Below are 72,089 nucleotides of genomic sequence, written 5' to 3'. Positions count from 1 at the left end.
TTTCAGTTATCTGCTTTGACTGTAGGAGTATCAGCAGAGTCAGTTAGACTATAAACAGAAAGAGGCACAGAGATAAAGGATATGTCTTATAGACAAGCCAGGATTAGACCATATTCCATTTAATATCTCCTGACCTCACACAGTCTTTTTGCACACTAATCCATAGGTATGTATGGAGATGGATTCAACTCCAGAGGTCTCTGGAACGTGAGAAGCTGAGAACATTTTGGCAGCTCATCACACATCTAATATTTCTCTTTGTAAAAAAAAGGATCAAGCACAGGCAAAGTCAGCAGCTTTTCTGCCAGCATCTACCCAAAATCACCCCTTCAAAGGCATAATGATGGTTGTCTAGCACGAGAGCAGACTCGCTGTTTGCATTCAAAGGCTTTAGGGTGGATAAAGAGGAAGATATATGAAGCTGAAAAGACATCTCTTCCCACTCCTCCCTTGTTAACCCCCACAACTTCTGTATCTGGACAAGGTGAAATTTTTAAAAGAAAAAAATTATATATTAAGATTTTTTTATTCATGTTAGCTTGCTCATTTTTTAAATTATCTGAAAAATGGCTTAACGAATAAGTTGTATGTCATTTCAGTGGCATGAACACCCATGGGAAAGGCATGAAGCTGCATCAGGAGAGGTTTAGGTTAGATATTAGAAAAAGGTTCTTCACCCAGAGGGTGACTGGGCACTGGAACAGGCTCCCCAGGGAAGTGGTCACAGCACCAAGCCTGGCAGAGTTCAAGGGGCATTTGGACAATGCTCTCAGGCACATGGTGTGACTGTTGGGGACGGTCCTGTGCAGTTCCAGGAGTTGGACTTGATGATCCTTGTAGGGTCCCTTCCAACTCAGCATATTCTGTGATTCTGTGATTCTGTATAATGGTATGCAGTCTTCAGCATCCGATAGGATCCATCCTTTCAGAGATTTCACTTTAAAAGTCACCATGATTCTATTATCAATAACACAGGCAATGTTATGGCTGATCTCTTTGGGTTATTCTCATGAGTCACCTTGGCTTGAGTTTCATAGGCTGATGGGTTAATAAACAAAATGAAGAACTGTTCAGTCTCTATCTGCATTGTTTCAGAAGTCTTGCTGCTGTATGCACTCTGTCTTGTCTTTCTATTGGCAGAGCTGGAGTGAGCTACATACCAGAGAGAGCAAACCTGTCTCCAATTGGTTACTACTTAGAGTGCAGCTTTCTCTAAGTTGGGAATAATGCAGTTTGGAACAATTTAATTATGATTAAGGATGATGTTTACACATTCCTTTCTGAGGTAGAACTGAGGATGAACACAGTCAAGAAAATAGCAACTGCTAAATTCAAGACCTGTAGTAGGGACTAAAACTTTTAATATTCATGAAGGAATTTGTGTTTTCCTGTGATGTCAGAAAATAAACTCCCTTCTTCAGCAGAGCAGGCTCACAGGTAGGGAGAGATACATGTATGCCAAAGAATTACACTTCTTTCATCTACAGTACTAAACATGCCTGAGAAGTATCTCTGCAAAGAGATAACTTAGGTCAGCTTTCATACCTCATGGCTTAATTGAAGGCCTGCTCTTCATTCTGCCCTAATCTTACGTCTATTTCTATGGAGATGCAGCTTTAGAATACATTCATCCCTGAATGACTTCCACTCCTTTGTTATTAGGTAGGTGTGCAGCGTGCAAGACAATCACCCCAGAGAAATTCTGCATGTTCGCTTTGCTCCAATGAATACGAGCCTTTCCGGCCGTTCTGTAAGCTGCACTTTCAGGTGAGTCAACAGGGAGTATGCTTAAATGGATAGCCATGCCCATAATCAAGAGGCTTGACTTAGAGACTTCACAGTCCATATTGGGTGTACCATCTCTGAGGATAGTCTAAGAAAGTTCAGAGTAGATGAATAAAACTGTCATTCTAGTGAAATCAATTTTATTTTTTTCTCTGCAGTCAACCCTTTTCTGCAACTGTGTCAGCATCATTACTGTGGGCATAGATTTTTCCTCTCCTTAAAGCTATACATTTTGTGCTAAGGACAGTTCCCGGTACCAGTTTCAGTTGTGAATATAGAAATCTATTAGGTCGTTTCAGGGTAGATTCGGAGAAGAAATTTTAGAAAACAATTGATCAATTTCACTTTGATATAGTTCATATTTTCTTGAGAGTTTATCTTGCAGAGTAGTTTTTTATTAGACTTTAGTGATATTTGTAGTTGAGATCTGAACCAGGTGTTTTTAAGAGAAATACTGTGATTCAATATAAATCAGTGCAGCACTTTATAAAAAAGATCAAAGCATGTACTGAGTCCATGTTCAGAAACATGGAGCTGCTATTACAGAGCACACAAAATTTCCCAAACAGATGTGATAAAATGAATACTCCCAGCACACAAGGAGTCATATTTTCCCTAGGGTTGAGATATCCGTAACTGAGAAGAAAGCAAGAGGGTATCTAGGTTAGCTGTAATGCAGGGAGGAACATATAAACTAAAAAGCTAGATCACTGGAGCTCTGGTCTCTGCACCTCCCACAAACACCCAATATGGAAAGTGACCAAATTGAAACAGAAGCAAGTACTCTCTCTGTGAGAGAAAGGAACACAGAGGAAATCCTCAGTTCACAATTTGTAGACAAAACAGATGTCTAAGGCCTAAAATTTGTCTGTTGACCCTATTGAGTCCTTCGAGATATTGGTAAGATTCACATGTTGGTAGCTCTAAGGCATCTCAGCTTTACTCCTGTAAAACCATCTGAGAATATTAAGTTAGGATTTTAATAGTGGATATTAAATAATTACAACTTCATGCAAAATAATAACATTAACAGCAGTAAAAGAATATTTATGGATTATGGCTGTGAGTAATGACTTCAGTGCAGGTGATCCTGACTTACACAATGGTACAGTAAATCTTCTGTAAGGGACAAAGACACAAGAGACTTCTGTCCGATCTCACAGCACTGGAATGCAGGAAAATCATTGTGAAGGCCAGTGGATTTATTCAGATGCGAAACTAGTGAGAGAAGAAGCAGCTTTCTCCAGATCCTGTGATAATCATTAACATGCAATATTCACAAACAATGCCTGGCAAACTTTGCACAGTAGCTGCACATTTAAGTATAATAAAACACTTTGTCTTCACTATTTGTCTTCTTTCCTGCATGCTGTTTGTAGGAGGTTCTGAAGGGTTAATCACACAGTTAGGAGGCAAGGAGACGCAGGGACATGTAGCCAGCTGTTGAATGAAGCATCAAGACATGAGCAGGACCATTACTTGAGGCAGTTTTCCTGCCTAAAACAACAGGAAGTCTCATCTACTGGATATGAATTTTTAACAGGAGACCTTTGAAGTGAATTCAAAGACATCAGGTGACTAAAACAGATTGAGGGAGCAAAGGGACAGGCCGATCCTGTGCCACGGGAGAGGCTGGGATGCAGGAAGGAATGGGCTGGGGTTTGCAGACGGGAGCCTGGCAAGCCAACCTGCTCTCCAACTAACACCATGGACTAACACAGCAGCCCCCCCCAAGGACTGTACTATCAACTGCTTTCAAGGAACAAGTACATGCTGCTTTGTTTCATAGAGAAAAATGTTCTCAACTGCTGATGGTCTCCACTTCATGAGAGCGGGCACCTTGACTTGCCCTGCTTTGAGGTTACAGGGTGAAGGAAAGATTCCAAGGCTCTACTACCAGGTTTAGGAGAAGTTGCTGCATCTGGGCTAACTGGGAGTTTTCTGTGAGGGCATTTTGATAAAACACTAGCTTAAAGCAAAAGTATTCTTTGGGATAAGTGTACAACATACATCCTTCACATCCCCTAAAACTTATTCTAAGACATCTTTCCACAGGATGTTTCTAACATGAAGTGGAAACAGAGCAATCATTTCCCTCCATTTCAGAAAACAAACTTTAATGCAGCTGCAGTATCACAGTTGGCAATTACAGAAACATTAGAGATATAATTAAAGGAATTTTCTGAATGTTTTATCCATTATCTCACAAACTCATGACAAATCTTATTATTAGCATATTTGGCATTAGCAAGCTACACTGTTGAAAATAGCACTACTTAGCTGTCCAAATTGGTACTTTATTGTGGCAGGAATATCAATAAGGTGGAAAAAGCCTTTCAAACCATCTAAAACTAAATGTGAATTAATTTCATTTAACTGACATGTCAACTAAGTTATTTAACTAAAGGGCCACCTACTATTTGGACAGAAAAAGAAAGGACTAATTCATACAGTTCTGGCACAAAGCTATTATTTCCAACACAGAACAACAGTGTAAACTTTGAGTACTCATTTATTATTTGATTTCACTCATTTTGCTTCATTTTGTACCTGACTGCATAGGAGGGTTTTCTCTGGGATTTTCTGAGAGGCAGGGGGAGACAGAGAGTCTGTAATCACTTTGTGGAACATCTGTGATGTTCTGTGGAGCAACAACAATTCCCAGGTCACAAGCTGAATAATGCTAAACTAAATCAGGAAACATTGAATCTGCTAAAATAAGACCCCAGGGCAGACTTGTACCCGCAGAGATGACTTACATAGACATAGTTTGCAGAAGATCAAACAAAGTTATAAAATGTACAGTGCAGCTTGCAAACCTAAAGGTTACAATAAATAAATAAATACTGTTAAATAAATACTGTGCATCCCTTGACAATACTCTCCTCAAGGAGACAGGCTGCCACATAAGAAGAATAGCAACAGCTCCATATGCAGCAGTATGTACAGCTTCAGGCTTCAGGTAGGAAGGGGGAAACTGAGGTTTCCTTCTACTCACCCTGCATAAAGCCTTTGTGACTCCTCTATCACATGCCAGGGATATACCCAAAGTTGGGAGTTTCAGGAGTGAGAATGGGACACACCACACTGTACTGAAGTGCAGCTTCCAAAGCTTCAGCAGAGCCACGATGATGCTGGAGGACCATGCAGCAGTCAACTGTTGGAAAGTACCCAAAATCACAGGACAACAGAAAAGAGATGGGATCATTTCAACATGATACTTACAAAGGCATTCCAGTCAATCATGTTTGGTGGTTGTTTATGTTTACCCTTTTGTATGTGCAGCCTTATTTGAAAGGCAGTGTTCACTTTTTGAACTGGTTGGGCTGGAATATCCACTTCCAGAATGACTGAATGCAGTGGTCAAGCTGCTTTGGAATTTTTTTCTAAATATTTTCAAGTCTAAAATTTCATAGGAATAGCTCACTCTGGAGGGGCAAACTGAAAACAAAGAAGAACCATGAGAAACAAAATCGTCCTTAAAACATAGGGAGCTACTGGCAGAGATGTGGGGATTAATTTTACATCTTTCATGCAGATGTTAATGAGGAGACAAGCTGTGGTTTCCAGGGGCCAGAGGTGTTGGTGTCCCCGGGCAGGGGTACCAGCCCTAGTCCCCATGCCATGTCTCCCAGCCAGATGTCTGTACTCAGGCATAGCTCAGCCCTCCTCACTATTTAGCCTCTTCACCGGTTGTTAACAAATGTACCTTGAATTTGGCTCACTGGGGAGCAGTTCCACAGAGAAATCTGCCTTTATCTGTGGCAAGTGAGAGAACATGTGGCTGATAAAGGAGTATGGTGAAACTCTTCCTGACTGCAGAAAGTGTGTATATCTTCTACCCTCTTTTCTGGGTGATTTATTCATTAGCTGCTATCATACTGCTCAGTTCCATGGCAATCACCAAAAGCCTGCCTCCTCCCTACAGCATGACATTGACTTTGCTCTCAGTGCCCTGAGGAGAAGCAGACACATGGATCCCTAGCATTTGTCAGGTCATTTTCTTATCTTGGCAGAAAATTCTGAGGGAAAAAAAGAAAAACAGTGGAATTAATCCTACAAATTAAAAGTAATATTACTTTAAAAAGAAACAAACTAAGAATTAATCTTTTATTGCCATGGTAGATTTCTTAAAGTAAAATCAAACATGCTAATTAAGCACCACCATCGAAACAAATAAAATGATTGCAGAACAAGTCATGTACGAGTATTCTTAGGTAAAATTTCAAAAAGCGATAAATATTTATTCAGAACTATACTGCTGCAAGTGCTGTAAATTACAATGACCAATTTACACGGCAGTTGTTCCCGTCTTTTGCACAAACCTGTAAAGTTAGACCCAACCTATTCAAATAAACCTAGTTGTAAAATATAGAAGTAGTTCCACCAAATGATGAAGCAGTAGAAACTTAGTCATCACTCTGTACTGAAGGTTATAATGTGTATAACCCGGAAAATTAAAATAATGGATACATTAAAGAGCAGTTTAGGATCTCGTACTGGGTAGACAAAAAGGAAATGAGACTGCAGCAGCCAGCTGTACCATGGGCACAGGGGAAGTACTGCAACTTGTCCCGAGCACACATCTTGTTCCTGGTATGATACAGACAGGTAAATGGAAGAGAGTTTGGTTGTTTTTTTTTCTTTTCTTTTTTCAGTGTAGTTACTGTGTACTGGAAAGAGCAAAAATAGACCAGAAACCAGATCAGCTAAAGTACCTCCGGCATAACACCCCTTTTATTCTTTGATCTAAATTTTTAAGTCTCAAAAGTCAGCCTGATTTCTGTCTGACTGCAAAGTCACTGCAGCCATGTCAGTATTATATTACAGTTTTCTGACCACCTAAGATCTGCTTTAGTCACCCCTAAGGGGCCTAGATCTTGCTGGCAGAGACAATCATGACCTTTCTCATATCTCTGCCTTTAAAGATTCTGTTAAACTTTCCTCCATTTATTACATTCAGGGTACCTGGTTGGTCCATCTGTGTTGGTCTGTGTCCCTGGCTGATACAGAAAGTTTGCATGAAGCTGAGGAAGACCTCTGGATTATCCCCAAAGGAGCATCACCATTGAGGACAAGCAAACAGGTAGTGAAACAGGTAAGGACAAAAAAGAGGCATCTGTTGATTGAGAAATTAAGTCAGTGGAAGGAGGAATCCTGCCTTTTGGTCTTTGCATCCAGCTCTGTTTCTTTATTTTAGCTTAGAGCACAAACTAAAGGTAGAAAAATGGGTTTGCATGGCATGTTTAGAAATCAAGTTTTAGCTGGCTATGTAAGAAACCTGTGGAAGAGCTGTTGAATCTTAATCTCCCAAGTGCTAGTCCAGTACTTAATTTAAAAACATTGCTAATCCTGAAAATCAGGTTTTGGGACTGCCCTCTCTTAGGTGTAAATCAGTATGGAAATTGCCTCAGTGTTATTTAGATGTAGCAGCCCTGGGCTCTAGTATTAGCTAGAAGTAATGAATACATTACCGACTGTGTTTTACAGCAAGGAGAATCCATTCATTTACACTACTTTTACTTTATGATTGGTTTGTAGTTTTTCATCTATACAGGGAATATGCATCATGTGCATAAAAAAACCCCAACAAACCAAACTAAAACCAAAACCAAAATATGTTTGAAAAACTCTGTCATCAGGTTGCTGTCTTCTGAATTCTTTTTTCTGGTGATTATCCTTTTAGGCCTGCAGCATCACCATAATGAAAGCAAATTAATTACATGTTTACTAAGTATCATTTTCTATAATTGATTACTTGTAAAAGGAAACCTCAAAGAACACTCTGTTCTAACTTGGAGGTCAGTAAGAAACCATCTGCAAAACCAGAGCTGTTTATTAATATGCCCTTTATTCTGAGGCATTTTACTACCTTGTCAGATCAAACAAATAGTATTAAGTATTGATTATTTGTTTAATACTATACTATATGTATAAAAATGTCAAGAGATATAGCCAGTTATCATACAAAGACTGATATCACATTGATACATTGATACTGAACCTCAGAAACTGGGCATGGTTTAAATGCTAGTTTTGTCATCTCTTCAATGATTGTGTCTATACTTTTGCCAATACTAAAGAACAGAGATATCTGAGTAGGCTGAGAACTGTGGCACTTCAGATACTTTAGTTACCTCATTATACCTGCAAAACTGGCTTGCATATTTCTCTGGAAATTATGCGTTTATGCTGCTGCTATGCTGTACCCATAAATGGCTGGAAGAGTGGAGAGAGAAGATATTTCTTTTGGAAAATGAGGGAAAACTGAAGACAAGGTCTTTTATCAGGATCGTGTGTGTGAAATTTTCATCAGACAAAGAACACCACAGACCAGACCTGCTTGAGACTTCTCAGAAATGCTTGCAGGAATAGAGCTATTAACTCATTGTACTGACAAGGTCAGATTCCTGCTTCTTATGGTTTTGTGTCACTTTGTGTGCTTTTCAATGGAGAAGTGACAAATCACACCACTGGTTCCTGCTCTGGCCTCCTCAGTGCTTCTCCCTGACACAACAGTCTTCTCCCACATGAAAAGGGACATAAAAAATATTGATGGGCAAGACTGTTTTGCTTTTTCCCTTTTTGTGATATTCAGGAAGATGTTTCAGTTTCTCAAACAGCCTCCCTGACAGTAACAGCAATCTCTCCGAAGCCTGGCATGATCACTCGTCAGGATCAAGAGAAAAGGTTTTGGTACTGGATTTTCTTACTATTTAACCTGACGGTTTGTGAGCCAGACCAGGATACAAGTCTTCTACCTCTAGATTTTAGCTCCACACTCAAAATATAAAAACAAAACCAATCATGGGTAGGATAGGGGATACCCACAAAGCATTTGGACAGGAGACCACACAGTTGATGGAAAATACTAAAAATGCCAGGTGAGATTCCCCTTGCAGTGTGCGCTGAGCCAGGACAGCCTCTACCTCACCTCAGCGCTGCTCAGCATGGGCAACTTGTGTCTCTGCCCACGTAGCTTTTGTAATTTTCTGAGATTCATGTTTAAAGACTAAAGGCACAGGTAAGCGTGTCGCTCTGTGTGAAATGCTAGCCTGGGCTTTACAGGATTTTTAGTTGTCACTTTGTTTTGTTTGCCACTTATAAAGCACTGCCCCTTTGGCTTGCTGCTGGCAGGGAATTAAAGTCTACCAATGTACATTTTGGCTGCCTTAAGCAAATGGAGTGACTAATATTTCCTTCTTGTCTATGATTCTTTTTTCCATTTAGAGATCTATAGATGTGCACACAAGTATTATGATGTGAATGCTTTGACCCACAATTCCTCTCACATTCAAAATTTTTCCAAAGAGCTCAAGGGCACAGTGGTTCTTGTTTTTCAGCATAAGGAAAAAGGTATTCCATTACTTATGAAGGAATATGCTAAAATATGCTTCATGGTATACTTCTTGAAGCCTGAGGTAGATAAAATTTGGAAAGTCATGTCTCTTGTGTTTCTATAATTTTGGAATCCTAGGCAGTCATGGTTTGAGTTTAAATAACTCCCATGGAGGGAGTTATTTAAAATTCAAAGGAAGAGGATATATTAATTAATAAAACATTTTTGATCTTGGGAAATGAAGAACTAAAAGTAAAAAAATTATTATTTTTTTTTTACAAAAGAAAGGAAACGTACAGTAGTGCTTGCTTAAGGAAATGCAGGTGAACTAATTGTTTGAATTCAAACTGTCAGCTCTCAACTTCATTTATTATTAATCTCTCAATGTCATGAGATTAACATTGTTATAAATAATTGATCTGAAAAATAATCCAAACAAATTACTGGCTTGTTGACTGAATAAAATATTGCCTGTTAACCTAAAGATTATAGACTGTAAATTTTTACATACTGAGAAAGTAATCTCTTCTGAATTATAGATAATTGTTGAATAAACTTGTTCTCCTTAGAGCTGATTATGCTGGAAAATAAGTGTGTGTGTGTGTGTGTGTATGTATATATATATACATTATATATATATAACCCTCAAAATATTAGTTCTGTAACAAATAATACTTCTCAGGAAAAATATATAGATTATGCTTTTCACAGAGGGGTAAGAGGTGCAACCTGAGCCCACAGGATTTCAGTGGAGATAAAACCCATAGGTAGTGCAGAAGTCCTGTTAAAAAAAAAGTTTGAGCAAGGATGAGACACAAAGGTGCCTTCTGGTTTACTCTCACTTTCATTGCTTTTTTTCTCTATGGCCACATCTGTGTTGTGGGTGGGGATAAAAAAGGACAAAAATGCTTCAGGCAAAATTGTGTATGAAGAAAACATAAGGGAATTTAGTTCAAAAACAGTTGATTAGCAGAACATCCATCCTTGAAATCTGCAAAGCGAGACACATTTCCTTTCGCAGCTGATGTCTCCCTGGCAAGTGAGGACACTATTCTAGAACCATGATTTGTGGTCCTGTCTCTGCCCAATCATTTGAAGCATCAAAGGACAACAGCATGATCCCTTGGACAACAGCAGAGAGACTCCACTGTGAGTTACTTGGCTGAAAAGAGGTTGTGTACAGTGACATTTTTCCAGAATACTCCTCTACCACTAAGAATTTGTAGTGCAGGGACTATCTGAGATGGGTGTCAACGAAGTAACTATAACCCAGCAGGTTATTTATTTAAGTGTCAAGTAACCAGGGACAGATGTCCTCCTAAAGGCTTTTTATGTGGAGCATGAGAACAAAATCTGCTGTCAAACAGGCTTCTGATCTTCTCAGATCTCTTCTCCTCCAGTTCTTGTGCATTTTTCCCCCAAACCCTTGCCCTGATCAGAGAATAGAGGATATGAATCTCTGTTCACAGAGATTGTGTGCACAACACCTTTACAGCACTTCTGTGGCTAACAGGCTTAGTGTGAGAGTAAGTATATGGCAACCACCCGCTTCCCTATGGCCTGTACTGATTGCTGTAATGCTTTTAATTAGGGAAACAATCATGAGGAGTTTCTGAGAGCATCCTGACTCCAAGGCCTGGCTGCCTCATAGACTTATCCACTTACAGGCTGAGTCCTCTGCATCACTTTGATGTAGGCATACCTGCACTTAGACTTAAGAGCCAACTGCCTGTATCACTCAGAAAGCATGGAGATATTTTTATTTTGATGAACAAGTTGAACAGAACAACTGTGAAGACTGTGGTTAAGAGGTTTGAAACTGGCCATTGCACACACACAGAGTAATGGTTAATCATTTCTTTTTTTAGGTGTTGACTACTTACTGATATTTAGCAGAACATAGTGCTCCAAATACCACTAGCCATAATTTCAAGATAAAAAATAGTTGGGTGTCATAAATACAGTGTGGAAGTTTGTAATTTTTGAGATACATAGGGAAAAGCCATTTAATATATACAAAGACCTGCAATTTTACAGTCACTGAATAGAATCACAGAATAAGTTAGGTTGGAAAAGACCTCTGAGATCATTGAACCCAACCTATGGATGCAGATTTCAGCAAGATTTTAGTTTGGAATGTGCTTGTACTGAACAAGACAGACTTGGAAATGGACTCTCCAAGTCACCATATTATTGGTAAACTCAAGGCAGTGGAACTGAACAGAGGTAAAATGAGGAGACACCCATACCTGTACCCACAGCTACTACCCATGTGCAAGAGCAGCAAAGCCTTCAGCTTCCTGTCTGCCAAAAGGGGATGACAGCTCTAACTCAGCTATGAGGAATTCTTGGGGAATCAAGTAATTCTGCCATAACTCTAACTATTAGAGTTTTCAACAAAGTTTTGTCAAAAGTGGTACATTCTAACTTTCACTAATGAATGGCATGCAAATATTTTCTTGCCAGAAATCCCCTACTCATATATTCATTAGTCTTGTCTTCTTTAAGTCACAGGCATAGCTTCCTTCTCAATCCAATTGATATGTCCCAAAAATTAAAAGTTTGGTGGGTTTTTTTGGTTTTAATTTTTTTGTTGTTGTTTTTTTGTTGTTGTTGTTGTTTGGTTTTTTTTAATATTTATCTAGCAATGATGAAATGTTGCACACAGAGTTGCTGGCAGGGCAAATTTAGGTTTGTCCTAGTGAGGAAAATATGAAGGAAAGGAGATGAAGTAGTAATTTTATAATGACTTCTGTGTGTGGGAACTGAGAAAAGACTTGAGCTCAATTAACCGAGATGAATTTTACTTAAATTACCATGTAAGTAGAAGTTCCTGAACAAGTAGGAGCCTCAGTATTATGTGTACAGGTATGTGCATAGGTGCCTGCAGACACGACACCATAACATCAGCCACGGAAGTTCTCATATGTGGTAAATGAGTAACCACCTCAATGTTTTATAACCTTTACCTTTTGCACTTAAAAGTACAAACTTCCTCTCTTCCTCTTCATTTTCTTCCTCCATTATGACTAAATATAGACCATGTTCAGAAAGGCTACTACATTTTATACGGGTTTTCAAAGGCACGGAGCAAATATTCAGGACTCAAAATCTAATTCTCATGAACTATTCTGTAGTAGCATGTACTCATATATGGAGTTATCTGAAGATAATTCTTGCAATCCATGTGATGGAAATTATTTTTTCAGTAGCAATTACAATGCAAGAGGTAGGTAAACTGCTTTCTGAAGGAAGTTCCATGTAAATAGGGAAGATGAGGAAAAAGAAAAGACTATTAAACCTGATACCACTAGCAAGGCAGAATTAATCAGAAGGCAAACAAACACAAAATATCTGAGCAAGGAAGTGATACTAGGCTCTGAAAGAAAACATAGTACACTAACACTGTGTACCCTACCCTGCTTCATTTGTGACTCCAACTTACCTTCACTATATTATACCAATATTTTATTCCATAAATTTTAAATTAGTGATGTTGGCTTTGGTCCTTTCACTGTGGTTTATGTGGACTATTGATCCCACAGAAGGTGCAGCAGTTCTGCAAACAGTGGTGCTGCCACAAAGCAGCTTTGAGACCACAGTTTACAAGATTTAACTCAACATTTCTGATGTCAGCATTTTTTAAAAGATATTCTAAATTTTGAAATGAGAAATGTAATAACAGTATGAGCCAGTGAAAAAACAAACACAGAAGTAAGCTGAGCTTTAAAAGAAACACTTTATTTGGTAAAAAATAAATGTAATAAATTATTTTAAGACAATTTTTGGGTTGTATCTATACATACACAGTATATCCGTAACACAGCTGCTATGTAATCCAGGAATTCCATTTTAGGAAAAAAAGGATTTACATATAAAGTAGTTTTAAATGAAACCAGCACAGTCTTTTACGTTTGTCAGTATTGAAAACAACTTGATGGAATTCCTTTCCCATGCTCCCTATCCCCCAAAGTTACCCAGGAATATCCATTCTGGGTCTTGTGCGTTTGTAGTATCTCTCATGCTTCTTTTGCATCATCTTGATCAGTGCCTCTCAGATTCTTTTATTCAAAGAGCACCTGATTATTGTTTTTCCTGCAGTGTTGGTACACCAGCTTTCACTTTCAACTGGTAAAATGTACATTATGAATATTCACTTCTGACTTCGTCCTCCGATTTTACTTGTTTCCTTTGCTGTATGTGGAAATATTTTCAAATGTTTTTTAGTTTTGTCTGGTTGTTTTATTAGTAATTTGAACCACATTCATTTCCCTTTTGAAATCTTACAGATCATCAGGGATCCACAAACCCTGCTCTAAAGAAGATTGATCTAAACTCCGAAATCAGAATAATGATATTTTAACACCAGCATATGTGACATTTGAAAGAAACGTTATCAGATATGATGTCCAAATGGGTCAAAATCAACATGACTCAAAACTATATAAGTCACTAGTTACCTAAAATACACCAGCTAGGACTACACTGTCATTATTTTATACCAAAACCTAACAAAACACATATGCCTGGTATGCTTTATCCTGGGACTGCCTAGTTTATAAAGCTAAGCATATTTTTAATGCCTCGTTGGAACAGTTTTTTAGAGCAATATTCAAGAGCTTAGGAAGCTGTAGACAATCAGTCTGAATTTTGACAATGTTGATTGCTAAATGAGGCAAGGAAGACAATGTACAACAGACATGTAAGAGTCCTGTGTTTGAATACTAATTAATGAGCTGCAGTCATTTCTCAAACACAATAAAATATTGCCACTGGTGCTTAGTCTTACAAATATTTCTACTTTAATTGTCATAAATGTTATGTATTCTGGAAAGAAGCAATTTTTTCCCAGCTGCATTTATATATGGAAGCAACACTATCAAAATAAGCATGTATTGTGGCCCTTTCATCAGAAATTATTATTTTTTTCCTTCAACTATCTTTTGGACTTACCCATCTAATTTTTAGATAATGTTAATATATACGGTGCTAGAAAGATGCATAGCCTTCACAGAAGCTTCTTCTGAAGGGATGTCAAGTCATTTTTAGTAAACCAGATCCTCATCCAGAAATACACAAAGATATTTTATAAAAGTCTGCAAAAATATATATGCAAAAAAAAAGATTTTATGTCTTTTTAAAGAAGGTGCAGGCTACTCAGGAGGAGTACAAGGATGTGAGGCTATGCAGAGAGAAAATTAGAAAGGCCAAAGCCCATCTGAAAATTGATCTTGCCCCTGCTATAAAAGACAATAAAAAAGCTTTCTATAATACACCAGCATTCTGAGGAGAATCTCTATCCTTTCTTTGATGTGGGTGGAAACAGTTACAGAGGATGAGGAAAAGGATGAGGTACTTAATGCCTTCTTTGCCTCAGTCTTTACTAGTAAGACCAACTGCTCTCCAGGTACCCAGCCCCCTGATCTGAAAGACAGGAAGCAGAATGAAGCCTTCATAATCCAAGGGGAAATGGTGAACTACCTGCTCCACCCCTTGGAAACACACAAGTCCATGGGGCTGGATGTGATCTACTCAAGTGTACTGAGGGAGCAGGTAGGAGTGCTCACCAAGTCCCTTTCAATCATTTACCAGCTAACTGGGGAGGTTGCAGGTGACTGGAAGTTGGTAAATATGATTTCCATCTACAAGAAAGAGCAGGAGGAGGATCCATGAAACTACAGACCTTTCAATCTGACCTTGGTGGTGGGGAAGGTTATAAAACAGATCGTCTTGAGTGCTATCACACAGCATGCACAGGACAGATGGGATGAGGTCCAGTCAGCATGGCTTTAGGAAAGGCAGGTCCTGCTTGAACCTGGTTTCCTTTTGACAAGGTGGTGTGCTTAGTGGATGAGAGACGGGCTATGCATGTTGTCTGCCTGGACTTTAGAAAGCCTTTGACACCATTTCCCATAGCGTTCTCCTGAAGAAACTGGCTGCTCATGGCTTGGATGGGTGCACTGTTTGCTGGGTAAAAAAATGTCTGGATGGTGAATGGAATTCCCACTGGTTGTCAGTCACAATTGTGTTCCCCAAGGTTCAGTGCTGGGGCCAGTCCTGTTTAATATCTTTACTGATGATGTGGATGAGGGGATCAAGTGCACCCTCAGTCAGTTTGCAGATGACACCAAGTTGGCTGAGAGTGCTAATCTGCTGGAGGGTAGGAAGGCTCTGCAGAAGGATCTGGACAGGCTGGATCAGCAATATTGTGGCCTGCAGAACCAGGGCAATGATCATCCTCCTGAACTTGGTACTGGTGAGGTCACACTTCAAACACTGTGTTCAGTTTTGGGCTTCTGACTACAAGAAAGACATTGAGGTGCTGGAGTGTGTCCAGAGAAGGGCAACAGAACTGGTGAAAGGTCTGGAGCACACGTTTAATCACTTAACTTGTCAGCATCACTAAAACAAAACTCAGAACTACTAGCTTTGCTTAACAGCAAAGTAGCTCTATTCTGAGCTCTCCAAGAGCAAATGTTTTCTTCCATCCTGTTTCTCAATACAGAAAAGCATTCTCAGAACATGCAACATCTTTGGCATCATGTCAGAATGTGAAAAATGTAGACCTAACTGTAACTCTTAGAGTTGAAAATTATGAAAAATTTCAGACCCTAAAGAAAAGTACCCAGACATCTATCTGTAAGCACCTCTCTGAGATAAGGAGAGAAATGGCAAGACGGTCTTTTGAACATTCCAATCTCCTCTCTTGTCACTGGGGTGCTAATGGAATATGTACTTATGCAAGTGAAGACAAAATTGGAGGAACATGCTTCAATTACCCGTGAACTACTGCACCTTTATGTTGCTCTAACTCTTCTGACTTAAATGAAAACAAACTAAAAAAACCCCAAATACCGCACTGTGCTGTACAAGATTGATATGAAGAATGAATTACAGTAAGTACCACAGTAACCTTACTGATCTCTCACACAGTTGCAAAGCTACTTGTTGGTTTTACAGCTTACCCACAAATGAAAAAAAAATGTATTTATCATACAGTTTAGTAGAGCCAATTTAAATTTTATTTTTACATTGTCTTGCAACAGATTTTAGTATTATTTTTCTTATGTCTTATAAATCACATTTTCAAATACTCTTCAGAAAGCTGAAAAATGATCAAACTGTTGTTTTCTCTGAATAATAATTTTTCAGCTATGCATGAACACCTATTGCCTGACAAGCTTTTTGTTTCTCTCAAGGTTTGTAACAAATACTACTACCCTCATTTATTAGACAGCTGGAAACTTGCTTTTTCTTAATTTATAATCTTTCTTCACATCTAATTCATGTTTGTTAGCATGAATAAAGAGTGCAATGCAAGGTAATTAATAAGAGAACGATCAACGATTTTGCAATCTGAGAGGCAGGAAAAGCTGTTTATTATGAGGCTGAAGAAACAAAGCAATTTATCCACTGGGTATTATGACTGCATGTAGGGGTGGTTTATTTATGATGCAAATTGAAGGGGCACTGTATGAAGAGCCCAGATTTCCTAACTGCACTGCCCTCTACTACGGATGGTGCTCCCGAGGGCCACTCTCAGCACTGTATAATTCTGATCAGCTTTTGCACAGCCACCCTCAGAGATCTATTACGGTGCTAATGGAGTTTTATTTAATGTGGAAATGATGCAACATTTTTTATGGGTTTCACAACTCCCAAGCCATATGGCCAAATGACCATCACGCACCGCAACAGCCATTACTTCACAGCCTTACAAAACTGGGAGTGCATTGGCTGCGTGCAGGGTGTGAAACTTGCAATGTGCAAAGCACATTTAGGGCACACTGAATAAAATGCATCTCCTTGGAAAAGCAGAAACATCAAGACAAGCTTTGGGAAAAAGACATTCAAAAATATAAACCCTACTTTTCCCTCTAGAAATCTGCATATCCTTCTTCTTTGCTGATGCAAGTATCCTTTTTTTCCCTTATTTTTGCTTTTATTTTGTCGACAACTGGGTTTCCACAGAGACAGGAGGCAAAGCAGACAGTACTGGGTGAGCACTTTCCCACCTTTAACACACATTCTGGAAGGAACAAATGAACACTTGGTCCTTGCAGCACCTGTGGACCTCCCCAGAGTCCTTCCCAGTCTTCAAAGCTGTAATGGCTGGCAGGGCATTAGACCTCTCCTCCCATTGTGTCAGACAAAGCCTTGTGCTCCCTAAGCACCACTGGGTCTTGTAACATTTCTAAAAATAGTGATGTCAGCAATTAAGTGTCTGATCCTACTTCCTCTGAGGTCTGTGGAATTAATTTCAATTAACCTTGGATCAAGCCTTAATGTAGCAACATTCCTATGTGGGATCTTTGAAAAGAGATCTGAAAATGAAAAAAAAAAGCTAGTTCCACTGAGATTTTTTTTTTACATTATCAAGTCTATGAGCAGGCTCTTCACTAAAGGCCCTTAAATCTTCTGTGCAGGTACAAAATAGCAATATAAATAAACATAGAAGACTTGGTAAATTAAAATATCTGCCATTTCAGCATTCTCTAATTAGCAATCTGTTTTGAAAAATACAGTAAAATATTTCCAAATTGCATCAGTATAGATATCCCAAAGTTTATTACAAAATGGAAAGCAATGTCACTTCAAAACTTGCCCCAAGACCCTTGTTCTCCCTCCCTCATTTCCTCCTCAAATATAGTTCTGCCTACAGGCGCATGTCAGAGATTGTAAGAGTATGAGGGAAAACTAAAGATCCTCCTAAAACCTACCCCCACCATTTTTAGCACCACCTGCATTGTCACTTCAGGTACTATCCTGGGTAATTGTCTGCCCAGTTAGAAAATATTAAGAGTTTTAAAAAGTACAGTAGGGCATTGCTGTTGGCTGCATAGGTGTGGAAGTATGTTGTGCCTATGTTGGAAACATGCCTGGAGTACTAAGACACTCCTTGTCTAGGGACTGAAAATGTTACCTTGCTTGGGATAGCATATATAAGTACAAATGTTCATTTGGGAAAAATATTAACTACAGCGTTTCATTAAGGAGTGAACAAAGTCGCCAGTGTTCATCAAGAAATTCATAAAATCTTCTGTGATCACAGGTAAAGGGGAGACCTAAACTTCCAGCAGAAGATCGAGACACAGGACTGTCAGCCTCAAAAATAAATACTATCCCCACAGTGAAAGTTACTGCTATGATGTATCAGCCTAATAAAGTTGTCCGAGAAACAGTTTGAATAAAAAGCTGACACTGCTTTACTGAAATCAATAACTACAGTGACTTCATAAGAACTAGAGCAGTTTCTCAGTGAGAAGTAGATTTACGTACAGAATCTTTTCCTAGGGTCACAGGCAAATAAGACAAATGAACTTCACCCAGCTGATGCATGAAATGCCCTTTTGGTATTTCTTTCTAAAGAACGAAGCTAAGACCTCTTCCATAGAACACTGTGGGACCTTTCAGATCTAATTGTCTCCTAAAACATGCTCCTGGAACACAAAGACCCTGTATAAGAATTCTGAGCCTTCAGCAGTGAAATTTCCCAAAAATCTGAATTTGGAACAAAACTGTCACAGAATATTTGTCAGGTAAATGGTTATGGAGTCCTTCTAAGACACAAACTCCACATCCACGAGGGCGTAAGCCCTGGATGCACACTGCAGACAAGAAGTGGATTCCATGCTGCTGCCCAAACATAACCCCATGCCTGTGTTTTTTGTAAGCACTACCCTGTAGTCACCTATTATTGGGAAATTTGTTATGATACAGAGGCTCGGATAAACAAAATGTGTCCCTCAGACTGCAGTTAGGAGTCTAAATACCTTCACTGAAGTTAAACATTTGCCACTATCCCCTTCACTGATACTTTCTTTGGCTTAGCAAAGGTGCCTTATTGTTTGCTGTGGTTACATTTATGAATCTCAGTTTAAGCTGCCTGATTGCTCATGGCCCGTAATACTCATCCTGACATAAGGTTGCATTGCAGGATTGAGCTTGTAATCTCCCTTGTACACCTAATCTAAGAATTCTCATTTTATTTAAAAAATAAGGTATTAAAGCCATAGTTGCAAATATATCTGGCAACATTTAAAACAGATGGTTGCATGTGAAACTCAAAAACTCACCTGAGAAATGGAAGTCCATAGACAATTTTTTTAAACATCAAATAGAAAAACATAACAAAAAAGCTTTTTTTTAGAATACTCTACAGAATACTGGCATGTTATACAAATGCAATTAATCCATTGAAATTTAAACTAGTTGCAAGTTATGTTCAAGGCACCTTTTTTATAAATAGGGTTTTTTAACGTTCATTCAACATTCACACTAGTTTAACCACGTAAACAAGTCTGTGAAAGCTCAGATTAAGGTCACTTTCAGATCTGTATGCCAAGTATTTCAGAAAAATATCATACTACAAGGAAAATTCAATAAAGTAAGATAGATCCATCTGCTGCTCAAACAGTTCAGTAGATGCTATGGGGTAAATTATTAACAAGATGAAAACTAAAAGAGGTTTTCAAAAATTAGTTTAAAGTAACATACAATGCATTAACATTGTGTTTATCATTTGAAAGTGTACATAAATGCTGAAAAAATACAATTCGCTATTCATAGTGCTATCCTATTTTATAGAGCAAATCTTTGGAAACAGTATTATCTGAAGTTTAAAAACATACTGAATCTTTTTTGCCCCATGCTTAATCTTACAATATGCTGGAATGTATTTTCTTCATATGAAAACATATAAAATTAATCTTACATTAAAAACAGTATAAACAACTTCCTTGAGGCAACTTCTGGACACAGAATTTCTGTAAAGATTAAAGTATAACAATTCTAGGATAATTATTTTTAAAAATATGTACATTCATTCCAATGTCCTAAACCCAAGAAGAAACCCAAGCAAGCTGTATAAAAGTTGGCCACTAGTCTTTGTCCAGTTAAGATTACGTTCAGCTTTGCTAGTCTTGCCGTATTTCAACATAATCAACAAAAGTTTTACTTGCTTTTGTGTAGGAAATTCCCAAACTTTTGCATAAATCCTCTCAGCTTATTTTCATTAGGCTGCAATGGATGGTAAGCAGTTGAGTTGTAGCTGGCCATGTGATTACTCCTGCCATAATTATTCCCTAAGGTCTTGCTTTTGATATCTGATAGATGTGAACTGCTGTTGGCTGCATTTCCTGCAGGTTGGCTAGCATTTTCCATCTTACAAAATGGCTCAAAGCGACTATAAACACGCCTTTCACTCAAACGAGATCTCAGCTCCTGTTGGGGTTTTGAATTTGCCAGCTGTGGTGTCACCGAACTTGCTCTTTGAAGTGCAGAAACAGGAGCACTTTCAGAAGCGGTATTTGTGGAGATTTCCTTCATATCTTGATACTGAATCTGTTCTGTGTTAAATCTTGGGGTAGATGCATCTCCTGCAGTTTCGATGAACTTACTTTCCAGGGGGCACAAGAGAGGACACATTTTATTGCTTTCATCAGATGGAGGTTTTTGAGATTTTGGTGACTTTGGAGACTTTGGAGACTTTGTTGGGCTACCAGTGACATCTTCTTTACTTCTGTTCAAGCTCCCTTGAGAATTTGCTGATGTGTTTCTTTTTCTCCTTGGGGAAGAATCTGTCTTATTTTCAGAAATCTTTGGTTTTTGATTCTCATCTTCAGAAACCAGTGTGTCAGAACTACTACACATCCTGTAAAAGGCAGGACCTTTGTTTTTTGACAAGTTTTCCTTCTTGTCTGGTGTGAGATTAAGAAATGACCGCAATTTCTGGGATCCTTTCTTTAGAAAACTTGGGGAACTTTTACTTTCTTTCTTTGATGTGCAATCCTTACTAGACTCCTCCTTGCTCACTTCAGTGAGAACCGCCATAGAGACTGCCTTGCTAGCAGTTGGGCTTTTTAGCTCTCCTTTCAGGTTCTTTTCCTCCTGTGGCAAGTGATTGGCCACACTGTGCAAACTTTTAGCACTCTTCAGCATGTCTTCTGGAAGTTTTGGACCAACTGGCTGCTTAAGTCTATGCCTAGTCAATGTGCTGTAAACATAATTGGATGCATGCTTGTTGGCACCAGGGTCCAATATGGACTTTGAATTAAACATGGGAAAACTTCTCCTTTTGAGCACATTTTCATTCTGAAGGTTCTTCAGATGTTCTGAATGTTTGTCTGTACACAGTGTTGTGTACAAATAAAGTGATGTGTCACCAGTTGCATTTGAATTTATGGGAGGTTTTGTGCTGTCTGCAATATGAATTCTGTGGTTTTTTGGTGCATCTGATTTAAGAGGGAAGTTTGTGCTAAGGTCTTCTGAAATATTGTCTGTTCCATTTTCCACACTTGGAGCATGATTAGATGTCCCTTTAGGTGTTGCACTTCCCTCTGACCCAATTATAGTTGAATTTGAAGAACTTGCACAGCTGCTTACTTCCTGCTGTTCAGGTAAAGTTGGCTGAAACACCAACGACGATCGCAAGCGAGAATGAGAATACAGTGCATGAGCTTTCATATTTTCAGCTGTGTCATAGCTATCATATCTGTCACCCACAGCTGACCCATTAGACTCTACCGGATAATCTGTTTGATCATTCAAATATGACTTTATTCTCCAGTTACGTAGGAATGACTTTGTTGTGTGTTCGAGAGTTGGCATCCTTTGCTGCAGATGGCGGATGTGATTATCTGTCCCGTTAAAAGACCTCCGCACAATTGAATTTCTTTCTGCAAGATTTACTTTCGGTCGTGAAAACTGATCAGCAAAACTTTGCTGGGGAATATTGTAGTTATTTGCATATCCTCCTCGTAATGAGGAAACAATACTAAGGCTATCAGATGGCATTTTCCAAGTATTGGATGGATTGTTGGCTCTGTTAATAGCTCTGTTGAGCAACAGGTAAGGTGTCCTTTCTGGCTTCTCCCCAGCATAACTATGTCTCTTCCAGTGCTCATTTTTTTCACTAGGTTGATACTGCTGGATTGGATTTTGCACATTAAAACCTGGATGAAATGGTTGCTTATTATAGGCTTGATTTCTCAAGCCATATTTATCTATTTCATTTACTGCATATCTTCCACGAGTTTTCCAACAAACAGGATCTATCTTGTGAACCTTGTCTTGCCTACCAAAAAGGTTTCTTTGGCTAGAAACTGAAGCCAAAGAAGACACTGAGTGTTGGTATGTATCATTATCCCAGAGTGTCCTGCGACTGTTTACCCGCACTAGTTCTGGAGCAAATGAGCTAGGAACAGAAGAACGGGCATACAGTGTCCTGAACTCTTCATCAAAAGATTCCACAAGCTGTCCTGTGATAACTTGAACCATACTGAGGTTGGTTTTTTCAAATGACCACATAAAGCTGAAAGAAGAACAAACGACCATTAGATGCAGTTCTTTTGAGTTTAAGTATTACACTAGTGCTTCTTGCTATGGAAGCTTTTGCACAAACCTGGGGTTTGTAAAAATACTTTCTAAATACATAAACAAATAAATGTTGGTAATGATTAATGTAATTTAGACTCAGAAGGTCTAATCTAATACCAATAAAACTCAGCTGGAAACTTTCCACTGCTTTCAGTGGGAGCAGGAATGAGTCTATAACTACCCTTATAACTGCCCTTATAAAAAGTATTCTAAGAAAGTATTCACAAATGTAGAACAGGGAAGTACAAATAGCTAATGGAAAAAATCACCTCTACAAAGACTAAGGCAGGATTAACTATACCCACTATATTTAGTCTTCAGTCAGAGAATGTTACTGTGTGGTTATGTTGTGAAAAAAAAATACATCTGAAAAAATATACAGGACTGCTTCAGCAGTTTTTAATGTACTTAATTCTAAACGTATTTTCAAAAAGATGGAGCTCAGAATCATTAAAAAGTTTACATTTTCTACTATGCACATTGAATTGGATATGAACATTTCTTTTATTGCAATAATAATGCTTTGATGAAGTAAATTTTCCTCTGTTGTAAAAGATGGAACACATGCTCAAAGCTAAGTATCTGTAAGTATTTTACAGCTACAAAATGAAATAAAATAAATTAATATGTACATTAAGGATGTAGCAACAAAACTAATATCATGGTGTGTAAAGCATGCAATTTGTAAATTACAACAACGAAAAAACCTGTTTTGAAATCCTAATTTCATGAAAAAAGCTAGAAAAAAAATTAAATCAATGGACTTATTTTATTCGCACTTTTTATCTGGATATTAGAAAATAGGTTTGTTGTATTGACAAAAATAGCTTGCTGCTGTAATTTTTTCTTGCTATTTTTGTATTTTTCAGGAAGTAATAGTGTGTTGAGATTAAATGAAATCATGTTGCATAAATTTTTTTCTATTGATTTTCACAATTAAGAATAATACAAAATCTTTGAGACAAACCCCCAAACTTTAAATTGACTTCAAAGTGACAGTTCAGAAAGACTCATATTTCCTGTTATAAATAACTATATTATTTTACTAAACAAGCTTAATTTCTACAGAAATTGATGATTCCACTGCCTGTGGTACAAGGCCTTAAAGCAGCGTTGTTTTTGAAAATGAAATGAGAAAAACTATTGCATTCTCACAAACCTTAACACTGTGTGTAGATGTCAAGACTCTCCCTGCACTGTCTTACACTGATTAATTTATGAACTTGTCATCTACCCCACTATCATTTATACATGTCAGTCTGAATTTGGGGCTGAATCTCGAAGGAAATAAAAAGTCATATTTTCAAAAGCTTACAGTGGTGGAAATCTATGAAAGGCAGTGGCTGTAGATCTGGTACCCAGACACTATGCTGGCAGAAACTAATTCAGTGGGCCAAAGGAGAAAAGTGTAGCATGAAAAGAAGGAAAATATTTAATATTGTGTGAGTTAAAACATAGTTTTTTTCCAGCTCTGCAAAGTTGTAAATTCTTCTAGCCTACGCTTTGCACACATACACTGGAAATAAAATGGAACGCAGAATAAAGAAAGTCAAACATAAAGAGAGACTTGGGCAATTCTGAATTTGACCACCATTAAGTGCCACACAGTCAGTCAGTAATGTTATCTTTAGAAGATTATTATGTGGAGGAACTATCCAAGCTAGCTTAAAAAATAATTCTGGTGGCCTTTTCTGAAGCAAATGTTAAACAAGAACAATTCAGGCAATATAAGACAAATCAGGATTTTCCTCCCTTTTTAGCAAGTCTTCAGGTTTGGCAAAACCTACGTGCCTTATTTGTTATTTGTGAAAAACGAAGAGAGGACCTGTTAGGCTAGTTAGCAAGAAGTATCTTTGGTAACCTGTTAAATTACAGAAAAGATAATCAAATGAACGCATGTGCTTCCCTGCAAGAATTTTTACAAATAGGAAAAAGACCAAATTTGCTATAGCAGTAGTGCTGAGATGACAGGTTTGCTATGGACACTTCAGTGACTGATCTTACCTGTAGGAACCATATACAACTTTCTTACAGTCAACAAGAATAAATTTTTGTTCCATTTTTCCATGGAATTTTGCTCCTGTTTTAGAATAATAATCTTGTCCTTTCACTGTCCGCACCCTCATGTTCTGAAAAAGACAATCAAAATACTTTACTTGGTCTACTATAGTCCATATTAGCATGTAGGGGGTTGAAATTCAGAGGAACAGTAGGAGAAAAGCTACATTATTACATATTAATAAACTCTGCGGGGAAGTAAACTCTGATCCAACTTCCTGCCTAGGGACTCAAAATGGCAAGTCACTGCTTTGTCTTCAAGACTGATGAGATTCCATACGCCATAGAAAAGGAAATTCCACTTTTCCATATCCACCACTTCCAGAAATGAGGTTCTGGCACAAGAAGTCTTCAACAAGGGGAAGAGGTTTTGAGCTGTAAAAAAAATTCTTTCCATCATCTGCTGTACATATTTATAAGATTTCCAAGTATCTCAGCTAATCATAGACAACACCTAAAGAGCCAGGATTTCTTTTAGTTTAATTGAACAAGGCTGCTGTATCTACAAACACATATACCCCACTCTGAGAAGGGTGTCACATGGTGCCAGAATCCCTCAAAGTTTCACCAGCAGTAAGGTTCCCTATCTAAATTCAGAGATGCTAACACAACATGCATAGGTAGCATGAACTCTAGCAGCAGTTAATTTTTAATTCTATTAAGCTTTATGTTTTACTCATGTGAATTCAGTAAATGGTACTTGGGAAATTTTCCACTTTATCTCAAAAATGAGGTTAATTTTTATCCCAGGCTACTGATGAAACTTATTCAGCTAAGTCAGTGTATTCTTTTTTCTCTCTCTCTCCTGTCACTTGTTTCTTTAAGCCCATAGAAATAAAAAAAATTTAAAGAAGTGTTACTACACCTTATGAACTGTACTAATAATAATTTTCAAAAAATTCTCATGGAGATGTAGAAAAAAAAAGAAATTAGTACACAGAGGTGCTTATAGAAAAATTAAAATTTATATTCAATGCAAACCAACCTACAGCATCTACCTCATGTGGTTGTGAAGACACAAAATGCTTCACAAGACATGAAAACATCTTGGAATATAGCTGTGAATGATAACAATATTTACTTTAGTTTCTAGCCTTGCCATATTTTTTTCTAGCAACACTAATTTGTGATAATTTACAAGTACTCCAGTGGGAGTGAAATCCATAGTTTAGCATTGGCAGTAAGAAAACAGAATCTATATGATTATTACATAGTCTGTATATATGGAAATGGTGCAACGTAAGACTTGTGAATACAGAGGAATGTCTTGCTTCACAGGACTGCTACAAGGATAGGTTGCAAATCACAGCAGACATGCTCTGTAAAGGTCAGGTATAGGTGAATTAGGGCTGTTAATGAAGCAAATGGAAAACATCATGTATACAGTAAATTCAGCAAAATCAGGAGGATGAAATAAATAGGATAGGACTATTTCAGATGGAAAGGGCCTGCAACGATCATCTAGTCCAACTGCCTGACGAATTCAGGGCTGACCAAAGGTTAAAGCAAATTATTAAGGGCATTGTCCAAATGTCTCTTAAACACTGACAGGCTTGGGGCATTGACCACCCCTCTAAGAAGCGTGTTCCAGTGTTAGACAACTCTCTCCTTAAAGAAATGCTTCCTGATGTCCAACTTCCTAAACTTCCTGTGGTGCAGGTTTGAACCATTCCCACATGTCTTGTCACTGGATACCTGGAGGAGGAGATCAGTATCTCCTTCTCCACTTCCCATCCTCAGGAAGCTGTAGAGATGTTTAGACTTACAAGAGCATTTAAGATTCCAGTCTACAAAGTATGACTGAGTTTGCAATACAGTTACGTAAGACTTCATTGTCTATGGGAGCACCTGTACATTTACCTAAAACATATGAAGTTCCAGTAGATAAAGGTTATAGGAGTTTTAAGAATAATGTCTACTACAATCCAATGAATTTTATCTTTCCAAACAGAAAATTCAAAAAATTAGGAGACAACATCCATGAAATGAAAGCACATTTCCAGGTAACACTTTCTAAATCAGTATATATTTCAGTGTTGCTATCTTACGGTTTAACTCAAGCTATTCAAGTTCTTTAAATTTTATTCACCATTTCGTGAGCTTTCACTTAGCATTTTTGTCAAGTTGTGTTTGAACACAAATGCAACTCAGTTAAAATGTAAAAAGACAGCATTTAAGAATTACTTTTGTTTGTGAACTAAATGTCTTGCAAATGTGCTAAAAACAAAGCTTATCTCTTAATTAGATAAATAAAAGAAGTAGGATGTAGAAGTGTTGTAAAATTTTAAAAAGTAAAAATTTTAGAAGTGAAAATACAGGTGGTGAATGCTTAGGTCTACTTTCAGAAACAGCTACAACAAATAAGTAACAACCCAATTTGCACTACTGAATGGGAGGTGAATGTAAGTTTGCATCTCTACCTGCTAATCACTTTTGACAATCTAGCATTGTGTCTTTCAATTTTCTGCATTCCAATTAGAAGTTTTCTTACCAACGAAAGTCAGTTTTCCCACTTTACCAAAGTGTTTTTGTTAACTTTGAACAAGACAAGCCCATTGAAGAAAATAAGTTTTTTCTCCAGCAGCTATTCAGTCTTTAACTAATTAAATAAGAAAATTTTATTCTAAAGATAAATACTGTGGAAAAAGTAATTCCTGAAAAAGAAGATAAGAAAATACTGGAATTTACCCATTCTAAAGATAACCATAATAGTAAAGCCTTATTTACTATAAAATAATTTCATTAGTTAGTAATGAAATTTGCATTTACTTTGGTTTACCCAATTCTATATACCACATAATTGTATGTGTATGTCAGATTTATATTTAATTATATTGAATCATATTTATGACATTATACTTTGAAAAGGTAACTTGAGAGTCAACTTATATGTTTTCAAATAACCATAACAAGTAACATCGACCTAAAGACACGTCAGTTGAACACATCAAATCTTACTGAGACAAGGTCTGATAGGTATTGGACAGGATATCACTTGGGAATCTGGAATGCTGGAGGTACAACCAAGGCTAATGGTTTGCAAATTACCACACTATATAAAAAAAAAAATAAAGTTTTGCCTTAGGTACTCATAAATTGAAATATAATTTCAAGTAGGCATATCTAAAAAAGGAGTAAAATTTACATTAAATTCTTGTTGTTTTGTGTTTTGTTTTTTTTAAATTGTAGTCAACGCTTTCTCTGTTCTCCTTTTTGCTTTCCTCCTCTTCAGTATTTTTCCTCCTGCAGCTTTTCTATCCTGATGCCTCTATCCTGCACTCTTTTCCTCCCTTGGTAGGTACCAGATGAGAACATGACACGTGGCAGAGATCATGCTCACCTTCCTCACATAACACTTCCTTTTCCTCCACAGTTCATCTGGCATTCTTCACCAGCTTCAAACCCTCTAATTATGTGCCAGGAATGCATACGTTGAATAATCACACAAAATACAGACCATCTTTGAGGATATATTGTTACAATGCATTCCACTTAGGATCAGAAGCAGTAAATATACACATACTGAATTACAAGCCCCATTTGGTATGAAATGCTGGGCTTCACCTTCCTATCTGGTTTCATCTTCAGGCTATAGGACTCTCCTGCTTACTCTAGTGTGTCACTCACCACTGCATAATTGTGGGTAAAGCAGTAATTTATTTATTAATGGAGGTTTTTGAAACCAAACAAGAAGTTCTTCTCTCTCATCCAAAAGGACATTGTAGGACACTCGGGAATATTTAAAACATCCAGTGGCTGCAGTTTCAGGATAGCCATCAGGTCTATCCAGTTAAAAGACACCTAAACAATGAATGGGAAACAAACTCTAATCTCCTTTTATGTACAACTGTACACTATAATCTCAGAGAGAGCCACATAACCCCCACTATACATTTATTTTCATCAGTAAAAACTCTCCAATATGACAAATAAGTACAGTGAGTACTTATTTCATTTCAGCACTTTTTATTTGTAGACATTGTTTTTGTCAGTGTTCAATTACTGACCCTGTACTTGCTGTCAAGAATATGCCCAAAGAAGAAAATGCATGTCTACCTAATATTTAGCTAACTGTTTTAAAGGAAAAATAATCAAATTTCTCATATTGTTCCTCATTGCTAATATTATTTATTATCCTGGGCCTCTCTCCTCTAAGATATAATAGGTCACAGAATCACAGAATATCTCAAGGATCATCTGATCCAACCTTTCTTGGCAAAAGCACAGTTTGGACAAGAGGGCCCAACATCTGTGCAGCTGAATCTTAGAAGTGTCCAGTTGAGAAATCCACCACTACCCTGAGGAGATTTTTTCAATGGCTGACTATTCTCATTGTGACAAAATTTTCTTGTGTTCAACCAGAATCTCTCCAGGAGTAACTTGTTCCCAATACCCCTCGTCTTTTCCATGTGACTCCTCGTAAAAAAGGAGCCTCCATCCTCTTTGTAGCTAGCCTTTCCATACTGGAAAATGATGATAAGGTCTCCCCTTCTCTTCTTAAGGTTGAAATAACTAAATTCTCTCAGCCTTTCCTCATCTGGCAGCTTCCCAGACTTTGGATAATCTCTGTGGCCCTTCTCTAGACCCTCTCACCCTGTCCACATCTTTTTTAAGTAGTGGGGACCAAAACTGAACACAGTATTCCAAGTGTGGCCTGACAGTTGTTGGGTAGAGTGGGATACTGAGTTTTTTATCTCTGCTGGTGATGCCCTCATTGATGCAGCCCTGCATCCTGCTCGCTTTCTTTGCTGGAGCAGCACACTGCTTGCTCACATTAAGCTTGTTGTCCATGGAGCCCCAGGTCCCTTTCCACAGAGCCACTCCCCAGCTGGGTCTATCCCAGCCTGTGCAGCACTCCTGGATTACATTCTCCCAGGTGCAAGACCTCACCCTTGTCCTTGTCAAACTTCATAAGGTTCTTGTTAGCCCACCCTTAAAGCTAATCCAGATCCTCCTGCAGGGTGGATCTCCCTTCTGAAGTGACCACGTATCCACTCAGTTTGGTATCACTAGTAAACTTTGTCACTGTATACTAAATCCCATTTTCCAGATCACTTATGAGGATATTAAACAGCATTGGATCCCGTATTGATCCCCAGGGAACTCCACTTGTAAAAGCCGCCAGTTTAAAAAGGAGCTATTAACCATATATATATATATATAAATATATATGTGCTGTACAAATGCTAAGTAGTTTTCAAGTTTGCTTCTGTCTGAATCTGATTCAATAACCACTCAAGACTTGACTGGAGTCTGGCCCTTGCCACAGAAGCTTGCTCGCAGATACAACATCAGGCTGTGCATGACTATTCAGTAACCAAATTTGACTCAGATGTGGAAGTACTGTAAAATTTTTGATAATTTTGATAACACTGGTGAGAAAGAACAGGCTGCAAGTAGGTCTCAAGAGCAGCTCCCACTATGCATTTAAACATACATATCTGGAAGCAGACTTCACAAAAGGAAAGTAAAATCAATTCTTCAGTGGTTGTATTTTCTCTTTCCTGCAATTCATTAAAAATACTGAGAGGAGTATCAGGAGATAAATGGTTCCTGCTGAATTGCTTTCAACATTCTTCTGTAGCAAAATGATTTTTCAATATTGACAGAGGAGTAAAAATAGGTTTCTGAAGGGCATAGAACCTCCGTCACATCTCACTTCATATCAAATACAACACAAAGATCTGTGTCAGATCTTTGTCAGGAGCTAGGTCGACTTCTTGTTGTAGGCAACACCACTGCCTACAACATTGGTTTTTCATTTCTAATCCAAAATACACTGAGCATTCTGATGGATCTGGGGATTGTTGTCTTGCAGTTCAAATCTGTTTCACAGTTTGCTGCAGCACCTGTCAGTAGCAGAAAAAAAAACCCGCAAAAAATTTAGTTATTAGTTTCTGAAAAATCACCTGAAAAAAAGTCTGAATTTGTAACAACTCTTCATCTTCAATGCAAAGGAATTGCTGACCGAACGAGTCAGAGCAGTGACAAAGTTAATCAAAAGAATATTAGGTAGAGAAAAAAAAAAAAAGAAATGCAGTAATTACTAAGGATAAATATAACACAGTCAGGAAACAAATGAAACCAGGGAAAGAGAAATGGGAAAGTACAGGAAGATGATTATTTATCTGAGTTCCACTGGTGATGTTAAGGCGAACATTAAGTAAACAACCCACAAGAAAACATGCTAGAGGAAAGATTAAAAAAGCTCCTAGTTAACCTCTGATTTCACATTCTCCTATATGGAATTCACAAAATAATTACAGAAAATATAGTCTATTCATTTCTTCAATTACATCTTTCAATAAAGAGGGAAACATGCCTTGATACGAAGTCAGACTACAGATGAGAAAAACTGGCTGTGCAGACATTTAATGTAGATTTATGAATAAAATCCTCTTTTTTTCCATATAAAAGACTACTTAATTGCAAATATGAATTAAAAAATACAGTTTTGCTCATCATTGCATCTCATTTTTTACTGATTCAGAGGGAGAGAAAAAGAGAGAGAGAAGGTGTAGGGTCCGAAAAGCTTTACAAAAACTCATCATGAGTGCATAGCCTAAGAAGCATCAGCCATACTCTAAGACTGAACCAAATCATGCTAGAGAATAATAAGACTGATGCTGCTGGTGCTACATCTTCAGGAAAACAAATAGATCCATACAACTCTATCCTCTTGCCTTCACTAAACAGAAGGGGAAGACCAAAAGCAAAGAGTACAAAAAGTTGAAGATGTTATTTTTTTTTCTGAACCTTTTTTCACTGAACCTTAAGAGGATGGGAAAAAGGGAAAGGGAGAAAACATCTCTGAAGTACTGACTGTTCTTTATAGTCATCTCCAGTTTTTCTTTATCCTCTAGTAAGGTGTAGCAATTACTGCAAGAGTAGTAAGTTGCTATTCTCAGAGCAACAGTCACTGGGAGTAGCACTTGGATGAGAAGACCATTAATTTGAACAACTTTATTACAAGCTAAACTGGAAACGCAGCACACAACAGGATTACTGCTTAGCTCTTTGGCATATATGTTTTATTTTCTGATAAAACTCAAAGCATTCTAAGTAAACCTTGCAGAGTGAAGATGTATTTTATTTCTCCCACTATTACAAAACAGAAACATATAAAATACAATGTCATTGAAGAGGCCAAGTCCAAACCTCTCGATTCCAGACTAATCCATATAAAATACACTCTAATGTATGCATTTTAATTCTTTCAACCACAGTATAAATACCTATAGGTCTACAAAACTGTAGTAAAAAGACAATCTCGAATCCACTCAAAACAAGTTAAATTTTTGAAAAAGCTGTAGATACAAATTCATGGAATTAATTTGAAAATGCATACTATGACATTTTTGAGATAACACTTGAAATGCATGGTTGTAATTTCTTTTGCTTTGGAAGGACGAAATCCATTCCATATATAGACATAGACCATACTTTGCAACCACTACAGCATAATTAACCCAAGTAATCAGCAAATGGTAGTATCTCAAGTTCCATTGCCAAATATTGCTGAATACTGATTTCATAAGGCAATCACGACTAGTGTTTATAGAACAACAACATGGTTTTGGTATTTCTTTCCAGAAGTTCCCACAGCTCTGTACATACATTATGCCACCATAGAGCAATCCCACACACTCATACACAAGAAACAAGCACTGTTTTTCTGAGTGGAGATACTTTTAAGGACTAAAGTCAACACTTCAGAATAAAAATTGGTATAAAATACAGGTTTGCTCCCTACTAAAAAGTCCTCTTTATCCTTACAAATACACCACAACTCTATCTGATTTTTGGACTGGGTTCTTAAAATAGGTGCTGCTAAGAAGAGCTTTTATAATATTTTTGCCTGGCATGAACATGGTTTGATTAGTTACAGAAGCAAGGAAATGCAAATGGAACTATACAGAAGTTCAGCCAAGGCAGTGCTCAGAGCTTTGCAAAGAGACTGACAACATCTTTGGAACTTTTTCAGTACTATTAGCAGTAGAGTAAATCTAGAAGTATTTATGAAGCATTTATGTCAGTTCAGTGCAGTTCATGGTTTGTATTCTAATCCCTGTTAAATATTAGGGCAGTGTAGGACATCTTGTGAAAAATGTAAACGTTAGTCACGTTGTTATCTCTCAGAGGACAAAAATTACATATTTAATGTCTAAAAGTAACACTCTCTAAGACATAGTTCACAGATATGATAATACGGATTTTCAGGAAAACACTAATAAAATAGAATCTTGGGCCTCTTAAAGTATTTTAATGCATACCTTAAAGAAAAAGATCATAAAATGAACTACACAATTTAATAATTTATATAAGTTTTATGACTTTATTTGAAGGTAACTTTAAGAGAAAGAAAAAAAGGCTTAGTTTTTCAAACATGCAGTATTTCTAAATACACAATAATGGAAAATTATTTTATGAATAATATGAAAAAGATGCTTTCTAAAGAAAAAATATCCATAGAGAAAGTTCTGCTGAGAGCTTACCTATTTATATCTGATTGTGATTTGAAAATCAGTATGTGATAATCACTTTTTCAAAACAGTCACTTTTCAGTGGGCTGCGGAGGAATAAAGTGAATGTTCATGCAACAGGAAGCCTTACCCTGAGCCTCTGAACTTGACAGCCTTGTTTCTCTGTCATCTTCAGAAAGTGACTGAAGTTTGACTCATCAAGCAGAAGATACACTGCGATCCCTCTAGCAGATGCCTCCACCATTTCTCTAAAAATATCCACATCTGTAAACATATCCATAACAATGGCAATGACCTGAATAAAACAGAAAATACACAAATTATTGTATTGCATAAACCATATATAGAACTCTTCACTGAAGGTTGCACTGAGAAGCTAACACACTAATCTTTTTTACACATTAAAAAGTTCTACTTTCCATGTGGTACCACTTAACATGGAAAGCTTTTCAAAACCACAGGATTTTTTTGAGAAGTCAAGTGATTGCTTGTGTGACATTCGTCACAAGTACTAAAGTCTGGCAAAACATTGTGTTGTGGGTTGTCTTGGTTTTGGTTGGAATTGAGTTAATTTTGTTTTGGTACAGCTGGTAGAGTGTTGCGTTTTGGATTGAGTATGAGAATAATGCTAATAACAAACTGATGCTTTGGTTGTTGCTAAGTAGTGCTTACCCAAGTGAAGGAATTCTCAGTTTCCCACGCTCTGCCAAGAAGTGGGTGCACAAGAAGGCAGGAGGGCACACAGCCAGCACAACTGACCCAAACTGGACAAAGGCATATTCTATACCACAGTGTCATGGTCAGCATATAAACTGGAGGGAGTTGGTTGTGAGAGGAGAATTGCTGCTCAGGAACTGGCTGGGCATTGGTCAGCGAGTGGTGAGTAGTTGTAATGTGCATCACTTGTTTTCTTGGGTTTTATTTCTCTCTCTCTCTCCTTTTAATTACAGTTATTGTTATAATCATCAATAGTATCCTTACATTATTACTGTATTTTACTTAGTTTTAATTAATAAACTGTTCTTATCTCCACACACAAGGTTTTACTTCTTTTCAATTCTCTCCTCCATCCCACTGAGGGAGTGAGTGAGCAAGTGGGTGTGAAGACCTCAGCTGCCAGCTGGGGTTAAACCATGACATGGGTGTATGTAGTGACTGGTTATGTGAGGAAAAGGAAGCTCAGTGAAAGAGAAAGGAATGGAAAAAAAGCAATACAAGTACAATGGAAAAAAACTAAACCATCAAAATATAACTGCAGTGTGGATCAAAAAAAATTCAGATAAAGTTTTTGTATAAGGGGCTTCTTAATCTTTCATAATTTTCTCTAAAGCTAATGGCTCGAGAGTCTAAAGTATCCAGCAAGCAGACACTGAAGAGCTGGAGGAGTTGAGGACTTCAGGGTTGGAACTGATTCAGCACTCTTACTGGGAGTAAACTTCCTCAGCTGGTGAAGAGCCTGGTTCAAGAAGACCAGAGCGCTGAACGCCAGCTACTGACGCCCTTCAATCCATAGGGATAATGTCTGATTGGGAGAAGCAATGTCCCTCTAATGGTATTTTGGAGATACATATGGAGATGTTGTACTGTTGACATATATTAGCAATTTGGAAAGAACTAGTGTTGAAACCTTAAAGGAAATAACAGAGGAAGAACAAGTGTCTGTGTAGCTTTTAAAGATAGTATTTTTATCTACTAGAGTCTTCATGAAAAGTTCAAGTGAGATGTCTTAGGTGCAAATTCAAACCAAGTAATGCCTTTCACAGGTATCAAAGCAGGTTTTTATCATTTACATTAACCTTTAAACTACCTGTACCTCAATTTTAATGCTGCAATCACTCATTTTATTCTGGAACTGAAACATTTATCTCATTCACAAAATTTGGTAAATGCTGTTGCACCCACCCAGGTAAAAGTCATGTCTCTGGTCAGTTGTATGAATTACCTTTTTGAATCCTATCTGCCTAGAACTGAAAGTTTCACTTATGCCACACGTATTTAAAACACTACAAATATTAATGAGATCTGACTTAACATAAAATAAAAGGAAAATAACAATGTCATTAGAAAAGGTAAAAAGACAGCTCCTGAAGTAGTAAAAAGGAAAGAACTTGGCCTTATCGTAACATGTCACCTGGCAATAAACAGACCACAAATCCATCAGTCAGAGAGGAAATGAACAGCATGAAAGAATTCAATTCTTTCAAAAATCTTGGGTAATATGCCTATGTTTTACCTCATTTGTTTTGCCAACATTTTGAAAATAAAACCCAAATGTGTTTTTTAACAGTACAGAATATATTTCTTTATCTAAACCCTGAAAAGCACACAAGTTTATCTTGACTCTAAGGACCCCATCACTTTCAGACTGCACCTCCTGCTTGGTCTTGTTTCTGAGATACACAATGTTAACTGAACACAGCAACCCTATTTATTCACCTGTCTTGTTTCACTTGTGTCTGAGAAGAAAACTGCCAACACAGATCAGTGTGGTAGGTAAAAAGAACAAAAAATAAAGTCTGTTCTCAAATAGTCTCTATCTCATTACCTGTGTCACCCTTCCTCTGAACTCCCTAATTTCTTCCTAACCTTTCCTTTTCTTCAGATCTTCAAGAAATGGGTGCTCATTACATTCTGGATCAACTTAAATGTAAGAGAAAAATCCTGAGTGGATTCATTAGCGTACACTTATATGAATACATGAAATATTCAACATCCACAGTACAGACTCACTTTCCTGTGGCAGATATCTAAGATACTCGTATGTTTGCAGCATCTGCGGATGTGCAAAGACTGATAAACTGGATATGCAGAAAAAAATCCCCGCAAGAATTAGTAATAAAAACTGAAACCCAACACTGACTAGAATGGCCATATCTAGCTTTATGAAAAGGGAAGGAGAGAAATAAATACATAAGCAAGCAGGCCTGTAAGTTGGTGGCATGTGCACTACTGTGCAGATATTTCATAACTTGGGAATGAATAGGGGAACCCTTTTTATCTTCACTAGTAGAATTGTTCTTAAACCATTTAGCTTATTAAATTTGAAGTTATTCTGCAAAGCACCAAGTAATCATGCAAGAAAATGTAGATTTCACTATTCGAGTTGGAACATTCTGAATCCTGAAGCTTGTGTTGGCTGTAAAGTCCTTAGTAGAATTTCAGTACATACATGCAAAGCCACAGTCATGATCTGACAATCAGCTGGCCATCCATTTGTGCATTCCCTGCAATCCAGAGATGACTCTCGTTGAATGTCCTCATTCGCCTGCCCACTTACTCTTAGTAAATTACTGAATTAATCTATTCAACACAAACATAATTAGGCTTAATTGTTGGAGGAGAGTGCCAAATTTGAATAATGCATATGATAAACATAAGATACTTACAATATGTAAAAAGTCATTTACAGTGATAAGGTCATTTCTGTACACTGATTTCTATAAACCAAACGAGCTGCTTGACCATAAACTAGAGAACTTGATTCAGAAAGAATGTATTCCATACATGTCACAGAATATTCTGACCTTTAAATGTATTAAACTTCCTTTTTTTTGTATATTTTATTTTTTTCCTTTTAATTTGGGCTGTGAGTGCACATTTCCCCGTACGTTTGCAGTAGAAGGGAGTATTGCACTTGGGAAAAGAAAAAGCCAATACAATATTCAGGGTCCCAAATTCTGATTAATTAAGGAAACCAAGATTAGGAAGTTATTTCAAAAGAAGTATTCTACAATGTGTACCTACTTAATTAAAGCTCTAACAACAGCTGCAGGATTATTTACTTGCTGCATCACTTTAGAAGAAAAGATTTTGCTACTTTGTTTTTACATTTCTTTTTGCAATTTTAGAGCTACTTTCCACCCCGGTACTTCTAAGAAGAAGTCACCTAACAATGAATTCCAGCAAGGAAGAAAAATGGATACAATTCAAATTGCATAAAACACATCAGCAAATTGTCTATTTCACAAAATAAAAATTCTGTTTCTTTTGGGCATATCAACACTGTCCTGTGTCAAGAAAATCTCCCCAGGACAGAATGCTCCAGGATCATACAGTAGCCTTCCTTATAAACTGTCATTTTGTATCCAAAGCATATTTGTTTTCCAAAACGCAGAGGTCTTTTCAAAAGCAACCACTCGTGCTTTTGTAGCAAATAAATTGGCCATCCAACTATTCCAGTAACAATGTCTGGGTACAGCAGTTTTCTGGTGAAAGCAACAGAATTCTGGGAGAACTTTCCAAACCTTGACAAACTGATTAGCACCTTGATCAAAAGTGACCCTCATTTGAGAATAATTAAGCATTTTACTCTTTCAGAGAGGAGAAAAGAATTGGTGGAGAGGATACCTGCCATGCATAATATCACATAACACTGAAACTATGCACAGCAAGAGGGAACTACCATCACCTGGATCAGTATTAGACAGAAGAGCACATTTCAGTGATGAACTAAAAATGAAGACAGTGCAGAAAACAGGTTTTTATGCTAGTTTTCTTCTCCCAAAATGAAATTTAAATAATCTTTGTCACTACTTTCATCTTCTCCACCAACTCTTTTTTTTTTAGTGATGAATGTTTTTTGAGATTAAAATTCGGTTTCAATGACATCCTTAAAGAAGAAGAAAATCTGTTGAAGTCAATAATCATAAAATTACTTCTAATAAAGCTGACAATTTGTTCAACTTAAATGAAGATGTCAGTACATCCTTACGCTCTTATTCGTACTACTATCCTGACACTTAAGACTATGATTTGCAATAGAAAAGTAAAGCTTCACACACTACTTTACCACTTTAAAAACATTTAAGTATAGGTAGGAAAGTATAATTTTGTTGAACAGTACAATTTTTATGCAAATATTCTAAAACATTTTTCAGTAATCTGATTTACTTAATTTTTACCTTAGAAAAGGAAAACACTATTTTAAAATTCATTATCTCTCACATATCAGGTCATTCTAACACAAAGCTCTTTTCATTCTTTAAAAGTTTTTAATAATCTTCAGGTTTGGGAAATGACTTGCTAAATGACTACACAAAACACTACTAAAAAGGTTCATGAAAGACACAAACACATTTGTTTTGAAGGTTAAAACAAACAGCTATAGCTCAAATATCCTGCAAAATCTTGCTTATTCTTTCAAATCAGGAGAATGAGTACCTGAAAACATGCCAACACACTGGATATTATGACACTGTAAAGTGGAGGCTGATGCTAAGTTTGTTGCATCTATCACATTACAGGGTCAGCTTTTGCTAGTTTGGGCCCATTTGTTTGCATTACATTTGCCTAAATGTTTCTCATCTTTAGAAACCAACTCTAATCAAAAGCTTATCTAGAAAGAAGTTGCCAATCCCAAAAGTTACACCTATAACTAAACATCTCCTGAGCATGTCCAGGGGAGGGCCACCAAGACGTTCAGGGCTGTAGCACTTGTCCTGTGAAGAGTAAATGTAGAAGCTGTGTTTGTTCAGTCTGGAGCAAAGGCAGCTTCAGGGAATCTTGCAGCAGTTCCTGGTTGTCCTAGGATAAAAAGTGTTTTCCCCTTGGAGTTGGAAAGCGGTTAACCCCCGGGGGTGGTGTTCCTGATGTGCCAGGGCCAATCAGAAGTTACATTTTGCTACTGTAGAAATCAACATATTGCAACAGACCGGAAAAGAAGGAGGATGACACTGTTGGAAGAGAGGTAGCCATGGTCTGAGCCACGAGGAGAGAGGGGCCAGCGAGCCCCGCTGGGGGCCAAGGCCTCCAGCCCCCAGCTGAGACTACAGGAGACCCGGCGGAGTGTTAAAACTGGACCAGGTCCTGTGGTCAAGGGCTGGGGGAGTTTCTTCACTGTCAGCAGCAGCAGAAGACACTGAAAGCAGCAGTGGAGCAGCACTGAACAGAGAACAGTGGTTGAAAGCCAAAAAGATAGCCAGCAGCAGCAGAGATGGTACGTAGCCAGCTGAGAGACACAGAGATGTTCCTGCAGGAGGGAGAGCTGGCAACAAAACAGAGAAAACTCAGCAAAAGCTGTTTTGGGGGTAACACTGAATTACTTTCCCAAAACCCTGAAACCTCCAAGAGAGGAGGGGTGGACTTCCAAACTCTTAGGGAGTCCAGAAATGCAGCAGCAGTTAGAGAGAGAGAGAGAAGAGCTGAGAGCTTGGAGACATCCTGAGAGCTGGACCAGGTCGGAATGCGGAGGAGGTGGCCTTGCCCCCTCCCCCTGCTGCTGCTGCCACACTGGCAAGCTGAGACAGAGGGGAGGAGCTCTGGTAGGATGCTTGGGGCAAAGACTGAACTGAGAGCTGCCCTAAATGTTCTAATTCAGGAGGAGTGAAAGTCTCCAAGGAAATCCCCCAAAGGCTTGGGCTGGAGGGATTGGAATTTTCACAAAGTAAGAACAGAAAAATTCTGAATGCAATACTTAAATCTGCTGCCTTAAAAAATGAAAGACACTAACTAATACCACAGAAACTGAAATGAAGGAACTGTGACCCGAAAAGTGGCAAAAGGACTTTTCTCTTTTCTTCTGGGACTCTTGTTGAAGAAAAAGAGAAATTAGATATAATGTAAATATTTTATCGTAAAAAGATAGTTAAGTTGTTACCTATATATATATATATGTAAATAAACCTTGTAAGTATTTTTTTTCCCTTCCCCCAATGTTGAGTAGTTGTGTTTTGTCTGAAAACCCTCTCACACTGGGGCAAATTGTGGGAGGGGGGCTTGAACTTGGAAATTGGATTTCTGAGGGTCTCAAACCACCACACTGGTGCTTTTACCTTAGGGAGGTTCTTGAGGAGACAAAGTCAGGTTCTTCACAGTGGTGGCAGGACAAAAGACAATGGTCAAACCAAAACAAGAACAGTTCTGACTGGATATAGGGAAAACCCCTTATTCCCACAAAGGTAGCCCAGCAGTAGAGCAGGTTGCCCAGATCAGTTGTACAGTTTCCATCCTTGGTGGTTTTCAAGACTCAGCTAGATAAAGCCCTGAGCAAACCGGTCAGATACTACCACTAGCCACGTTTTAAGTAGGAGGTTGGACTGGATAACTCCTGAGGTCCCTTCCAACTGACCAAGTCTCCAAATCAACGATTCAGAGATCTTCACTCCCATCATTGTCACAATGCAAGCAAATTTTGCCATGTTTGGTAGTAATAACAAACTATGCTATGAGGCTTAAAGAAAACAAAAAGATCACAAATAAGGAACCCTGAGAAATAAAAGAATTTTTCTGCTTTACTTCTCCCATTTTTGGCAAGAAAAAAATCAATGGATTTTAACCTTTATAGCAGTTTTAGGACATCAAAATCAACCTTTTAATGGGTGTGTACTGAAATTCAGGCACAGATGTAATGAAAGGCCTTTACTGCTAGAGCTCAGTAAGTCTAGTTTGTGAACTACTGACAGTTTCATTATCTCAGTATTACCACTCCTTTCATAAGCACTGATTATAATTCTTTAAAACATACATTGCAGTGTGTGCCATTTCACAACTCCTTTGCTATAAACAGTAAAAATACAGGAATCCTCTAATGAAACTGCTTCCTTAGGCCAGGCTTTACTAGAGAAACCAATACCAATAACCTAGTAAGGAATAATGCTAAAAACCTACCCTACACTGCAAGAATATTGTTTTCTTTTAGCCTACACAAGGCTTACTTTGGGCATGATATGACAAAAATCCATATTACTGTGCAGTGTTTTTGAATGCCTCCACCCTTTCTCACCCCAAGGCCAAAGAAGTGCATCTCAGACAGAAATTTAATTCCATTTTCATTGACCTTTCCTCTGGTACTCAAGGCAAATCCCTTTTCGCAAATCTCTGTTTTGGGGAGAATCTCCTTGTGGCACAGGCTCAGTGCCATCCGAATGTAGCCTTTCTCAGAGAGCAGGCAATTGCTGGTGCTTGCAACCGTGCAGAAAGAAGACAGGGTACTGCCTATCTTGCTATTAGAAACAGGAGGCAGGCAGCAAATTGACTAGGTGGGTTTCAGGGACCATAAAAGAAGGAGAGACAAATTTTGTGATCAGTGCAGACAACCTTCCCACTAGTAAGCTATACAATACATCCCACAAGTTACTGTGTGTTTTTTAATTACGTTATGCTGTTTTTTATGGCTGAAGATTTAAATCCCGTTTATGCTTGCTGCAATGCATATTAGCAGCATCCTAATAAATCTCCTGTTATCCTTACTTTCTGGCATGCAGAGTACTTCTCAGAGGAATGTTCATTAATTTCATATTAATTTTCAAAATTGAAGACAGCCCTGAAATGTTTTGCACAACACATTCTTCCAGTGCAATACATACTTTGAAACCATTGTGAGTTGCACCTGAACATCTCGGGTCACCTTTGTGCTGGATGAATCGCTGAGGTCTCACAAAGCAAAAGTAACAGATGAGAAGTCTTGCAATAAAGTGCCAAAGAGCAGTATGTTGAGGGGAGCCCTCCTCTGTAAATACAGCCTAATACAATAAGAGACATAGTCATCAAACATCTGAGTAGGATCCATTTTCCTACAATTTCCATGGAAATGTAAAGGAACAAATGCTGAGACCATTTATACCTATGCAACTTCATGAAATTAATGTCACTACTTGTTGTATTGTCACTACCCGTACTACATCATAATTGACTCCCTGCGATCTTATTTAATTTATTTAATTTGGCTCTACGGTCACAGAGCAATAGAGAATAACCATGCAGTGTACTTTGAAATGTTCTTTCATTATTGCATTCTTTAAAAGCAATTTAATTAACTACAGGGTGAAGTCTGGCACTATTACAGGCAGCTACATTACCTGAGAGTCAGCTCTGCTAACCCTCACTATCCTCTTTTCCTCATTCTGCTCCAAAACATTTCCATCATTAATTCAGAGGATAGAAAAACAGAGTCCCTCAAACTGGGTACACCTTCTGTTCTGATCACCAAGCCTCATTTTATGTCACATACCACCAGAACAACCTAAGAATTTTAAAGTGAAAACTAAGTTTAAATGGTATAAAAACTTCAACATTAGCAGCCTTCAATAACCTCAACAGCTTCTCTCTGCAACAGAATGTAAGACACATTCAAAACCAACAAAAATTCATATGAAAAAGTTCACTGTCCAGAAAACAAAAAGTAAACTAAAATTCTAGAAATCTCCTGCAATACAACAAGGAAAACCAATACAATCTATTCTTAGAAAATTACGAATGCAGGTAACCACATAAGGCACTATACAGTTTAACTGTGTCTAACTGTGTGGTTCACATGGTGAAGCTTATGTGTTCTGTTCAAGAAACACATACCAAAGATGTGTGGTAGAGAAACTTTGTAGCTATCAGTAATGGGGGAAAATGTTCTGATTCTGGCAGCAAATAATACAATAGAAAAAATAGGAGCTCTGAAGAAGGACAAAATTTTACTTTAAAATACACTGCAAAGATAAATTTTTTACAGTGAACAGTCTTCTAAGCAACTACACGAGAAAAATTCTGCCATTCACTCAATTTGGCAATTTTTGTGTAGCTTGCCATGTCTTAAAAAGCAGATCAAAAGATCAGGATTAGCTCTTTGAAAAGTGAAGCTAAAACCAAAACAAAAGTTCTCTGAAAGTTTCCTCTGAAAAGTGAATGTACAGTACCCTTCTGCATTACCTTGCAGAAAGCTGTTGCAGGCCAAGCTACCAAGTCATACATATACCATCTTAAAATGATGCCTTCTGTGTTACCTCTTCAAATTCATGCAACTGGAAATTTTATCTTGCAAAACATATGGGAATGAGCTACATTCAGTAAATGTGATTTTATCTATGGGTTTGGTAGTTGCTATTCTGGCTGAAGGACTAGCAAGAACTCAGTTTGAGCTAACCAAATTACAGGAGACACCATCTCCCTTCAGCCAGCAGCAGAGGCGATAATTCCTCTGAAGCTTTACTTCCACACGTGCAGAACTGAGTTTCAGCAAGTCATGCCAAGAGAAGATGGTAGGGGACATTCCAGGAAGTCTTCATGGGGACTTTCCAAGAAGCATTAATAAACCTAATCCTTTAAAGAAAGGATCTGTGAAGAAACAGCTGCTGCCCAGCAACTGACACACCATAGACAAGAAAATATTTACCTAAATCTGCAAAGAACTATCATGCATGATTAAAACAACAAGAATTCACAATGCTCAACCTTAACACTTTCCTTCCTGCTTGCAATGCTCCCATCAACAACTAAACTGCTTTTGGTATTTAAGAAGCAAGCTGTGTTCTGAGAACAGAAGTGGGCAGAGGTCCTAGAGAGAAGAACATAAGGCAGCACAGATGATAGAGAGAATGCATTAGGGATATTACTCTGCCCTTTTTTTTCTCTTGCCATTGATATCATTGCTGTATTCCTAGTGCCATGTGGGCTACAGCTGGTTGGGTAGAAAGATTTTAATATTTGTATTTAGCTCTTCAGAATGTTCATATTCAGCTGTTATTTTGAGAAGCTGCCAAGCTGTTCCTGAGGAAACCAAACAGAAAGGAAATGCTAGGATTTCTGACAGCCTAATATTCAGCTACACCACACTGGTAATTCATGACGAAAATAAAAGGTATTTCTCTAGCCTCCAGCCTTCTCTATGATGAATTTCAAAGACTTGTTGCTGCAGAAATATTTTTTTTATTTAAAAGAGTATTAACAACTTTATATGTGCATTCTCATGGGATCCCTTAATATTTAGGGAATGTTTAGGCTACTTGAATTAATATCGTAATGTTATACTTTTAAGTTTAAATTTGTTTTTAAGTAGAAGCACTCATTAATTCATGTGTGCAGTATTTAGTGACTGCCCAAAAACAAACAATGCCCAAAAATGTGACAAGACTTAACTATTTTATTTAAAAGTTCTAACAGTAATTAGAACTAAATTCTTTTTTTACTTTTTGATATGCCATGCAGGCTCTTTCCGTGATTTCCCTCAAGAAATCTTAAAATAGTTGGCTGCTTATCAAAGAGTCAAAATAAAAGTCTGAGCTTTCAGCTAATCTAGGCAACAGCTCTTGAGAATATTTTGGGGTTTTGCCACCTTTAAGAGTACATTTTGTGGGGTTTCTCAGATCAGGAATGGACTGAAGGTTTGAGTCAGTCTGCCTTCTCGCTCCTCCACTTGGTTTCCCCAGGAATCCTGTATAAACACATTTTCAACACTGAACCCCATTTCCTGGGAGTTTACATATTGAAAAACACTAGAAAACGTATAGAAAATCACAATGTTAATGAACACTTACAGGCTGTAGACTTTAAACTATATAAAAAGCAACATTTCTTCAAGTACATAACTTTGCTGGCATTTGTTAATTAGACACTTGGAAACAACGAAAGATTCTCTTAGTCAAAGGTGGATCCATAGGAAGAAGAGATGATTCAGACTGACTTTTCTAGACTGGGGAGGATAATTTTGCTTTTAAGTTTGCTTATGCAAGAGCTGCGCACTCTTTGTCATCTTTGAGACCTTAATAATAAACACATTTTTGAAACTAAATGAAATGGGAAAAGCTGAATATCTAATATTGGTATTATATAAATAAGCTAAAAGCTCAAAATCTAAATGTCTCAAAAGCAGGAAGCGCTTATTTTTAGTTTCTAAGTACATTAAAGTTTTGGTGGATCCAAGTCAGCACACAAACTTGATGTGTTTCAGAGTGGCTTATGATTCAGAAAGATGGATTTTGGAATGCCTATATGCAGTATAGTAACCACAGTCCAAAAGGAAGGCCTATCAAAAATTTTTAGTATGTGGAAAAATAAAAACATACAGTTGTGGATGACTTGTAAGCCACGCATTGTGAAGTCCATGAGTCTTATTCCAGGGTGACCTTGCATCAAGTAAACACAAAATCATAACAAGACTAATATTTTCTAACATGAAGAAGAGAAAACAAATCTATTTTGGTAGGCAGTGCCCAATTAAAAAAAACCCAAACACCAGATTTCAAATCAGTGGAAGCCTACAGACCAATGAGCATGACCTGATTATACACCTGACTTAATCACCTTAATACTGAGAAACAAGTCCTAATTATATCATTAATTGTTGAAGGTTAGTCCTCTATAGACACCCAAAACTTCCCCCTTCCAAAAGGTAATTTCACAATCCTATGAAACTCTGCTAGTGAAAGTGTATAATTTAGAAGAAAAAGAGGAATAAAAAATTGGAAGTCCTTGCAGAAGACACTAATGGATGTCCACAGAATACTAACTGAGACTAGAACCAATTCTGGTTAAAAACCTCCTCTAGTTCATCGTATAGAGAAGGCAATACCAAAGTGAAGAAAGCAGTCCTCAACAGAGCCTCCAATTAGTCTTTGGAAAGAAGTGTCATAATTTCCTTGTCTTTAGGTTAAGAAGGAACATTACAGTCTACTGCAATAGGGTAATATTTGCACATAGCAAACCTGGATAGTTTACACCTAAGACAGAAAAATAATTTTGCTGTTGGTCGTTTTTAATTAAACTTTTGAGTGTCAGGGAAATAACACTTTTGCCCAATATTCAAAAAACTGCTTGATGACCAAGTTGGTTGCTCAGCCTAACTTCTGAAAGGAAAATCGACACAAGAGTTAATGAATACAGAAATAAGGGCTAATCACATATTTAGGGAAAGGTAAGTGGGAAAACACCTTTCAAAACAGTGCTTATTTCATTCTTTTCAAAATTATAGGTTTTATATTCAGCTTCATACATGTGATTAAGAGTCAGCAACAGACACAAAGTATGCACACTTAAGGACTGATTAATGGCCAGATGTTTAAAGCAGTTGTCCAGTGAAAACATTTTGATTGCAAGTATTTCTAGCAGCTTGTAGAGCTCAATAATATTAAAGATTTTCATACTGCTGTCACAAAAGTGCAAGCAAAACCACTATAATTTACAGATTATTAAGGCCTATTTCTGTTACCTTCTTCTCTTCCTTCTCTTACTATCTTCTCCTTACTTCTCTCTTCCCTCTCTCCTTTCCCTCCCCCCCTTCAATCCCTTAATTCTTCCATTCTCCCTTCCTGTCCCTCCCTCCCTCTTTCAAGAGAGAAACCTGAAACTAATTTAAATTTGAGATTGGAAAAAAACCTGATATTGGATACTGAATGTGGGCTTAAAAATGGTTCCTATCAATTTTATACAGACTTCAAAATATTCCACTTTTTATTGCACATTTTATGATCATACCATTATGATACTCACAATAAGGCTTTTGCTTCCTGCTACAGATGCTATTTACTTCACTGCCACTGATTTCAAACCCTATAGATGTAGCTAAACCTGTTTAAGGAGGTCAAGTAGTAATATGGTTAGGGTAAACCAGAAAAATACAGAATCTAGGCTGTCTAAATTTCCTGGTCACAGGTCAATGATGGGTCAGTATGAAGGAAAGCCAGCAATCCTCCAGTATAAATAGAAGAAGATGAAAAATGAGAAGTTTCTGCAGGGCTTAGGTCTGCCAGATTCTCTGTTCACCTTATATATAATCTTTAACATTTTTCCAGTTTAGTATTTATAAGTAAAAATATCATGCCTGGACAAACACCCATAGTAACATTTATGCTGCTAAAAAAAGCAACAGCAAAGATGTCAGATCAGTATTCTGAAAAACATATTACAGACATTATACATGCCTCCATATATCCATATGGCACTTAATTACATCTGAATGCCAGGTAAACAACCCAACCAGATGATTTAAACTATTTATTTATTTTTTAAAATGCTGCCAATTGAGCAGGAACCTACTCTGATACTCTTGAGAAGCAGATTATACCACCTGCTCATAGAGCAGCCACAGCTACTTGTGCAACATATTGCTAATGACTGTGTGCTGGCAGGCTGCATTTCAATTTCACCTATTTTAAAGACAGGTTTTGAAACTAATTAATTAATTGCTGTCTGCAAATCATGTTGAGTTCCTCAGGTGAAATCCATTACCCTGGCATACTATATTATTTATTATAGATTAAGTGAAAAATGAAAAAATAATTGCAGACTAGTCTGAAAGCATCGGCAGAATGTCCTAAAGATAAGAAAAGATTAATCTACTTAATAAGTAATTATGTGCAGCTTTTCAGGAAGAAAACAAATTCAAATTTGTATGCACATTAACATATGGAGCAAGATGTCTGAAATGGTAGGGAAGCAATTATAAAAACCCTGCTTAAACCTCCTGTGAAGCAAACAGAAATGAAGAAATGCTACAATTCTTGCAGGCCCGGCGGAGCAAATAGTGAATTGGAACTAAACAAGGTATTAAACAAAATTTAATTCCTGAATCAAATACAGCATTTTAAAAAATAAAACAAGAAAGGAATTACAAGTAAAATTATTACTAGTTGAAAGAGTTATAATTTTAGTACTAATGCTATACTTTAAAAATATCATTTATAAAAATTATTTCAATTTTTAAACCCTCCAGAAGGTTTTTAAGAGAAACCTGACAGTTCTTGTTGAAGGGTGAATCTTCCATAGACAGAGGCATCTGAGGGAGTTGCAAGTCAATGGAAAAGAAAGGGAATTCACAGAAACAAGTTTAAAAAAATTTAAAGAAACATTTCTTTCTGCCAGGTTTTTGCTCAACTGATATTTTGTCTCTATGTGAGTTGATTCTTGAATAATCATCTTTGTCAGACAACAAGCCATAGGGTGTAAGAATTATCTTGGTGACACTTTATTATTTTGTAAATGCAGTTAGCGTCAGCTTTCACTGATTGGCACGCAGCTCCTCCACAAGGCCACAGAAGTACTAATTCATCACTTGCAATTTGATACTGCAATTATGCAAAATCACAGGAAAGATTATTTGATCTTTGCGATGAAGTCTGATCAGATAGTTATAATACTCCATCTTTGATATCTACTAGTCTTTCTATTTAAATGTAAAAGTTTATTTTTAATGGTTAAAAGTTTATTCGGTGTATTTTCTTAAATCAGAGTCCTAGGCCACTTCTAGGATACATCTGGGGAGGAGCCTCCACCTATCATCCTGCGCTCATGGTTTGCTCCTCTCATTTTTCTCATTCTCACAAGGATAGGACTCCTAATGAAGCAATCATTCATGAATGAATAAAATGAACAGTTATTCAAATAAATGAGTTATCAGTGTGCCAGTAGCTGAGTCCTTTATACTGAACTGAGCTAGTGACCAATGCGTCAAGTTAACAGGGTTTTATTAATGGATAGAAGAGAAACATTATCACAAGTCTTCAATTGTACAACAGCTTCATGTATGTGAGAGCATTCCCCTTTCTACAAAATATTCCTCCTGATGTGCATTGCATGCCAGCCCACACACACACCCCTAATCTCCATTTGGGTATTGATAATCAGAGATCTAATCAGGAAGCATGCTGAACATTAGCAAGAAATACAAAGTTCCTGCTAGGGCAAGGGAGTTTCCTCCAAAACATCAAAGCAGATACGTGGATTTAAGAATGGAGAAAGAAGAAAATCAGTGTCAGGGGCACCTACTGCAGCTCTTCAGTGGCTTCCTTTGTGAGATTTGCTGCATATTTGTGCCAGTAAGTCCCCTGCAGCCATAAAACACTTCTGCGTTGAATAGCTATGTAATTTAAGGGTATGCACGCTAGCAAACGTAATGGGTAGAGAGGAAAATTCATGTGTTTTGCCATCAAAAGCAGAACTTTCTAAGAGGTATCAAAGGTTCAAAAGGCAGAAACACAACTGACCAGACCAGCCATGGATTTACATCAAGCCATGCTCTGTTGGAAAACGGGCTCTTCAAAAATGTGCCAAACATGCTAACAGCTTAATATACTAGGTAACTTTAGTTGCTTGAAATAAGGATGGAGATGAGAACCTGCAATACACCTCTGTGGAGGAGAGGTAAACATTTTACTCCAAGAAAACTTTGGAAAGTGTTGCTTTTTGATGCAAACTAGTGCCCTTCAAATAAATATTTGTTCTTATGAAGCACCTCTCTGATCTCAGGAAAGATCTTCACTTGACTAACCTGCCCACTCCAAATTCATGACAATAAGGCTCTCTGTACCAGACTGCTATGCATCTTGTGCACATGTTCATGCCTAGAATCCACGCTTTCTGTGGCACAGTGTGTACATGTGCATGTACAGGATTGCACACACGTGCACGCACGCTGACTGAAAAAACCATATTTTTACATTTGCCTCTTTCCTTTAGACAAAAAGATTCAAACCAGCACTTTACTGACAAATGAGTGGGAAAAAAGAACACTTGTTTCAGATGTAATAACAGGACAGCTTTTTCCTTTTTTTTCTTGCTCACTTAAAAAGGTGTATATCTTTTCCTGTTCTTCAGAGTCTTTCCTTGTAATTCTGAATCTGCTTTCAGATGTTGGTGCAGTGCGCACTGACTAGAGATCTGAGGTATAGCTGTCAGGAAGGAATTTTTCAGAGACTTTATAATTTTTGGTCAACTGTGATCAGTAGTTGGTAATTAAAAGGTACTCCAGTTTCTTTTCAATCATAAAAAATGCAGCATATATCATTTTAATTGACACAGGAACAATTTTGCTATGAAACAAGAGTCAAGTATGGAACAGGTAAGACTTTCATGACATTTATGTGGGTGACTGAGCATTTGCTGAAATGCAACCTGTATCACAAGGGAACAACAAAAAAAGGTATTTTCTTGTTTCTCACAGTTGCATAGAAGAACACTGTGAGAAAAACGTAACATCAGAACACGGGCAGATAATGGGGAAGAAATAACTCTCTTTTGTATTTGGATATTACTGAAATATTTTTGCTTGAATCTTCTAAAGCAAACAAACATGGATGAAACGAATATAATATTTGCTGATGCAAAATATTAAGTTTTAAACCATTGGAAGCACCTGAGAAGGCAGATTTCAACTTAAGCTCTTGAACTGTGTTCAGTAACCCCTAGTATATGAGTACCCCAAACTATGTATATGTCTTCACAAATCACTTTGAGCTAGTATTCATGTTTAGAGATGAGGAGTCTGTGTTCTACATGGAATTTGTCTTCCAAGTCTTAACTATACCAATTTAATAGCAAAACTTTTATATTCAGCAAAAATAAAAGCATACAAATAATAATATAAAAGATGTAAAAGATCTTTGAGTGGATACAAATGCATGAAACTATAAAAATGAAACTAGAAAAGCATGTGAATTGCTCCCATTTTACCTAGTTCTAGAAGATATTAGCATAGAAATATATTTTTAATAGACTAATGTCATTTATGGCCTCCCAAATCATCCACGGTGTAACTAAAAGAACAGAAACTTACTGAAGTCTGCTTCTGCTACTTCTCTGTCATAAAAGACTCTGGAAAAATTACCAGAAAAAATAAGCAGCTTTTTAAATACCTTTTAAATTACTTACAATAACACTTTAGTGCACACAGAAAGCTTCTCATCTGTAAAGTACAAACCATTTAATTAATGCAGGAACAACATATTGCATCTATTTTTATCTGGGAAACAGAAAATATACAGGGTGTGTATGTGAGTGTCACATTGCTGTCCTGTGCAGGGCATCTGAGTCAGCCCATTACTAATTAACTTTGTTACTGGAAACAGTCTAGTCACGCAAAGGTGCTGCTCTGAGGAGGTGAAGATGCCTTGCTCCTCGTGAATCTCCTCACTACACTGAATCCTGCTATGTGAACAGATCCTCAGAGGCTAAGGGCCTGTATTTATAGAGAGGCTGAGCAGCCCAAAGTCCCTATGAAAGCAATCCCTGTGGCTACAAAGCAGCCAAAGCCTCACCTCACCATCCAGTCCTGCATTTAAAATTCTCTGCGCCTTCTCTTTTGTCTGACTGTCATGTTGAGTGATGAGATACACAAGCAGAAAGCTCAAGCAGGCTTCATCTGAGCTTGCAACATGGGTTTCCTCAAGCAAATTCCATCATTTAGAGAAAAGTGATTGTTGAAAAAAAATCTGATCTTCTGAGCAATTATTAATTAGTTACCCAGAACAGTTGACTGTAAGACTAGCACTCAAGTGTTTTAAGGTCAGATTGATTCTTAGTATCAGCTCTTTGAAGATGCAACACTGTCAGGCTTGTGCTGTGCAGGGAGTCAGATGTCATTATCATAATGGTCCCTTCTGACATCAAAACCTGTGAATCTCTCAGTTTTATCAACCTCTGCTGATTTTGCAGTCTGGAAACAGCTGCAATAGGGAAAGCCCTATGAAGTGAGTTTCTAAAGGATACAAACACTGATTACAGGCACATGTTTACTCAGCTCTCTTTCAAAACAACTTTCAGTAAAATCAATTAGAAAATCATATCTGAAAAGGAAAGCAATGACAGGGCTCATGAAGAGGACACATAAACATAGCATAAGAAACAGCATATAATCAAGAAGTAAAGAAGACTGATTTCTAAAAAAAAAAAGCATTCATTAAAATATCCCAGTTACTGATAGTGATGGGGAGAAATCATGTCTCTTATGACTGAGTTCAAAACTAAAGCCCTGCCACTGGGATTTAGAGGGGAACGAACCCAGAGCATAGGAACTCTCATTGGATACAGCGCAAAGGGTCATTCACTTCAAATTCCCAGGCACAAAGCACCCAAAAACAACCAAGGAAGCAAAAACTGCAGATAAATGGTTCTCTGAAACACTGAGGAATATTTTACAACTTGAAAACAAATGAAACATTTAATATGAGATTGTCTTGGTTTGGTGGTTTTGAGCAAATTTGAAAACGGAAAGAAAAAGAGTGTATAGCTGACTAACAACAAAATCCTTTCTGGACAACCTGCTGACCTTCAAGAGCCAACCACGACTCTGACATTAATTAAAATGTCCTAAGTGAAATACCATTCTCAATTTTCATAATGCATTAATTTAGTCAAGTATGTTCAAAATTACCATGAAAGATTTTTGGCATACATCATATTCATAGGTGTTCTGCATTTCAACCTTGTGGTGCAATATTTACTGTGGCAGCTGCTGACAGCAAGCTTTTAAATGACATTTCAGCGTGTGTGTGCTTATTTATTTATATAAATATTTTGTAACGTGTTAATACAGATTATTTAAAAATATTTAATGTCACTTTTTTCTTTTTTTTAATAGGTAAAGAGATCTCCCCTATTTGGTTTATATATTTTATAGTCATAAAATTGACCAAATGGGATACTTTGTATTTTTAGTGTTTGAAGCTCAAATCCAATTCAGAGCCACAGGTAAGCAATTTAAAAACAAAACCAGAACAGCTCAATGTATGTTACTTACATTGCAATTGCTACAGACTTTATTTATAGCTGTTGAAAAATAAAAAGTAAAATTCAGTGAATTTTTACTGTAGCTCAGTCAGTGGAAGTCACTAATTCAGAAAAAAAAATACTGGATCATTTTTAGGTTGTATATTACGACATGCTTTCTATATACAATGTTTTCTATACTTCCAAATTTCTCCTCACTAGAGAATTACCTTAAACTCTGGTTAAGGTAATTTCTTTCATAATCTCAAACAGGAGAATATTTAGCATAACTATCAGTAACATCTCCGCTGTTAGGACACAAGAGGTACTGACAAGAAGCTTTGTGTATTTTTGTGCCATATCAGGGATTTTTTGTCCTAAAATTTTTGACACACATTGAGCCAAGACTGACCAGAGTCTGCCCAAATTTGAATCTATTGATCAAGGAAAAATTATGCTTAAACCTATGTCTGTTTCCTTTTACACGTACTACACATATTACAAATCTCTATAAAAACTGTATGACAGCAATCAGCTTTGAGTAAGTTCCATTTGAGTTTTTAAATCTACAGAGTCTGTGTGAACATCAGGATGAACTGAAATACAGCCAATAATGTTACTGTTAGTTCTTTAAAAAAAGTCAGAAAAATGTCTGTATTTAGAATTAAAATGCCACGGTTTTTTGTTTCTCATTCAGGATCATATTTCCACAACAGGTAATTCCCATATAGGTGTGCTACTAGAATGTCAATGTACTTTGCTGGAAATCCCCAAAAATCTTTAAACACCTAGTTTTTTTGTGGTATCTTCATAGTAAATACTACAGAAAAAAGTCTGTCAAATATCATCTTCTAATGCTGCTTTCAGATACAGTACTCAGCTTTGTAACTTCAATGCCTGCATTAAAGTACTACTAACATACTTTAGAAATTAGGTATTTTCCCTTTTCTAATTATCTGTATTTTTTTTTATGTGCAGTCTATTACCTTAAAAATTGACATACAGGTTATGAACTAGACAGTAACACATTAAACTGAAATGCTTTCTTCTTTGCATCTCAAAGGACTACTCTTTATTACTAAATGTAACAAATAACCTCCTCAATAGTATGAGCAACGTCTCTCCATAGAATTTAGCAGATTACAAAATTCTGATCCCTAGAATTCTTTGAAACATCACTAAATTACTTTAGTGATTAGTAATTACTAAGAAAATTAAAAATATGTATGTCTATCTGTGTACACACCACTTTGTATGAACATAATGTCATAACTGTCCATGAAACTATTTCTCAAGGTAATTGGTTTTTTTGTTTTAATTTAAGGATATGGAGCATTTAAAAAACAAAATCCATAAACTATTTTGGACAGTTCTATCACAGTAACTAAATTCCAGATGTTCATTACTTGGAGTTTTTTCTTTGATTTTTCTTACTTGCATGCCAGCATGCATGAAAAAGTGCACGTGTGCTTTCAATATATATTTTGCAATAATTTCAAAAGTCTTAACAATACAAATTGAGAAACTTCATGGAATTTTCCTTGCAGTGTATACAAACTCACTAAGCATGTGTAATGTAGCAGGACACAACAAAGTCCTTATCCCCAGTATAAATTGTAAAGGTTTGCTAGCAGAGGACTCAATCATTTTGACTGAGGCCATTTATAGAAAATTACTCCAAAAAATGTTCTTTGACAGATATTCTATATTGACAAAATCTGTTCTTGCTCTTTATGTATCAACATGATAAATTAGTCTCACTCTTGTACTTCTTTTGAAGGGACCAGCCTATCTTCTATAACATTCACATGTGCATCCATTCCTTTGGGTTAGGTTTCTGCAGGACCTAGGCCTGGCTGCAGGGATCAGTAAAGGAGGACTGAGGGATGGAATAGCATCTGGGGAAGGTAAAGCCTTCCACTAGTTTCAATGCTTTGCTTGGGTTTCTGATATTCCATTATACAACAGTTTTTATTTAGAATAAAAAAAATGCAGGAGTCTGCTTGGACACACATTATTCTTTTTTTAGTTGCTCACAGCGGATACAATCAACTGAAGATGAAGCTCGTTTTGTACTACAAGTGTACTGTGGCACAACTTAAGAGAAAGAGATTAATTAAACATTTAAAATCATATTCTTAATGATATATTGTCACATCCCTAGGTATCAATCCTGCAAACACATATGCATGTAAAGTTAACGGAACCTCTCATGTATACAAATTAGAGTTTTTAAATCCTCTCAGGATTAGGGATCTAATTTTGCTTGAAGAAGAAAAAAAGTGTCTTCTTTGAGCAGGTATTGTATTTTTGTCTTTCTGCCCTTTACTAAATATCCCCTCAAAAATTCTTTCCAAGTTTCAAGATGTATTATTTGACAAAATGAGATGAAAATCAATTGTGTATACAAGTCATTGTAATTAAACAGTGTACTGTCATTTCTGATATACAAGTGCTAGATCTCTAAACTTCATAATTGTTGCCAAACAACATCAGTAAGACAGTCCTATTCAGAAAATATACATCCTCTAATATTTAATCTGTTAGATGTACAATTTATAATAAAAATCAGAAACCTAGCAAAAAAATTAAGCAATTTGACTAGCAATTCAAAAGCACTGCTGTGTTTCTAACATCATGGTGGTTTTTACAAGTTCTTGCTGGGAGCAACAGAGGATAGGGAAAAGACACAAACAGTACTGCAAGCACTGGCTTCAGGTGTACTAGCATCCTCCAAGGCAGCCACTTTTCCTTATCGACCTATGAGGGACATCACATTCCCAGATGTCACATCTGGAACTGCATTCCAGGAAGACGCCAGAAGTGTCTGGAGCAGGCAGCAAACTCTCTCCCCTGCCTGAGGTGCACAATAAAAGGAGAAAGGACAGAGGAGTTAGGACTGCCCAAGGAATAGAGCTGGAGTGGGGGAGTAAAGAGGGAAGGAAGGAAAAAGGAACTACAACCAAAAATGTACAGGTTTCTAATCATACTGTAAGTATGGTCGCCTCCGTATGGACAACTTTCATGCCTTACTTCCATCCCTTTGATACAGATTCTCATGGAGTTACTTCTGGTTTGAACTGATCAGCTGATTTGAACACTGATCCACCTGTGTATGTCTTAAAGCTGTCCCCTTCCACATGATGCTGCAAGAGCCCGGTAATCTCAAACTGCAAGCATTTTCACCCTGGGTGCAGGCTCCAGAGTGCTACAGCCCCTCAGAAGGTCTAGACAGGGTTTAGTTGACACACTGGTTTCCAGAAGGAATCAACTGAAAGGACTAGCAGAGATCCCTGCTCTTCTGACATGCCTCTTTCCCAACACCCAAGAACAGCACACCTTTACCCTCCTTTTTATTCCTCTGAAAAGCACTTGGAGCCCTGGCTTTGCAAGGTTCTGACATTTACACAGAAGAGCTTTCTGACATCTCAAGAACTCATTGCAAAGACACTGCTTAGCCCCTCTTACTTCAACACAAAGTACTAAGCCTTTACTCATGACAGAAATCATGTAATGGTAGACTGCAATCTTGTATCACAGCACTTCAGATCTGGACTCCACTTTCATCATTAAAATTACACATAAGAAATCAAATCACCTGACTAATTAGATTTCTGGCACAAGTGGCTTACTGACATTCAGTAAGTCTAGAATTTATTAATAGAATTAATGATGATATTACTGCAATCATATTGTGCATCATAAAATCTATTATGAAAACATAATAATATTACTGGTTCTCTTGTAATGCTAAAACATGAAAAAGGTGATAGCAAATAATAAACTAATAGAAGAATCAGTCATAATTTCCAGTTTCATCTCTATGCTTAGTTTTCTCATTTCAAAAGTATATCCTTTGTGCAAAATAATATAGTTTTTGCCAACATTCTAAAGCAACTTTCTGTAGACTTGTAAGAGTACATACTATTGTAAGAGGTAGATCTGTAGATGGTTATATTTTTAGGCCCATCCTCAGCAAAGACAGGTTACTGATCTCCATCAAACATATACTGTGCTGCCACATATACCTGTCTATTATTTAAAAGAAACCCACACCCTTGACAGCAACTTTTCAGGCAATTATTGCTTGCCTGAATGCTAATCCAGCATTAGCCAGTGCCAAAAAATTATCAGAACAGAAGACAGCTTCAGATATTAATGTGCTTTGTCATACTAGATGGAGAGCTTGTCATTTTGACGAGCAGTATCTCGCTGGCATTTGAGACAAATCAGATTTGCTGGCTTGACACTGTCACTTCTCTTTGCTGCCTCTGATGTCTCTGATCAGAAGGCACAGCTCACTAGCAGCGAATTCTGAACAGCTTAAAGGGCTTAGTTCCTTAGAGGGCATTTCTTGAGAAAGGTCCCACCGAGAATCATACTTTTCTTCTGTGCTGGTTATTTCATCTCATCTTCATTATTATTTCTGGCTTACTGAGCATCAAAAGCCTAGCAGTAAAACACTAACTACAATACTTTCTGTGGGCTGATGCCATTCAGATTCACCTGAATTTGAAGGCGATGTCCAGTGCTTTACCTAGTACTTAAGCCATAAAGGGAGTTTATTGAGCTGAAGTACACCCTGCTTGGCAAAGAGTGCCTGCAGCCCCAGGAAACAGCATGAAAATAAGGCTGTTATATCTGCTGTTTGAACTGAAGGCACACCTATTTGGCTACCTGAACACACAATCCTGTGCTACTCTTCGAGCCTGATTGCTGGTGGATGAAGCAGGTATCAAAGCTTTTCTTTTCATCTCTAAGAGATACGGTGCATAACTTCTCATATTATCCTATCACCCAGCTTCATCTCTGACAGCGGGATCACTGGCAGAAGTGAAAAGGCCTGAGGAGATCTGGTGCTGCAGCTAGCAAAAATCCCTGGATAAAAGTTCTCTGAAGGCAGCTTTATGCCCACACACCTTGCTGAGGAAAGCAGGGGTCACCACAGATCCTGGTTTTGAGGAATCTGTTCTGGTTCCCTCACATTTTACATCTTCTGGGCAGTCAGTACAAACACTCCAGACCGAGAGACAGAACTGGTTAAGATAATCTGCTCCTAGATAAGGTATGAGAACACCCTGCGTCTGTTTTAAAGATACACCCTCCTTATCTGAAGATAAGAAACGACTTTATGCTTTTACAAATATTTTTTAAAAGTAAGCACTACAAATCTACGATCTGCAACTTTTTTGGAGAAGTACTGATGTTCCTCAGAAACTAGTTTTCATAACTCTAAATGCATGACTATGATTTTTATTATCAACCAAAACCAGAGAGGCAAGAAAATAAAAGCTAGCCTCTACTTGCTCTGCATACTGTTTGCTAATGTATAATACTCTTACGCTTTTTGTTTATAACTGTACCTTTTTTTTTTTTAATTATGATTTATATTCATTTAATACTCAATGTGACTCAATATTCTCATCTATGAAACTGCAAACACTTTGGTCATGTTTCTTGCTGGCTAAGGATAAAGGAGAGTATATAAATTCTGAATCTACTCTTTATATTGTAGTAGTGGTATGTCTGTACTGGCTGGTACCAATCAGGAAGATTAAGACACCAGTAACCTATATGATATACAGATATGCAGCGAAACATAATGACATTTACAGCTTCAGAAAACAAACACCCAAGATATAGGAAGAGATGCCAAACAAAGGCAAGGAAAGCACAGATGGCTAGTTTGGTTGCTTCTACTTCTGTATTTTTGATGCAAATAACACTACTATAACTTCTGGCTAACTGACCAGTGGACTGCACGCTGAAAAATTATGAACTGTTGATCAAGCAAGCCACAGCCATATCTTGCAGTTATTTGTTTTGAACAGCTCTATTGAGGTGAGTCATTTTATGGATGTCTGGAGATCCTACTGTAAAGTAGTAAGCTCAGCAACAGTTACACCCTGTTACTGTTGTGATGGCCACTGCTTCCTCCTTCCAAAGGTAAATTACAGTTGAATTTTAATAAGCAAAAGCCCTCTGAGGTCTCAGGCATGCTGCTAGCATTTTTGAAAAAGTGGACTTTAACTTCTACTGTAATTTATTGTATCTTTATTAGAAAACGGTTATAGACATACTTTATCAACAGACTAAAAGGAAAGGCATGACTGCACTGCTGTCTATGGCAAGACCTGCACTTCTCTTAGAGATGTAAATAATAAAGTGTACTTTGACCCCTTTATCATCTGTACTGAAATACTTGCAGTGTTCCCCAAGGAAAATAATACAGCATTAAGCAAATTGTTCTGAAGTGGATACTTGTACTCAGATCTGATATATGAGGAAACTTCATACATGTAACTCATTGACATTCAAGCCCACTCTTTCCAAACAGAAGAATGGGAAATTTTGAACTTTTTTATTTTGTTCCATGTCAGCACTTCTCCACTTTCCATGTAGTTTCTACCACACTGTGATATACAAATACTGTTGCAGTATTACAGGTATCTGCACATCAAGCTATGCTCATTTAAAATTCTACCAAAGACAGTATAATATTTTAGTTTCCAAATTCTGATATCTAACAAACAAATTTAAAGGTTAAAATCACCCACAATGTGTCCCCCATCCCACAGAGATCACTGGCTATATTGGAAAGCTAACACGAGATCAAAAGCTATGCTAAAACTGCAAGACATGAAAAAAGGCTTATGGCAATATGAATGTGAAGTGATTAAGCCTAGAGTTCTTCAGGCAAGATTGTTTCCTGGCTGAAAAAAAAATTAGAAAAACAGAGATCTCTTCGGGATAGGAATTCAGACAAACAAAAATAACACAAACATTATCATGGGGTTTTTTACAAGCAAGAAAAGGAGAGGGACAAAGCCCAAATACAGTAGTCTGGGCACTGAAAGGAGCATTCTGCCAGGGCAAAATTATTTTACATCAACAGTTTTGTATTTATAGCATATTTTGATCTGTAATTGCTTCAGCATACTGTAGTACAAAGTTATTGTTGAATTTGATAAAGAACACTTTAATCTACTCAATGTGCAAAAACCGTAAATGACTTCTTAATAGCACTTTTGTTTTGACTGACAAAGATTTATGTCAATGAGAGAAAATGTTTTAATGAAAAGAATTGCTACCAAGCATATGTGTATGCTTACTTCTCATATATATGTGAATGAGACAGACATTAATAAAGAAATACAGCTGCCTGCAATATTTGGCCTTTAATTTTCCCTGTTCCATTTTTAAATTCATGATGGAGGTGTGATATTTTGGTAACACATTAGCACACTCCTGACATAAAAAGGGTAATACCTATAAATTATTTAATTACATCTTTTAATGTAGGAGTATTGAAGATGTCAAAAGTCTTGCAAAGACAGAAACCTGAGTAAAAAATCACCACGACTGATTAAAAATTATGTTATCAAAAATTCCCACTCCACAGGCTAGCCCTAGTCTCTGACTGCTTTTCAGAATTGGATCCTTCCCACCTAGCAGGAGGACTACCACAAAAAATTGTGGGTTTCACGTTTAGAGCAACTGTGTATAAGAACTGAACTTCCAGAAGTCCCAGGCTTTCCAGATTAAAAAGTGTTTGCAGATGTGTCCCACTGACGGCAGTCCTCTCTGCCTGCATTGTGAATGTACTGTTGTGACTGCTCTGGGACTACCCTTACATGGAGGGAGCAGGACAGCAGGGAGAGAAAGGGACAAGCAAGTAAAATATTGTGAAGACTCCAAAGGCAAATCCAAGAAGATAAATACCTAAAATAATTACTTGCTGTGAGCAGCATTACTTTGTGATGACAAAAAATTGATACTGGGTCACACAACAACAGCATCAACTCTGTGCGATTAGAAAGGCTGGGACATGACCTCACTTTCTCAAATAAATCTATCAAGAACTAAAAATTATGTTTCACCTGGGAACCATACACATGACTGCCATGCTGGTTTTCAACTATCAGGAAGCCATTTAAGGGACGTTGAGTGGAAGTGAATGATGAATTGACCCTTCAGCAGAGCACCTGAACCAAAAGGCACCTGCTGAAATCCTGGTGAGATGGAATATTTTGTCACGGAAAATGTTGCCTATATGTCTTTGGCTGGAAACCGAGTATTTCTGTGTTATTCTCAGCTAAAAAAATTATATCCACTGATTCTCACTCTACAGATAATATAGAAAATATCCGAGTGGGACAAATACTGCATTTATCTCTTCCCTCTCCCTGAATTCAGCAGGCTGCTCTGGTTTTTATGAACAAAAAAGCGCAGCCCCTCTCTCTCTTCTGCTCGTACTGATGCAATTAATGAGCTAAGACAAGCATTGCCATAAGCAGAATTCATTATCATTGTTCCAGTCTGTGTTCAAATTACATTTAAAACAGTTGGCAAACAGTACTGCTGAGAGAGTAATAAAAGATTGTTTAACACACCCATATTCTACAAGTTTCTTTCTGTACAGAAACATTGCTCTTCATATAAGCATGGAAAGAATTTGATTTTCTTTCATACTAGATTGCAGCCAGTACTAGACTATTACTGTATTATACACATGACCAAATGAGATTAACAGTGAATAACAGTGATTATTAATAAAGTATCAATAGTGATTAATAGTTAGTTAATAGGGAATATTTTTTGCTGTAACACACCTCTCACTCTTGCCTGAAACAACACAAAACAAAATAAATTTAAAAACCCCTAAACTAAAGAAAATATTTTCCTTCTTATATATTTGTAAAGTGAGTCAATTGTTTTTGTTTATTTCACTCAGTCCACTGCTTTAGAAAACAACATAGACATTATATTTTGTTCACAACTCTCTCTCACAAGAATTCAAAGGAAGTCCTTTTTGACTTACTAAGTGCCTACCTACAGTGTCCAGCACGACTAATAACAAGTTATACTCGTTTATAGTGTGTAACTTAATTCTTCCCCAAGGGTCCAAGTTTTGCAACCTTTTCTCATATTAAAAAACCCAAGCATGAGTAATTCAGCAAAAACAGTTGCCTTTTTTTAATTTTCCAAAATGATAAAACAACCACTTAAATTTTTATTTAAGCTTCCAAGCAATTATGTTTTTTAAAAAGTCTTAAAACTATCACTGACTTTATGAACCCAGGCTTAAGCTTGCTCGTGTATCTGAATAACATAAAATCAGTGAAAAGTATTGCATATTTACTGAATAGCGTGTAACTTCATACAATCCATCATAAATCCCAAAAGTATGTCAGGAAAGTCTTTCAACATTTTCTAGCTTGTGCTGCAAACCAGCAATCCTTGGGTTGTCTAAACAACATAGTTCTTTAAGAAACAGGTTTTACTTCTCTCTCGGAAGAGCAGATCCTTATTTTGATATTAGCCTGAAAGACTCGGCTGAGCATTCTCTCTAAAACTGTGTAGGAACTTCTCTGTGGTTGACTGAGGAATCCAGTTAATGAAGTAAGAGAAAAACACACTGCCAGAAGGACCCTTTGGTGCTCTGTCCTGTCTTCCCCTGTTGCCTCACCCTGTCAATCACAGCTGAGAAGAATAGTGCAAGATATTTCTTGCACACATGTACAACTCTCATAACTGAAGTTTTGAGGCAACTCCTATGAAAAGCCATACAGGGAGAGGACACTTCATTTTTGAAGTCTCAGTGTTACTTCATAGTAAGAGAAGGAAGTTTCACATCAACCTGACACAGGTGAGTAATCATCTTGATATCATTTCCCAGATGAATAATCTTCTCAGTAAAAACTGCTAAACATTATCAGTTGCTGTTCAGACAGCCCAGCCATGATGAGTCAGGCTGTAGGAGCACCTCAAGCTTCACAGAAGCCGGAAATCTGCCAATGATTAAAGGTAGAAGACTCCAAAACATAAGAGAAACAAGGCAACTGGCTTGTTTACAAAAGTTTGTCCATCATTAAGGTCAGACAGACCTTGAAGTCCTTTTTCCTCACATGGTTGTATCAACATGGGAAAAAGACTCGTGTCTCCCCAGTTGACACAGTCACGCCAAACAGCCTCCTTGCATGAACACAGGTTATGTTGACAGAGGCAGGTGATTGGCAAGCTGTATCATTTGGAGGTGAGGTCTAGTTACACCAATTGTAAACCCATTTTGTTGACATCTTGGTTTGACCTAAGGCACTCCGCTAACATCACACCTATCCCACAGAAGTGCTGCAGTACAGATGGCAATGGAATGCCATGTTATGTACAATGCAGTTTCCCTGCTCTAACAGAAGTTCAGAAATGTGTATCATGGATTCATTTCCTTAAAATGGTTAGCTCATTTTTCTATAACTTAACAGTATTGATCCTTTTCTGTAAGAAAAATTCCATGATTATATCTCTTGTACTTTACGATGAAGGTGATATGCATAATTGTTACGCTGATTATGTATTTAAGAATCATGTGAGAAGATTTTTCTTACACCACTTTTTCATAGTCGCTGGTTTTAATCTAGTGTAGCATGGCTTTACAAATGATTTTCCTCTTTAGTCAGGAAAAAATCACTGTCAGCAAGCAAGTTGCTTAATGTTGTTTACAACATGTCTTCTTAAGGTCAAAATTAACATATGTAATAATCATTTTAAGGAGTGACACTGTGATGCATCAAGCACTAAAGAGGCCAAGGGTAAGTCCACTAATAGTGTCATCTTATCCTTATATATCTTTATATAAGAATATATATATATATATCTCCTTATATATTTTTGGGATAGTTTGTACATATAAATACGTATCGAATGCGTTCCTTCATGGGGTCAATCACTGCAGAAACATTCTCTGCTTTGCCCTTGTAGGAACTGGTTTCCTACTGCACTGAGAGTTCAAGTAGCCCAGGGAAATCAGTGCCTGAACTCAGGCACTCAGGTTTGGTGCTTAAAGTTTAGGTGGTATGAATATGCCCACCTCCAAGAAGTATGCTAGCCTGTTTACTTTCACAAATAAGCTTGCTGAAATTCCCATAGATTTTGCTTAGAGCCACGTTGGCTGAACATGATTTGCCGATTTATTCTTTCCAGGTTTCTGTGTTTCATGTGTAATATTTTCCTATTGCCTTCAAATATGTTCATAAGACTACACATCTCCACGACTACATAACAAAGAATCCTGTTTAATATAACTGCTTTTTTATAAGTGGCTTGAGAGAAGTATGCTAGCCTGTTTGCAAAGTGTTTACCTACTGTAAGCATGTTTTAAATACCTTATTTTACCTTACTTAGAAATCCTTTAAACTTTTCTATGGATCTGCAGACAGATGAGGCTTAACAACATTATGTCTTTAGATTTAATTGTTGCTCCCCGAAGCAACCAATCTATATCAGTGTATCAAGTGTTACAGTTGTTGACGTTGAGGTTGTGCTGATCAACTAAACAAACCTTTCATCTGTCAGATTTACAGTGACACACACAAAATACCCTCTTTATAAAGCTGAAGCACTACAAACACACCATGGAGCCAATATACTAAGTTTCCAACCCTTTTGCAAAGTGAAGTAAGAATCACACCTAAATTTTTTTCTATAGCTGCATTTGAAGGAGGCATACTCCTTAAAGTGGCATTAATCAGCACCACTTTTCTTTCCAGAGAGACATTTGGGAGGGACTGGATTGCATGCAGATCGTCACAAAAAGCATGGCAACTAATGGGAAATGGTCTTTCTTCATGGCATTTCAAGACCTTGTAGCAAAACTGAACTAGTCTTTGCAATAGAATCAACTGTGGGTTTGTGGTTTCCCTTACAGTGGATCCATTGATAGGTCAGGAGCTGCAGTTGAAAAAGAGTATTTTGGGCAAGGCACGGTCAAGTCTCACTACATACTAAAACAGAAAACACCGACTCTCACTCTGAAATGGACAAAGAAGGAGAGAAGTAATTAACTCTTCCTTGAGCATACAGTCATTCTAAACTATAAACTGCACAGTAAACGGCCTAGTGATAACTCTATTACCGCAACAAATTACATGCTTTATCTCAATATAGGAGAGACAGTGTAAAAAGACGCTGTCCTTCCCTTCCCCGCCCTTTTCAGCCTGTTCCTACTGCACACATTTGCACACATATTTCAGCCACTGACGTGTTTACAGATGCATGCAAGCTAGAGCCCATCCTACTGCTTTAAAGCTCATAGTCATGCAGAATACAATTTTATTTCATGGGGAAGAAATCAGAGCGTGACGTACTTACTAGGAATACTTCTGAAACCTTGTCCTATCTTTTAGAAGTAAAGTGACACAGTGTTAAACAGATCTGCATGATAATACGTTTTTTGGTGTTTCTTTTTCCTAATTGACACTGTTTTAAACTGAAAAGTTTAAAACTTAAAAAGTTGCAAACTGACACACTGAAAGCAAAAGGCGGTTTGTACATACAGCACCCTGTCACTGAATTGTAAGCTGGGTGTGCCATAGGAAACTGAAGATACAAGTGCCCCTAAGTGGAGACAAGTACATTTGGAGAAGTGTCCACATTTCTAGTGGTTAGTCAGAAATGAAGGTAAGATACCCAAGGAAAACTATTTCCTTGCTGCCTAAGCCTAGTTTGTTTTTTTTTTTTCTTCTGAGCTCTCTTTAACTTCTCCAAGGACATGTGAAAATGTCAAAACCCAAGACTCTCAAGATACATGAGTCTGATGTACATCAAAGTGTTGTTTGCTCATAATAACTGTCTGCCATACCAAACCAATGCATGTTTCCACTGATGCAAGACAGAAACTTTAGTATATATCCTGCAGTTATACAAAACTGTATCACTTGAGGTATATATAATATATATATTCAACTGAGGTCAAAGAAAAAGTGTGCTGATTATCTACAAATTTCTCATGCACTGGTCAGCATTACAGTAAAATAGTAATTATTCCTTATAATAGTAATATTCATTAATCCCTCCAATTAACCCCTGCTCCCTTTGAACTAAGGTTCGTAACACTGGTGCATGTGACACCAAAGGACTGATATCAGTTTGGGAAAATCTTTCTGTTTGAATTGAGAGCAGACAGATAATATTTTTTTGCTAGGAAAAGAATAATAATAATAAAAGCTTGTAATTAAACAACAACTAGATTGTTATTGCCACTTTTTTTCAATAATATTTTTTACGTTTACCTTTCTTGCATCTCGTATCATCTTCCGAATAGTTTCCTTTATAGTGTAAGGTTGTGCTCGTGGTGGATGAAAAAGCAGATCAATATTTGTGCCACCAGAAATTCCAGGCATCAGGTAGGGCCAACCTAAGTCAAGATTTGGAGCTTCCACATCTGATTCAATGGGCCAGTAAGTTCCCGAGGAAGAGGTGTCATCAATGGCATGGTTAGAGGAATAAATTGTGTTTTGGGGAAGTTTGTGAACATTGTTCAAAATATAATCAATTTCCTCATCCGCTAGGAACTCTGAGCATCTCTCTTTGGAAAGAAATTCTTTGTAGGCTTCTAAACCTCCTTCAATCAGAGCATCGATAGCTATTCGGTACCATTCCTTGTAATGTGGTTCAATATAGTTGTCTGATCTGCATTCATCATGTAAGGAGGATAGCAAAGATGAAGTTTCCATTTTCATATATATTTTGTATAAAGTCTCTTAAGCTCCCATTCATGAGCTGATGAAATGTATCTGCAAAGAGAAAAAAGTAAGAAAACAACCAGAATATTTCTAGAGATCTATGATGTACCCAGATATTAACTAAAATACTTTTCTGGTAATGTTGCTTTAAGTTTTTCTAGCATCTTCCAAGAATTTAAAAATGTTTTGAAAAGGCTCAGAGACTATTATTGCCAAATGAATATTAAAGAGGTAGATAAAGAGCTTTTACATACAACAAAACTAAACACATAATTAAGTGACTTGGTGAAGTCCTACATCAGAGCTCATAATACACTGAACATCTGTACCAGTAACACCAACACATACCTGAAGCATGTTCCAATACACAACCATAAGTTGTGTTTCAAAACCCTCTTTGTAAGAAGTGACAGAGTAGTGTTAAAAGAAACACTTCAGAAACCAATTAAATTTCCTACTTTTTGATGCATTACTTTCTCTGCAATGCATCCCTTTTCTCTGGCTTCTTCAAAACCATGGTCATTCAGGTACCTCTCCTTATGTATCTCTTCTCCCATGCTGATCTAATCCACTTGTTGCTCCCAAGCAGGACCAGCCTATCTCATTTCAGTGAGTTATGAGGAACTCGAGAAAGATTTATCCTCCCACATCTGGGATCTAACTCTGAATCAGCAATCCGATGTCTAGTTTCCACCCTGTTCATTCCTTCTGCCAAAAGGAGCGGCTGCTTTAATCTAACTTTTTTTTTTCCAAAACATTAATAATAAGTTGTTTACTGCTGATGTTTTATAAATTCATTCTTTTTTTTTTTTTAATTTCATTTAGCAAGGGCTGACAGATTTGTTTTCAGCTGTAACAATGTGGGATTTAAGACAGAGGGAGAATAAACAGCAACTCCACCATTCACCTAAAACCTAAACTGCACTGGATTTCTGCATTGGGCAAGTAAGTCTGCAAAAAAAAGGGGGGGGGGCAGTATTTCAGGACAGTGGCATCAGCATGGCCATGTAAAATAGAAACATGATACATGGTAGCACTGTTTGAGCTTCTAGGGCATGAAGCTTAAGCGAAAGCCTGCAGAAATAGGAAGAAGATCCAACAAAAGTAGAATAGTTAGAAAAAGCTTTCACAGTGGATAGCTTGAAAATTAATGCTGGGTTTCCCCACAAACCTAATAAATAGTATAGCAGTGTAATAGCAAAAAACAGTCATACGGCATTCTGGTTTCATTTACTGCCATATAAATTTAACACAATTCCCTCTTCCCATCAAGACCTTTCAGATATTTTTGCAAGAAGTGCATTTGTTTTCCACTGTTTGCTGGGAACAGTTTAAATCTTTTTGAAAGGAAACGTAAATTACCTATATTAACCTAAAGGAATGAAAATAGAGATCTCCATAATTACTGATACTTCAAAAATCAATTAAATGTTCAATTAAATCAAGATTTATAAGGAACTTGGGAAGACTGAGGTTAAAAAAAGACCAAGAAAGAAAAATCCAGATCTGAGGCTGGCATCAGCATGTCATATGAAATAATTCCATTTGAATCCTGTCTCTCAGCCAAGCAGCAAGGTAGATCTTCCCAGATAGGATTGCTTTCGAGCCTGAGGGAAAGGAGTGTTCCTGGCTGCTTCCAGAGTAGCTCTTTGTGGTGAACTGGAAAGCAGCAAGTCAAAGGGATCTGACTGCTCTCCCTCCAACTGAGAACTACATGTATTCCTGTGACAGATATCCAATTCAGAAGTTAAACTCTTAAATTATTGTAAAATTAAAACAGTCACTTCAGTGTCCCAGGGAAGCCAATCATCTGGAACAGGTTTTCAAGACATTTTAAATAAAGAATGAAGAACAACCAAGATATGAAATGCAGTTAGCTGAGTTATTCTGAAGAGTCTGAACACTTACAGGTGACTGTACTGAGAATCTAATACAACTCTCTTTTAAGGCCTTCCAGGACAAGTAACTTTCTAACCAGTTTAGTAAAACAGTCAGTTTTATTATGACATGCTTTTTATAAAAGCAAATTAAAGATATTTCTAAAACTCTTACTATTTTAGAATGGATATACTTTTCAAATAGAAATTTTGTTATTGATTGAATATATACACTTGAGAAAGACTTATGTGTTTATTTCAAAATCTTGTCTAAATACATTTTTTCTTCTTCTCTCTCTTTCCTTTGAAAACAATAAAAGGGAACAGGACTATACTTACTATATAACATTGTGCAATACCAAATATTGAAAGCTATGAACAAATAAAAGGCAAAAAAATATTGCATGTGTGTTCTGGCTCACCTACATTTCTTTTATTTGGTTTGGTTCTTTGATTTGTTTTCGTAATACTATACTAGTTGTAATTGCTTGACTTTTCATCGAATATAATGAATTAATTAATTAATTGTGGTATACGTCAAATACAGCAACTTATGCTCAGACTTATGCTGAAAGCAGAGTATAAACATATGTAATCTTGGAAAGGTGGGACTTCTAGTGCAGCATCTTCCTAACAAGAATAATCATTTCAAAGTGAACATCTTTGAAGTTGATGTTTGATTAACAAGTGCTCTTTACAAAAGAAGCTTAAAGCAGTGCAGATTTATTTAAGAAAGTAGATGTAAAATTTGTCAGCATGGAAACAAATCGCAGAACACTTGAGACAAATGAAAATATTTTAATCCTGGTTTTTGAAATTAAGGAAATCAGCATGAGGTATATTCGTGTGAAACAAAAGAAAACTCCCAAATAAAAACAATGGCTTCAAGTCTATTTAACAAAAGCTCTCAATGTCTTGACAGAGGTATTTTCCTCCTTATAAGGTTAAGAGCTACGTTGTAGAAATTGTACCTATGAAACAATATAATTTTGGATAGAGAGACAGAGGTTTAGATAAAATTCTTAAATAAATTTTTTTGTGTTCTCTTCAACTCTGTATTATGATTTCTGTATAATAAGCTTGCATCTTCAAAGGTCCTCCTCAGGTCAACAATTATATTAGCAAGGTTGTGTAGAATGTGGCCCACCTCTGGAGGCTTGCAGATCTTTATCAGATTTCACATACATGATTACAAATTTTACCAGCAAAGTTGCTCATCCTCTGAGAAATAGACTTGGCTGTTAATCCCAGCCCAGCATATCAACCATCTTCTCTGCTTGGACACAGGGATCAATCACTTTTTTAATAAGTGCCATTAAAGGGCTTAAACTGAATTTGAACTTCAATGCAGCTGCTAAAACTGAAACTTTTGCTGAAGAACACAAATTCTGAATCCTGCACTGAGGTAATCATCTTGTCCTTCTATTAACAATATCCTCAGACCTTTCTAATGCCATTATGAGGAACCCAGCAAGAAAAGCCCTTTTCCTTCGACAAAGAAAAAAACATGCCTTTTTGTAGAAAGATATGGAGAGTATCCTGGACTTCACAAAAGCAGCAGATTACAAATGTCCAGTAAAGAAAATGACACAACATTCTACATGGGTTCCAGGATCACAGCTCTCCAGGCTAGTGCTAAAGACAAGAAACTTCCCTGCCTTACTAATATTCACAAGATTTGAAAAAATCCTATTCAGCAACTTTGGGGAGCAGCTGTAACCTCAGGCTCATACAGCTGGTCCTTGGCAAGGCCCTGGCCATAGTGCTCTCCTCAGGACGACCGTATCTCTTTTTCAATGGAAATGTGATTGCTTTGACAAGTTCTGCATCAAGTTTCAACCTTGGCACCCCTGTTAAAGGAAATTTAAACCTCGGGAACAGCCTGCTGCAAGCCCCTCTATCAGGTATGGTTTCTGGGGCATCCACCTAACTACCTCTGGCCCATGGCTCAGCCAAGGAGCCTCTCTCCCCACAGCTTAAGGGCCTGGCATGACCAGCCTTTGATAGAACAAACAGGTGTTTTACGACAGCTGCCTTCCACCACCCTTTCTATTAAAGAATTATATCAAGAATAAATAATAATTACCTACATTAAGCAGTGACAGTCAATTATTTCATTATGAATGACATTACAGTATTTTCTGTGGATGCAAAGGACATCGAATCCAAGTGAAAAACAACACCGCAAGCGTTCCTAATGCTTTCTTCTTTCCTCTTCTTTTTTTTTTTTTTTTTTTTATTTTTTTGTTCAACCAGAAAGTTAACTTTCCGGGCAAAGCAGCCGGCCCTCCGCCGGGAGACACCGCACGTGTGCCGCCCCCAGCCCGGCCGCTCAGGGGGCCGCTTGTGCAACGCGGCGCCGGGAGGGAGCGCGGCGTGGGAGCCGCGGGAGCCGCGCCCGCGGGCCGCCCACCCCGCCCGCCGCCCACCCCGCCCGCCGCCGCCTCCCGCTCCCCCAGCGCTCCGGCCGCGCCGCCGCCTCCGCTTCGCGACCCTCGCGCCCCCGTTCCAAGCGTCCCTCGGCGCCCAGCGGGATGTTGGCGGGGCGGGGGCTGCCCTGCTGCCGCCGCTGCCCCCACCCGTCCCGTCCCGTCCCGGGGGGGGACTGAAGGGAGACACACCCACTTACTGCGCCGGTGCCCCGCGGTGGGGTCTCGCCTCCGGAGCGGCTCGACCCGGCTGCTGCGATCGCGGCGGCGGCGAGTCACGGCGGCGCAGGGCTCATCGCAGGTACTTCCCGTCGCTCTCGGGCGCGGTGGGTGTGGAAACCAGTTACAACATGTCAGAACGGTGTCGCACCAAACCCGCCGCCGCGGGAGCGCGGCAAGGACTTGTCTGAACTGGGGAAGCCCGGCCCTCCCGCACGGGAGCGAAGGGCAGCGCCTTCCCAGGGCCTCGGCGGACCCCCCGCCCCAACCCAGCCCTGCCCTGCCCAGCCCTGCCCTGCCCGCTGGGCCGGCCGGCAGCCGCGGCATCGGCAGCCCCGCGGGGGCCCCGGGAGCGGGGTGTGCGTGGGAGATTAAACCCAAAGCAAACGTTGGCTTCAAGAAAAAATAAACCCGTCAGCCTCGAGTCACGATTTCCAGGTTAACTCCGGTGGAGCAAGACATGGCAAGGGAGCAATACCCATTTGAGACCTTCCAATTAGGCTATGTGGACGAGCCTCTTTTCCGTAGCTTAGTTGCTTTAAAGGCTGTTCTTTTGCGCTTGATGTCTCAGGTGAGAGAAGTAGACCTGAAGGTAGAGCCCCCCATCCTGGCTGCGGTGCTGCTGAGGCCGTCCTGCAGCCGGTGTCGATCTCCTCGCCGCCCCGTGCTCGGCATGCCATCGTGGCACTCCCACGTTTTGAAACTTTTGACAGCACTCTCTGGAGGGCTTTTCCAAAACACGATCATCTCTTTACTAGGATCTTGAAACCACAAACAGATCAGCACATCACATGTGCGTAAGAAGCACACTGAGGGGTTTTTGTCATTTTAAATTAATGGCAGTAGATAGAAAACTTTTTATAGGCTTTGTCCATGTCATACTCTGTGGTGCATAACTGCAACCAGCTTTTTCTTGAGCCGTTGAAGACAATGCAGTGTAACCCTGACAGTTATCCTTTTATCAGCAATAACTAATCCAGTCCAGCTTTAAGCACAAACTATTTTCCTAACCTTTCTGTCTAACAGTAAGTGTGAGATATATCCTGCTTGTGAAGGTGAGTATGGTTCTACTGTGGCTTTTGGATGATGCTCCTTGAGAAGAGGAAAAAAAAAAGTAAAAATATGCAGTATCATTACAATATATGTATATAAATGTATCAGTCTGATGACCATCAGGGAGAGACTTTTTCTGTGCAGTTAATTCAGGTAATGGAATGCACAAGAGGAAATAGCTGGTGTTGATATACTCAGGGACTACCCTTTACACACATAGGAGCATCTGATTAAATGGTTAGACTCTTCTTGTACCCAAAAAAGAATTTCCCTGGTTTGATGAAAAATGCAGAGGAAAAACTGTTTTAAAAACAAACAAACTTTTAAAATGTACGTAGAAATTAATAGTTAGTTAGTACACAGGACTTTTTATCCCATGAAAATATGTGGTCAGGAAGAAGAATGTGTTTCTGTGGAAACTTGTCCAAAGAGGTGGGGCTATGTAAATTTTTAAAAGAGCAGATCTATTCTCTAAAATTATTTTTGAAAGGGTAAGAAAGTAGATGAATGATCACAAAACCACTTTTGACCTGGACTGAATTGATTGGACTTTTATTCCATAAAATATACAAGTATTACTGTGTCTTTCTTCTAGAGAAGTCAGTGGTTGAGTACTGGCTTAGCATAACCAAAAATCTGTAATAAGAACAACAATAGCTTTCTAAATAAGGAGATCTTCATAAAAAAAAAAAAAGGACCTAGGTATTTTTGCTACATTAGTATGCCTACAAGAAAAGGGTTTTTTTCTGTTCCTTTACAGTGCCCAG

At 37.8% G+C, this 72,089-nt stretch overlaps 1 protein-coding gene across 4 annotated transcripts; it reads right to left on the bottom strand.

Annotated features, from left to right (window-relative positions):
* Positions 1-12,890: 12,890 nt before the first annotated feature.
* On the bottom strand, positions 12,891-70,498 carry FAM83B (family with sequence similarity 83 member B). 4 transcript variants are annotated; one of them, XM_051777839.1, is made up of 5 exons: positions 70,247-70,498; positions 65,292-65,795; positions 33,173-33,337; positions 24,506-24,630; positions 12,891-22,436 (listed from the first exon to the last, which is right to left on the bottom strand). In XM_051777839.1, the coding sequence occupies exons 2-5, from the start codon at positions 65,739-65,741 to the stop codon at positions 20,078-20,080; spliced, it is 3,099 nt and encodes a 1,032-aa protein (XP_051633799.1). In that variant the 5' UTR covers positions 65,742-65,795; positions 70,247-70,498; the 3' UTR covers positions 12,891-20,077. The 4 variants fall into 4 exon arrangements, with proteins under 4 accessions (XP_051633799.1, XP_051633798.1, XP_051633797.1 ...); XM_051777838.1 differs by having other exon boundaries at positions 70,243-70,497; XM_051777837.1 differs by having other exon boundaries at positions 70,251-70,497.
* Positions 70,499-72,089: the final 1,591 nt, after the last annotated feature.

Source organism: Manacus candei, unplaced genomic scaffold (assembly GCF_025592945.1).
Source record: "Manacus candei isolate 608988 ecotype Guabito, Panama unplaced genomic scaffold, ASM2559294v1 h1tg000011l, whole genome shotgun sequence".
Classification (NCBI taxonomy): domain Eukaryota; kingdom Metazoa; phylum Chordata; class Aves; order Passeriformes; family Pipridae; genus Manacus; species Manacus candei.
The sequence above is the reverse complement of the archived record's forward strand: the minus strand, read 5'-3'. Positions and strand labels throughout refer to the sequence as shown.

Coding starts and splice junctions, on each gene's coding strand:
- FAM83B (XM_051777839.1), bottom strand. CDS start 65,741: ATGAAAATGGAAACTTCATCTTTGCTATCCTCCTTACATGATGAATGC. Junction 33,338..65,291: donor TGATACGAGATGCAAGAAAG/GTAAACGTAAAA, acceptor TGTTTTATTCAG/GTCATTGCCATTGTTATGGA. Junction 22,437..24,505: donor GTTGTATATGGTTCCTACAG/GTAAGATCAGTC, acceptor TTCTTCTTTCAG/CTTTATGTGGTCATTTGAAA.